At 38.8% G+C, this 72,089-nt stretch overlaps 2 protein-coding genes across 2 annotated transcripts in view; both read left to right on the forward strand.

Annotated features, from left to right (window-relative positions):
* The first annotated feature begins 7,104 nt into the window (after positions 1–7,104).
* On the forward strand, positions 7,105–59,610 carry LOC139127874 (solute carrier family 7 member 14-like). Its single transcript, XM_070693732.1, is given in 10 exon segments — positions 7,105–7,173; positions 35,119–35,513; positions 35,516–35,596; positions 49,597–49,784; positions 49,786–49,834; positions 53,231–53,436; positions 53,812–54,167; positions 55,095–55,954; positions 57,486–57,607; positions 58,360–59,610. Coding segments are annotated over 9 exon segments (2,118 nt in total). The 5' UTR covers positions 7,105–7,173; positions 35,119–35,335; the 3' UTR covers positions 58,438–59,610.
* Positions 59,611–70,308: 10,698 nt separating this feature from the next.
* Positions 70,309–72,089, forward strand: part of LOC139127873 (baculoviral IAP repeat-containing protein 1-like) — a 21,402-nt gene continuing 19,621 nt past the window's right edge. The window contains exon 1 of the mRNA XM_070693731.1: positions 70,309–70,475. Within this exon, the coding sequence (XP_070549832.1) occupies positions 70,379–70,475 (97 nt within the window). The 5' untranslated portion in view covers positions 70,309–70,378. The remainder of the gene's footprint in view (positions 70,476–72,089) is intronic.

The raw sequence follows: 72,089 nt of genomic DNA on the forward strand, positions 1-72,089 counted from the left end.
AATAATATGTATTCAATGACGCCACAATTGATCACAGCAGCTGAGGGACATGTCTATACTAGAATAAAACACAGAAGAGGACAAAAAAACTTGTCTGTGAATAATAGGACTGTATACTAAATAGATTAGATCGATTACTGACCAGAACCGCGGTAAAAGGGAGTTAGCATCGTTAGCGACAAATACGTAATTTAATTGGCAAGGGTGAACAGCGTTTATGGGAGCTCCGCAAAATGATCTCGCTGATCTGAATATGCAGTGGGGGCTTTTTTTCGACAAAATTTCGTGGTAGATAAGGGAGCCTTCAGTAATTGCAGGGGCAGGGCCGGAGAAGTCCGTGCGTACCTGTACTGTATAATGTGACCCTCCCCTATCCTCGTGTCCACAATGTAATCTTCCCCTATCCGACATTCTAAAACTTTACCCTCCCCCCCCTCAAAAAAAAAAAAATTACTGAGGTATTCTCCCCCGGAATAACTGAAAGAGTATCAGCTAATTTGCATAACAATTTGTTTAATTTTTATGTAAGTTACGGACAGAAATTATAGGAAGGCTGGCATTTTCGGAGGTAGGGCTGCAATTTTTCACACAAGCATTTTTGAAGGGTCATGCACTTGCGGGAGGGTCACCATATTTTGCGCAACTATAAGGGGGCAAGATGTAGCTGAGTGCTTCACAAATCATAATATACATGGGAGTCTATCAGGCAAACTATTGACGATTTCCCCCCACACAACAAGCTATATCAATACATAATACGTTGTTTGATAATATATTGAAAGTACTTTGCTTGAAGTGGGAAGAAAACGTGCATGTGTGTACAAGAAATTTGCTTTTTAGATAAATTTGCTTTTTGGATTTCATTCAAAATATTGATTCTCTATGCACCGTAGTCAATGAGAAACTATGAATATTTTTTTCCATACAAAACTATATAAATCAATGTATTTATGTACTCTCTTGTTATTGATATTAATGTACTTGATAAGACAAGGTTGGCTACAAATGGATGTGTGTGCAAGGAATTGGATTTTGAATTTCACCCAATTTTTTCCAATAGAAAGCTAACAATATCTCTTCGCGCATTTATTGACATTTTATAATTGATATACACTTTTCCATCTGTCCCGTATATTTTTGTCTCTTGTCTTCCATCAGTTTTAATGTAGGATACCGTTGGATCTTCTTGGGTGTGAAGCTTGTCGATCATGTGTATGTATTTTAAAAAAATCATTGTATTTCGGTGGTAATTTCCTATTCAGGAAATATCACACGGACAATCAAAAGTTTGCTCGTATAATCAGCTTCTGTTAAAAGTGACCCTCCCCCAAGATAGGATTATAAAAAGTGACCCTCTCCCTTGGACAATTTTCTCAGACTCGAAAGTTTAAAGGGAAAAAGAAACAAAACAAACGAAAGGCTAATAAACTGACAGCCAATAGAGATGATAACAATTGTTTCCGTGTACTTCGGAATATTGCTCCCACGTCACATTAGCCCACAGGGTACTGCAGGCATTATTCGTCTAGCAGTTATTAATATGAACATGTGATGTATTAAATATTTTTTTCATTATACCAGCCTCTCCTGTGTCGCGTACGTGTGCCTATTACTTTATCCGCGCTATCTCTGTAGTATTTCTAAGAATAACCCAAATTCTCTTCATTAATTTGTTCTACCGAATAAGGAAAAAAGTTCAATACATGACATTTATTGATCATATAATTTATAGATGAATAATGTCTGTAGTACCCTGTGATTAGCAATGGTAAACCCAAGCAGTAGAAGAATGTGACATCGACATTGAACGTCACGTGTAGTGGCAATGCGAAAGGTTGACATACGTTACCTGAAAAGTCTTTGAAAAAATGCTGGTAGATGAGTATGCAAGATCAAAAATTATTGATTATTTGCCACACAGCTCTATCGATGTTGATGGAGAGCAGAATGATGATGATGATGATGATGATGATGATGATGATGATGATGATGATGATGATGATGATGATGATGATGATGATGATGATGATGATATCATCATCATCATCACTATCATCATCATCATCATCGTCATCATCGTCATTATGAGGAGGAGGAGATAGAAAATCATGATGATGATGATGATCTGGCGATGGTTTCAAAATTTGTGATAAATCAAATAATCATAAAACAGATGAGGATGAAAGTAACCACAAAAACTGATGTGCCGTGAAATGTTGTGGACATTATTTTCAGAGCGTGTAGAAAGCACACGTCTTCATTTCACTGACTTGATACCTTTCAGTCTGCACCAAGAGTGACAAGAGACTGACATATGTAATTTGAATACTCTGAAATTTGGGTGCAAGATACTATGGTTACATGTCACCATTTTAGTTTTACTTATCGATCAGAACTATAATGAAAATCTGTTCACATTCAATTATTGAGGCTATCTGTAGATATGAGTTTGTCTGGAAAATTAATCACTTCCTACCCATATATACCAAAAGAATATACACTTGTATGCCAGAGTCTAAGAAAGCACTGCATCTTCTGGAATCGCAGCAGAGAGTTGTAAATGGACGTTGTTTAATGCAGTTTTACTACAATTAATTATAAATGTATTATTGCAGAGGATTGACCTCAGTGTCACACTAGAATAGTCACAATATGACATTTCCAGTACTAACCATAGGGGCCTTCTTAATTTGGGAATATTCCCTGCTGAAATATTTGTGACCCTCCCCAAAATATTGCATTGAAAAAAACATGACCCTCCCCAAACATAAGCACGAAAATTTGCGTTAATGGTCGTGCCTTCTAAAATCCTCATTACTATTTATTTGGTAATCATAGTAATCCATAATAGACCTGTGGTATTAATGGGCAGACTTGATTTGGTCATCCATCGACAAATACACATAGCTTTCTTTGGCCATTCCTCTTTGTGTACCCGAACCCATCCAAAAGTGTGAATCCCACATAGAGCTCGGTTTGCGCAATTTGATCAATAAAGGCAAAGTGCGGCGATATGGCGTGGCCAGGAGCGAAGGTACGCGACGTAATGTCGCGATTCGATAGTAAATCTTTCCTCCCCACCGTTCGCGGCGCACTTTACCATGATTATTATGCGGGCGCAAAGGTGTGGAAGAGAAGATCAGGTGGAGCACAAGTTACTCGAAATGGAAAATAGCATTCCAACATGGGGTTACCTCCTTCCAGGGCAGCATCGATATTTCCGCCTGCCATTCATGACAACGTGCTTTATCTGAGTAATATTTAAAAGCACGACGTCAGACACAAAGCCTCGAAACAAAGAAAATTATGAACATAAAAAAAGAAAGAAGAATGTATTTGCAAAAAGCGAACTTAAGCATGATTACATAATTATAAAAAAAACAGAAAAAGGAAGAGAAATTTAGGAATCGGAAAATCGTTCGATAAAATAATGAAATGGCAACGAATGGGCGATTATGGAAAATGAAGCTGGGGAGCGAAACGTGATGAACACATTTGGAAAAATGTTCACACGGGAATTCGCAAATGCAAAAGTGTGTGAGTTGGAGGGAAACGAGAATGAATAATATTCATGAATGCGAAATAATTAGAGGTTATTTAAGCAATAAAGCACACCAAGTGATGGTATGACACGAGAGATTTTGACCAGTTCACGACATATATGCACGGGCGATAGCGAGTGCATATATGAAGTGAACTGGTCAAAACTGCAAAAATGCAGCGATCTGATTGGTCGAGACGTGACAAGAACCTTGGTATATTCGTGGTATACCACGGTTGGCAAACTCTCGGAAAGTGCAAAAATCCTTTTTTAACGTTTCATACCAGAATTTCAATATATTATTATGACATAATGGCAATAAAGCATAACCAAGCGACGCCGGGTATACCACTCGATTTAGACCAGTCCACTTCCTATACGCACTCGCTATCGCTCGTGCATATATGTCGTGAACTGGTCAAAATCTCATGGTATACCAGCGCTAGGGGTGCTTTATTGCTTAAATAACCGATTTATCATATATTGCCCAAAATTTTACAAATGATAGGAAAAACCTTAAATTTTGTGGCTTTAGTTTTTCTCCGCGATGCGCATAAATACAGAAATATTTGTGTAAACAGGTTTCATGCATAAAACAATACGCAGAAGTAAACAAACGCGCTACAATCCTCCATATCTCAATCAACACCAAGAAAAAGATACAAGGATTTCAAGATAGTCTTATGGGAAGAAATTCTTATGGTGCAATATGTTCTTACAATCGTTAAGGATCAAAAACTTACATCCCCTTTAAATCTCTTCTGATTTCGCGCTCCGTCGTCGTATGGAGCGGAGAAAGGCCGCCATTTTGTTTACACTGAAAGTTATCATGTCAACAGGTGTCGCGCGCGCGACATATGGCTGTCACGCTACGCGCTCAATATACCTGTTCAGTGGTTGACCGCGCCGTGCGTGCTAAAGGTATAATATTTGCTATAGCTTGCCTAGAAAATTACAAGAACTTTGACGCCAAACCCATGGGATAATATTGCAAGATTCAACATATTATTTCCGTATTCAGCTACAAGAAATATCCTTGTTCCCACAATCCGTTCACATTTTTCTGTCGGCAACATCGTATCATACGTGGAGATCGGCGGCCATCTTGTTTGTTTACTTTGTTTACTATAAAATTGCAAATTTAGTTTGGGAACACGCCAAAACTGATGTCGTTTATCGTGCCTATCTCGACGTATACCGTAAAATATCACAGCTCATATTTTTCGGTGAACGTCACTGGGATGGGGCGACATGGGCATGGGTAGTATATATGATAATATTACATATCAGCATTCTGACCCTCTCCTGCCTCTAAGATCTATAGTGATCCATACCTATGTAGCACTTTACGGTGGGATGTAAAAGTTACACAATATTATATTATTATACAATATGGGGCAATATACTGAAAATATTTTCTGAAATAATCAGTCCGCTGGATAATTGAAATAAATAGTTTTGAATAATATAACTGGTGACATTCGCTAATGTTTTTTTTTAATTTAAGCTTTAACCTTTTATAGGCATCCCGCATTCGATCAGTTAAACGGCCCGGTATATAAAGAATATTATAGAGGTATTTGTGCATCCCGCCAAAAGAAAGTGGCAATTTGACGTGCAGCCTTTTGGAGGATATAGAATGATATGAAATATCTATTTTTCAAAAGTTGAATACCACTACCCTTGCTGCCTTGAAAATTTTTCAATTGTGTTTAATTTACAAGAATTGTTCACATAAATTCAAGTTCTTAAGAATGAGTGAGCTCGTTTTACTCGGATAGTAAAAGTACTGACCGCTGATAAATATTGTCGCTCACTTGCTTCTCCTCCCTCAAAAAATAGAGCCCCCAACGTTGAACAATTGTACAGAGCATGTCAGAGTGAGTTTAAATTTGCAAGATAATCATTGGAACGAATTTGTAGCAAGGCTGCCGTGTAATCTCCCCCTGCCCATCCCTGCAGGTAAGTCATACAGATAATGTTATCTCTGTGAAAAGTAGTTTCTGTAATTGCTTTGGGGAGTTGTATCCAAGTGACAAATTCGACATGACTTTCAAGATCACACCGAAATGTTCTCTTTGAAACGCCGTAGCTCGACTACCGATTCACTGAATCTCAACTCATAATTAAGGACCAAACGAAGAACACAAATACACAGTAATTGGATAGTGTTATTTAAATACATAATTAGAAAATAAGGCATATTGATTCATTGACTCATTACATAAGTAAATTAGTCATCAATCTGTCTTGCGCCTTTACTACGATAATATGCCCGTCCATAATTGATGTTTCATGCGAAATTAAATGATCGATGATCAGGCCATTAGTCTTTTAACATGCCGGTGTTGGGGTGTCGGTTTTCTAGACGGTACAGATGATTACTAGAGCGATTATCTAGACAGTGTAGCCACGTGCACTCATTAAACCGTTACCGAATTCTGGTCCTCGTCAGCCGTAAAAAGACAGAGAACCACGACAAACATCATACAACTTAATAATTTATCTATTTTGCTTTGGGCTTAAAGGCTGTGCAGTCATTTGTGCGGGGCACTACTACTGTTACAGTAAAATTTGCCGTCCTTTAGCCGTTGCCAAGGGAATGAAAATAAAAAAAAAACACTGCGAGCTATTTCCATGGTTTCAAATTTTATAAAATATGAGAAATGATAACAATTAGGCCTAATCAACATTTGTGTGGTGATCTTTCGACGTCATGAAAAGAACAATACTCGACCTCTTGTTTTAATTTGTCATTCTCCCCCATAGTTAAAACAGTTGACCTAGTAACCTTATTTGACATCTTCCATTCTCTTCTACGAAATGAGTGTTGTCGCCCACGTGACACGTCATAAATAATAGAAAAATGAAGGAAATATGACTCCCTAGCATGTCAGTTTGCTCACAACACCACAGCTCATGGTAACTTCAAATCAAGAAAACTAATACTTTACGTTATTGTTCAAAAATGTTTTTCTCAATCCTTTTGTCAAAGGAAGGGACAAACAGTCGCAGCAAATTATCTTTGCGATGTCAATCGCTTTCATAAAATTTCGCCAGTAAAAACGTGTCATGAAATATTCACTCGATGACTTACAAATTGTTGACGACAATTTTTATAGACTCTCAAATCAGTTAGAATATATCTTGGCAAATATTTCGTATTCCAGTAACCCCGTGTAATATTCTCTCGCAAGAAATCGACATTTGCTACACAAGGCAATTCCCGCCAAAATTTTGTAGCAGACGATAAGAACTACCGATTTATTTTCCATTGAGATAAGGAGCCCACCGGTGAACCTTAAAGGTGGAGTCAAGATTCATCGCGTATAATCATATTCAATTGTAAATGATGACTTACCCGTATTCGTTTACACAGGGGAATTTAATAGTTTATACACTGTATTGGGCGACCGTTAGTGGCGTCGGGATAGGAACGGCCAGGCCGGCGCTGAATTTACTGCCTTCAACTGTGTAATTTTCCTCTTCAGATGAGGTGACAATCAGGGCTACGTTCAAAAATTTTGGGGAGTAAGTATCAGGAGAATTTGAGATCGTCGAAAGGGGAATTCTACAGCGATACACACGGCTTACTGAAGACAAAGTGCGTCAGAAAGGAAAGGATACATCAGGTGAGACGTGGGATTATTTTCTCACTGCGTTTTCTTTCATTTTGCGCTCAGTTGCCGCGGTATGAACACGTCATGCGTCGCCTTCTTATAAATCTTATGGGATTCATGTCAGACGCGTTGTAATGTAGGGTAGGTAAAGTAAGGGCGCATTGCTATCTGTGCGCGGGAAATCGAACTGTGTGCCGGCCTGTTCAAAATTGTGTCATCTTTGTCGTATCTTGCAGCTGGAATTGGTCTGTCGTATATTTCGTACGCTGTTGGGACGACACATTACAGAACAAACTACAAGCGCTGAAGCTTGCATGATCAACTCAGTTCAATTTTTCCGCTCACTATTAAACCAAATCCCCAATTCTAAATGATCGTTTCTTGCCGGAACAAGAAACAAAGCTAAGTAGGCCAGATGATCACAGCTCGTAAGTTGGAAAAGTGAATATGTATAAATCTACGAATAGTAAATCAGTTAGATTATATTTATAGATAGCTTGTGCTCTAACGAGTATATTTTGCAATAAATGTCTTTCAATATGGGGATGTAAAAGTGATCGTCTTGAATCGATTAAATTTGTTGGCTCAAAAATTACGATTTAAGAAAAATAATCACCGCGGGACATATTTATTATTTCAGGAGGGCCTTAAATATTGATGTGCATTTAAAATTCTACTTTAGCAAATGTCACAAAACGTCGTAAAATCCATTCACAGAATTGACTGTGTAGTGTTCGGCGGAGACATTTTAATTGGCCACAAAAGGACATTCGGCGTATTCGCGGGATTGTTAAGGGATGATTGACGCATTTCGGAAATGCAAATATCGAACAAATGGACCGGAAGTACTATAATGTGCGGTCAACGTCCATGGAAATCTATGAAAATCAAATTTGCATATTTTTTAAACCCCAAGAAATCTTGGTGTCGCGTGTTTATCGACTCTGCGCAATGGTTTTTCATCCTTCTTGGGCGACATCAATCAGTTGTCATGCGAAGTAATTCGATGCAGCGTTCGTGCCTCGCCCCGGCTTCGATTTTCCCCGTTCGATTGCTCCATGGCCCGTGGCTTGTCGTCCATTAATAAATGATGCTGAATCGAATGAGCCAGGAATACCTAACGAAACAGCGGATTCTCTCTACTTCCTTGGAAAATCTCACCTCTATGCCAGGGTCATTTACATTCAAGCATGTCAGTTCTATTAAATATTAAGCATGATAATAATCAGTTGGCATGGCGAGCGGAAGGAAACAATTCGAAGAAAACAGCCCGGATGTAATAACATCTAAATAACATCAAAAGAAATCTGGTAGAAGATCAAACGATTACGAATAATTATCGGAAGGCGGGTTTTTTTTGCTACCCGTATCCTACATGTCTCGCTCGCGCTCTGTTTAACTAGACATTTTGGTCCATTGCAGATGTAGTTTGTATAAGTAAGATGCGCCCCTTCCGTTTCTATAAGATAGAAGAACCGTCTTGCCGTTTCATAAATTCCCTTCCTTTAATTATTCAGTTTGCAAGTGGTTAAAGTACGGGGAGCGAATTTCAAAATTAAGTTTCTATAACGTCGAACCGTCACATTGTCGAGGTATACGCTGAAATGCGACTGAAGCCGTAGAACTGAGAAATTTCTGCTTTTTTGAAAAGAAAGTCTGTTTTGTCGTCCGCAGGTCACGGAAATTGAATTTAACGAGAAAATTTAATCAACCTCGCTAACATAAACGCTTCGCTAATCAGATATTTTCCGTGATGGGACGCGAGTAATTAGGTTGTGTTAATCAGGAGTAGCGAGGCTTTTCCGATATGAACCCCTTATCTTGATGTAGAATCTATAAAGTGGGCCACTTATCTTTAGTGCTGACCTTTTCATGGACACGAGGCTATATATCAACTTTGAAAAGCCTAGGTGATATTTTTTCAAAGAATTCGGCCGGACTTTGCGGATAACGAACGCAGCGGTGGAATGAACGATATTACAAGAAGTAAAGCGAGTCCGTAGATTGGCGTTTGTAACGTACATATATTTTAAACACGGTCCCTCAAGCAAGGAGGGGGTGTGTTTAAAATATGATACTGTGTTAGCCGTACAAAATTGGTTGAAGGCCAGCATTTTCACGACACAGTGGCGTGAGGGACATATTTTCACTGCAAAATAGGGCGAAGGACAACGTGATTAGCGCAGAAAATGGTGAAGGACGCTGTTTTCATTGCAGAGTACGGTGAAGGACAGTATTTTCACTACAGAATCGGGTGAAGGGCAGCATCTTCACTGCAAAAGCGCGAAGGACAGTGGAGAAGGCCAATGTTATTTGTGCTGAATATGTTGAAGGTCAATATTTTCGTAACAGAATAGGTTGATAATACTGCTCTATTTCTTATCCTGCGCTGAAAATACTATGTTTCACCACTGAATTAGGATTTCTGTTCGGCCTTCTTTGTCCTTCTGCGTCCTTCTGCGTCCTTCCATTTAGTTTTTGCTAAACGATATTCCTAACAACTAACCAAGGAACAGAGAGAGAGAGAGAGAGAGAGAGAGAGAGAGAGAGAGAGAGAGAGAGAGAGAGAGAGAGAAAATAATATGTGAATATGACAGATTTGTAGGTTTTGTAGCCTGGCGCTGGTAGTTACGCTTTCATATCAGATTTCCCGTACGCCATAGCAACGTGCAGATTATAAGATCAATATTTTATCGAGACATTAACTTGGTCAGGTGAACAGTGGCCTGTTTAATCTTAATTACACTGCAAATTTCGTCGCCATGGCGACACTCTGTAATTCGAATCGGGGAGTGTTGTGTTGCTTTCGTGTCCCGAAGAGTGGGGGAAAGCTACCCTTGAAAATCATGGCTGGATCGCGATTTCACGTCAGCGCTCTCCAAATCGTTTTGTCATCGAGAGCCGGCGACATCACCAGTGACGACATCGGCCTGTACCGTATAGCATGGAAATTGGAAATGGCACCCGCAGTTATTCATTAGCCATTCTAGATAGATGCAGGCATCGGTGACTCTGCCAAACTTAGATTCGCTGTAGTGTCACAAACATGTGCCTGAGTAGATACAGACATGGGCATTGTCAACATGATGATCTTGATATCCATGGTCTGATATCATCTGGCGCGGCATACATAAATCCCTGCATTTCGGAATAGTAATTGAGTACAACCACGTTATGGAATATGTAACCAGCCAATCCAGCTGAAACACCAAAACTTCATTCTGTTGGTCAAATGTGAGTGGATTTCGCTGTCAAGGAATTTGGTCGACTGACTTCTGTCCAACGGTGGTAAAAGGCACGGGTCACTTAATTTTAATTCATGTGGCCAGTACTATTAAAGGAATCAGTCGCTTTACATTTTAGTCCGGCTGTCCTTCAAAGTCCCTACTTTCAAGATGCAAGAGAGTTGCTGAACAGTCCTTGAGTCGCGTCTTCTTAATAACCGATGAAAGGGCTAAGAGTTAGCATCCTGAAGGCGCGAGAAGAAAGCCACGAGATATCAGCACCACTCAAAGAAAAATGGCCGTCAAAAGTAGAGACATTGAACACGTCATGCGCAAAGATCAGAAAGATCATTGACTGTTCACGCGCAGAGTGAATTTCTGCACGTCATTTGGTTCAAGCGTTTCGAATGCACTATTAAAGACCTTTTATGAAGACAAAAGATCATTTCTGAAGATGATTCCTCAAGGCTACGTAAGGTGTGACTTGCTCCTCTGTGCGTCTATTTACGCACAATTTTTCTGCGCGTGTCAAAATGCCGTGATGCCAACAAGTCCTCTATGTGTGTACTGTCAAAATGTTTTCATTGAAATCTGATTTTTAACCTGGAAAATATTATACGTGTTAATAAATATATAGCATACGACATTGTGAACGGTGCATTTTTTCTGTGAGGTTAATGCTTTTCATTGCAAAATTATGTAAGACACTGAATTGTTTTTCATGTACAGAAAAAAACCCCGAAAACGTTACCATAAGTTACAGTTTTTGCCCTCTCAATCGTCCGGCACTGCCGTGATTACAACCCATTGACGGTACACAAGAAAGTTGAGTCACAGTTCCGGCGAACTTCTGCCCGTCCGTTTGTTTCTTATTTCTTTCCTCGTGTCATTGTCTTACCATGAAAAATATGCTCCCAGATTTCCCTTTAGTTTTAAAATAATACGCATTTCGCACTGTTCAGCCTGTACCGGGTACTGTCATAGCGTAGGGTTTAAATGTTATTATCGGAAAATCAGAAATTATAAATAATAGGATTTGCAATCGACATGGACTTTAAACTTGAAAAATAATATTTGATTAAAAAAATCACCCAAAAGCCACATAACTCTAAAAATGCAACGGTGATTTCGTGTGTGCGATTTATCTCAGTACAAGACGGTCTTGCAAACAGGGAGAGGGTACATTTTCCAGAGTCAATTTTCTGATCTGGCGGAGAAATCGAGAAACAGAATCAAAATGTCAGGGGTTGAACTCTTATTTGCTCTTCCATTAAAATAATTTACATAATTCTTCCTACCTCGTTATCAAATCAGGGAATAAAAATAGACATGTAGATTGTCGTCTTGCGATTGCCTTGAGTCCAACAGAATCGATGAATAAAATCGTTACGTGGAAGCAAGCTGATTTCCAAATCAAAGCACGTATTCGAATTAAGGCAACGATATTGTTCTCCAGACGAATTATACTCTTTTCATCGTGAATTTCTGACAAACAATATATTGGCTCTAATTGTCCGTAAACAAGTTGATGGAATAAACTGATCAGCGTGTATATATTTTCATAATGACCCATCGATTTCTTTTTATTGAAGTAGCGTGACCTGACGGTAAAGCGGCGTGCCTTTTCTCATCGACTGCCAATCAGGGAGTCTTCACTTAATTCTGCACAGCGGAATGTTGAGATAAAATCTAGAATAATGAGAGGAATAAACTTGAACTTAAATTTATCACGGTGGGAATTCTGTCCACAAAATTATAATTTTGTACTCCATGTGCATGGAGTGGACGCCGAATAATTCCGTTGCTGTGCATTACGAGTGAGTAGTACAAGATTAGCTTCATTGGGGTCCGCCGCCTACAAAAACAGCCTCCGTAAGATACAAAACGACGACTGCGAATTACGCCTGGGCCTCTGAAGGTGCGTATGTCGCAATCTCAAATGTAACTATTAAAGCTTTATGTATGTTATCTCGGCATGCGATTTCAGCCGAGCAAAGTCCGGTGGCATAGAAAGCTAATCGTTGACATGGTGACGAGCGCGTGGGGTTAATTATCTCTGAAATTTATTCAGACAATAGGCGATAAGCACTGCGTCAACATTCAAACTTTAAAGTGATGTTTTCAAGCATTAGTTCCTTTACATTGTGTAATCGACAACTTCCCTGATATCATCTTTTTATTCTCATTGACGAGCTGGTTTCGTTTACGCTTTTGTGTAAATGCAAGCTTTAATTTTTTTCGAATCGGTAATTTCTTCGGCTTATATCGCTTCACATAGACTTAATATCTCATTCCAACTCAAACCTCTTTTCGCTGACAAATCTTCACCTTGCGAGTTCAGTCGTAAGTTGTTGACTTCTAAGATATTGATTTATAACAGGTCGTATGTTAAGCACATATACGCATGTGTGGACACACGCATGCACTCAGACACAGACGGACAGACACATTATATATATATATATATATATATATATATATATATATATATATATATATATATACACAATTTACATATATATTTCTAATCTCTCATTTTAAATCTGGACAACAAATTATATGAAAATTCTCTGGGCGTTCTCGCTTTTTGCTGTGATTGAAACAATCCCCCCGGCGGCTAAGCGAGTTTTTTACTGCCCAGTCGTCAAGTCCGCTTTTGAATTCGTAATTGATGACTAAATGAAGGAACAGTTCTTCCTTATATAATTATAGTGCTGTTTGTACAAACTATTTTCTTGTGTTTCTCCGTATTAGGCGATTCAGATACTGCTTCTCTCGTCCCCGCCCCTCTCTGTGTCTCTATGTATGTACGTCTGTCTCTCCCCTCTGTCTCTGTCCCTGTCTGTGTCCTTGTCTCTCGGTCTCTGTCTGTCTATCTGTCTCTGTCTGCCTGTGTCTCTGGTCTCTGTCTGTCCGTCTGTCTGTCTGTCTGTCTGTCTGTCTGTCTCTCTCTCTCTCTCTCTCTCTCTCTCTCTCTCTCTCTCTCTCTCTCTCTCTCTCTCTCTCTCTCACGAAAAAGTATTATAACAAGCCGTACGAATCTAACTTATGTAGTAATACGATAGCCAACGGGTTGTAGCAACCCCCTCAATCCATAATTAAACGATCTCTGTTAGCGATGGCTTCAAGGAAATCCAAAAAAACCACGCGTTTACAATTGTCTGTTCATGTTTAATCTATTTTGCATATGAAATATAAATTACGTTAGTTTGCTGCCCAGGAATAACGGAAATAATGTTTTCTTTGAATACCTAAAAAGTCGGTCTTCTTTGTGTCAACGCTTATATAAATGTTCATTCATTGAAGGTACTGTAGTGAGCAAAGTATTGCGAGTTTCGTGTAGAGAACTAGCGTTCAATATGGCGTTTGCCGTCAGCTATAATATTTCCGGTATAAATCTCGTTGCTTACGAGATTAAATTAGCATAATATTTACATTCAAATAAAAAACTGCAATAAATCAGTTGCAATATACAGGAATAGTGCTGCTGATTTTGTTTACCTTCATGAATTAATACACCACGTATTAAATAATAATGATGCCTACTTTAAAGGAGGCGATGGGCACGACACATTACATGTATACGCATAGGCTTGAATGAAGAAAGATTCCAATCACGGTTGAGTTGAAAATTCTGCTAGAGAGAACATAAAACCAAACTGTCTGCCGGCGGCTAATTCGAGCACGGCCATTTTTTTACTATCTGCAAGTTTACGCATCAAGAGTTCACTGGAATTGTTGTTCATTTTGCAATACGAATTTGTCATGCACACATAGCGCACGGCATAATCTCCAGCCTGGTTTATATAAAAATAATGTTACTTTTCTTTAGAGCGCGGTAATTTTTTCTACCCCGTCTACAGGTAAACACTTTTATTGCACACACAGTGAAGTGAACATCTGATTTATAAGAAACATTGTCACTTCCACATTGTCGAGATGCGGCGACGGTTGAGAGCGCGAAAATATCCACAAGCCGAGACTGTGCTTCCAGCTCGACGGATCTGATGAGTATACCACGTCAAGGTTTTGTGTCTCACCAGAGTACACAGTAACTTTGTCCACACAGATGAAATGTAAACCAATAAATGTTAACACACGGCGAATAGGGGCGCACATACTAGAGTTGAACTGAATCAGCTTGTTATATATTCAATATTCAACGGCTGATGACATACTGAAAACCAGATTTCTGTTTTTTTAAGCATTTACTAAAAGTCACTGTATTAACACCTATGCGAAAGAGAAACTTAAATTGTCCAACAGTATTCTAGATCTGTCACGGTAAATGAAAGACAATAGCTTAAATATATCTTCGCCCTTTTCTTTTCTCGATCTCCATCGTTCTTTTTAGTTCAGTATCAAAACGTCTTACGGGATTACCAATCGAATTTTATACCTTCGCATCAGTAAATATCGCATCTCAAATATATGTCATGATTTAGTCCCGTGAACATCGAGTGAATGAAGAATGTTTCATTCTGACATCAGAATTCTACAGACTTGCCGCGTAGGACACATCGTCCTTGTCACTGAATGACTGCAAATGTTGCAAATGTCATTTTCCAGACACAGGCGGAAGGACACGCCGTCCGGCGGAAGACTTCTCCCGTCTTGATCAGAAAGCTGTGATTGACAGGCGGACTGTGTCCTCTCAAGATTAATCTCAGGCGACACTAGAACTGCAACAATGGTTCAATTCAGTCTGGGTCGCGAGGTTTTCAGGCGATCGATAGGTTTGAATGAAAACCAATCGATGCAGTTTCCTTGCCGTGGTTTTTCGTGCTGCAAGGAGCTACATCCGGTATTTCACTTTCCAAAACGTGCCGTTTGTCCCCCTAATTCCAACAACAGTCTCGATTGAAATCTGCCAGACGTGATCAAGACCCGAAATTTGCAATTTACCTCCGTCGTTGTCGTCTGTCCTGCGTCATTTGCCATTGACGAATATTTGAACTTGACGGTAGATTAGCGTTCTTGATAAAGATTAGCGTTCTTATAAAGGTTAGCCACTCGGATAAAAGGTATAGTTACTACATGCTACAGCTGCGTAGGGACATTTTTCGCAATTGAGAGACGTCGCTCACTATGCTAAACAACACATGACGTAGACAAAGTTCTTTACATCGCTTCAAGTGGCCATCATCCAAATATCAGCTCTGGCAAATTTTACCCATGGATATATAAATCCATATTAACAGTAGGTAACGCACGCACGCCATTATCTGCAGATGTTACCAAGCTCTCGGTATTTGTCACATTTCATTTTCCAACTGATATAAAAATCAATTTTTACTGAAGGAGTTTCATCACTTTTATTATATTGCTTATTACTATTAAACTTGGCCTGTCAAGATTCATTTTCAAGTCAACTCGTATTTATGGGGGAGCCACTCGAGTTAATGTGTGTGAAACCATTAAACTCAAAACACCTGATCTTATCATTTAACATAGAATACGAATAGTAATGTATCCCACGTGTCTACGGGTAACAAGCACACCTGTCCCTGATTACTTTCCAATATCATGTCTCGGGCGCGCTGGTTTTTATTCGTTCGGAAGCTTGATAAGACTCCGTGTTACAGGGCGTGGGGTTAGGTGGGATGAATGGCGCAGGAATGTGTCGGCCAAAGTGCTGTTTACTGTGCGATGTGGTAGTCCGCGTCTAATGTATAGCACTGCTTGTAATGGACGGGATGTGCCATTTGACATCGCACACTGTAAAATAGCGGACGCTAGACGCGTCTTTACGCGTTCAAATGTACATGTCGATGTTCAAATTTGAACGGTTAGTGTTCATATTGTTAACACTAGTGTTCATATTATTAACAATGATGTTCTAAACCTGAACACGTAGTGTTAACAACTATCTCCTTCAAGTGTTCAAAAACTCAGCATCACAGAAATTTTACAATACTGTGAAACAATTAACAATCTTTTGTGTTTTTTACTTTACAATGGCTATATTAACTTTACTACTGCCTCGCTGTCCGGAATACGTAAACAGATTTCGATGTAACGAATTTCACAATAAGTGGAAAATATTTCCGGTCTAAAATTGCTGAAAGCATGTTTTTTCTAAAAAAGGAGTATAAAAAATAATTTTACACGTTTATTACGGGTTGAAATTTTGAAATTTTGAAAACAAAATCAAAAAACCACCATGAACGTTTAATTTTAACATCGGCGTGCAAGAGGCGTTCTACTTCTTAACACTTGGTGTTCAAGTTTGGTGCCTTTTCTTATCCCATGATGCATCAAAACGGAAGTTGCGACATTTTTCTTGTAAGCGCACGCTGAAGTCGTGATAGTGCGAAAGCAAGACCAGAAAGGGTAAGTTTTCTCTCCAAAATATTAAAAGATATTGGATTTTGAAGCATCTGTATTATTATCCTTCGAAATTAATTGTACAGTACTTTGAAAAAGCTTAACTACGTGAAAAAACCTTTATTTCTTTCAGTGGCTGGTGGACCATACACTAGCTGTGAATACGCAGCAGTGTTTTGGGCCATGGGGTATCGATCGCACTCGGGTCAAGGGTCATCACTGGAGCGATGACCCTTGACCCGAGCGCGATCGATATGCCACATTACCGCTGCGTAATCACAGCTAACACATGTCTTTTAGTAACCACAATCGCATGTAAATTTAAAACTTTAGTTAAACATCGAAGAATATTGTTTTAGCATATGAGAGTTGGCTTTGCTTTTACTTTTCATCAGTTGATGACACGAAGAAGCCAATATTTTGTAACATTGACGAAAAGAGGCACTGTATACAAAAGTCACCCCTATTCCTTAACCTGATAAGGCCAAATTGTCTTTCATTTGAAGTCTCATGTCGCCATATTATCTTTTGTTGCATTATTTTCAGGATGTAAAAAGTTGGATGAACGTGAAATCGAAGAGTTATTACAGAAGCTATTGGTACAGAAATTGAAGAATATTATAGATAGCTGTCTGGAAACAAGCTTGAGAACCTCAGTTCATCTCTGATGTAGATTTGAACTTTCGAGGGTTAGTAACTGAATTGATAAGTTTCTGTATTTTTGTTCTGAATTTATCTGAGCTATGTCCAGAACGCTATGATTAACTAAATGTTACTGGAGAATAAGCTTTCAAATACTTGTAGTCGCCCTTATCAGATGCAATGGTGGAATGAAGAATTAAAGCAGAAAGCCACAGAAAATTCACAGTGAAAAATGTACACTCTAAATTTCGGAATTTTCTGAAATTTCCACTCTGAATTTTCTGTCGCTTCTATTTCAAATCTTCATTGCACCCTGGCATCTGGTGAAGGAGACGTCACGTCTTTGAAGGCTTATGCCAGTAACATTTAGTTGATCATAGCCTGCTACCAAATCTTTGATTATTTTATATTTTAGATCAAGACGTCTTTTGTTCTCGGTTTGTTACTGATTTTAGCTTTGCTGTTAAGGACGCAGACCTTATATCATAGGTGAATGTGTGGCATCATCCTCAAATGTTTACATCCCAAGCGTTTTCTTCAAAACGGCCAGTACGATTCATTTAATATTTGGAGTACAGGTTTCCTGGGATTTTCCTAATCATATATCTACAAGTTATGATGAAATACACAAATTGTATTTTTGAGACATTAAAGACATTTCAGACATTTTTAAGACATAAGGAATTATCAAAATGTGATATATTCAAGTAAGCCAAATTTTTAGCTTTTTCAAACAGATGTTTTCGTACGTTTTTGCAAGTATGAACATATAACGTAATCCACAATAAGTAAAACCTGTTTTGTCACTACTTTGTTCATATTGTTTGAAAACGATCTACAGTGTTTATGGGGATTTCTTTTGTTTATGTTTTGATAGGAAGGTGTTTATTAGCGTTGGTGTTTTCCTCTGACAAACTTTACAAAGTTGCCATATGGCCATTTTGTAAAGTTTTTCAGAGGAAAACACCAACGGTGTTTATGTGCCCAATTGACACTAATAATTGTATTTTACTAAAGGAATTTTTGTGTATTTTTAAATAAAATAATTTTACTGAATATAAGTGGTCTGTTTTGTTATTTCCAGGCTTGAACACCCCATGAACGCGCAAATTAAAGGTGTTCAACAAGTGCATATCATGTGTTCTAACCTTTAACACACTTATCGTTGAACGGCGTCCATGCGTTAAAAAGTGTTACAGCCCTTTGAACGCGTAAATGCGTTCAATTTTTTGAACGCATTTCATGTGCAACGTATGTTCAGATATGGAACACATGGTGTTCAATATAATGTCTGATGAACACGAAGTGTTCAAAATCTGCACACGTGTGTTAAAAAATTGAACATTGGTTGAACACGTAGTGTTAAATTTCTGAACGTCTGGACGCGTTCAAAAAGTGTTACAAAAAGGCGTTTAATTGGTGTTCTATCCTTTAACACTTAACTTTACAGTGCAGGCACACGCAAATTCCAGGACGGGATAGTCACGTGGTCGCCACAGCAATGGCGTACTTTCCCCGTACATATTCAAGAAGCTGTTGCCGAGGCCCAGTGGTCGTATAGACGCTCCTCCGCTTGGTTCTTGCAAGTCAGGGCAACCTTTGGCGAATCGTCAAAACAAAGTTCAATGCGGGTTGGCTGATGTTGTCGTGGGATTAATCAACTTTCACCGCGATAAACAGCCAGTAGATATAAGCGATGGTCTCCATGTCCTTTTAACAAAATTATCGACAAAGGGGTTTGCGATGACGTAACTCTCTCCTCGCGAGGATAAATTGCACCATCCCGCGCCAAGGGTAGTCCTAGAATTAAACATCTGTTTAAAAAGAGCTATAACTACTGTGTTTGATGTTACATGCTACTCGGAAAAAGGATGGGAATTATTTTTGTATATTTTTTCATCCGGCCAAAGGAACAATGCATTTTTATTTATTCCGATATCAATGTTATGAAGACAAGATATTGATGAATTCGAACAAAAAGTTTATCGTCGGGGAGTCGAAGTAGGGTAGGTGGGGCTACCGGAAACACACGTTGTTTGGCGTATTCGTCCATGGCAGTATGGATAGCCCCCGCAATGCGCAAAGGGAAATTCCGTATTATGACAAAGCGCGGTGCTCTTCGTTACGACAAGCTATTGTATGGCCTCCTGGGTGCGTTATTTAAGCACCGAGTCACGAAAACAAGGTTATCAGCTAATAGTGCATTTCCCTTGCCTCGGGTCTCCAGAAAGACAGAAGAGACTGCTTTCAGGGAATGATCGTCATTCCCATGGGGACTCAGGAATACGAAGTTAGCCTCACTGTCAGTCAATACAGGTGATCAGGAAAGATAGAATCTGCAGTCAAAATGGCTGGTAAGGCCGAGTTCCAGAAAGACATTGTCGGGCGCGTCACCGTGATGTACCTTATAAAAGTACAGTTAGGCAGCGAATCAATTACTATTGGTACAAGAAAATGAATGATAAATGAAAAAAATTAAAAGATGATTAGTAATATAAATAATTAAAAAAACTTGTCACAATTCTCTCTGAATTATTTGCGCTGACATTCCTTCTTAACGACGCGTCCATACACAGATCAGTACCTGTTTTGAACTGAACATCGACGCAAATTGCATAGTTTGACCGATAGTGTGCTTGGATTCAGTGCGGCATTAACGTAGAATGCGCCTCAGGGATAGATATTTCTGACTCTCAAATTTTTGCAATTTTTTATCTGATCTATTACTTGTGGGGCTCATTAAAAGCTCTTGAGGTCAGAACAATTTTTACCGTCTTAATCTTTTTGAAAATCCAAACTTTCATTTTTTCCCATAGAGTTAGCACAGAGGTTAAGGCAATTTTGAATTTTACATAATTGGTAAATGTTAGGTAATTTGATTTTCTTGTTCCAAACTTTGCATGGTGACCCCTGGTTTTTGTTCTTGGTCTGGTGAGAGAATTGTTTAATTTTTTTATTGAGGAAAGTTTTAGCAAATGTTTAAGTCTTTCGCTTTTAAGGCTCATACAATTAGCATTCCCCTAGCTTTCATTTGTTCTGTATGACTGTTCCCTGTTGATTAAACTCCGTAGTTGAAATCATTGTATAGATACTAGTTCCGGAGTTATTTGTCGTAGATTAGTTTAGTGAACGTTAACAGTAACCAGTGTGCGTAGGTGTGGCCGCAATGTTTACAAATCGTAGCTTTGGTTTTGAAAACTGTTGGCGTAAGTAGTAAATGTAAATTTTGTGGTTTATAGCGGGGTTTAGGCTTTGTACCATATCGAATCGCTAACATTCATCAAAATTTACCAATTATGTAAGAAGTTTTTAGTACATTACGGTGGTTTGAGAAATTTTATGCCGGCGTGGCCGATTTGGGTTTGAATTTGTGTGAAAAAAAGAGTCAAAACACAGAGCATTAAACAACTGGGTAATGATAGTCAGTTCCGTAGCATGTCATCCTCTGTTGGCTGCAGATGGTTAAAAGAGACATTTGTTGTTTGGACTGAAACACATTACTTAATTGGTGCTTTTTAAAGAGAGAAGGGTTGCAAAAAAATTCTTCTATTATCATTTATTTTTGTTATTGAAAACAAAGCCATTTCTCTTCTACTCCCTATAGCATCAGTGTTGATATGCAAAATATTATAGCTTTACAACACAACACAACGCAGCGAATACGACGTGGAATCTTACTTTTTCCAAATGAATTCTGGTCGGCGCGAAAATTCTGTCGTCAACAGTAAAAATGGACATTGCAATGTCTAATTTTTTATGCTTTGCTTTGACATGTTGAACACACAGGATTTTGAAAAGATTTAGGGAGTTCAGTGAGAAACTTATTTTACAAACGAAACAAACAGTGGAAAACACATAAAAAAGTTATGGCTAAAGGAATATTAAAGGTACACGGTCACCGTAAATTTGCATATTCCATATATGGTAAAGGGGCGGGACTTAGAGTAGTACCCCGTAACACCTGTATTTCCTCAACGTCAAAGGACATGCAGACGACGCTGCTGTCATGGCTGGTCGTGTGGGGCGCCCTTTTTAAAAAGCGGCCACCCGCGTAAAATCTCTGACTGGCTATTAAAAAACTGGTGACCGAATACCTTTAATGGAGTACGCACAATTAGTGTAGCTCAGTATGTTTGTCGGTGTCGCCTAATCCTATCGGGCGGGGCGATTTGGACAGCTTCAGTTTTGTAAGAAACAGTAAAACATTCTTGATCAGAAGCAGAGGGTGACGTCGAGCCGTAGACTGAGTTGATGAGGTGAAGCAGACTAAATGGTGATGCGCGGTCTCGGTGAATCTCATCCGTTGAGTTGCCGTGCGTTTGCCGCCTGTCTGCCCGTGTCGTCACCTTACGGACTGCTTTGATGGCCGGAATTGTTATAAGGCACGATATTTCCGGTACCTTCTGATCGTCATTCGGCAGAAGGGAAATTTCTACACCTTGTTGGTGAGTTTAGGTTTCGCACTGATATCCAGTATTGGGTTCTCATTCAGAAACGATGATGACAGTGTGAGACAAAATACCGAGTACCTGTGAAGCCTAACAATGACGCGTCATCCCATATTAAACTTTATTTTTTTACGAATTTGTGAGATATTGGTTCCCCCAACATATACAGCAAGGTGACCCTTTTTTGTGTGGACGCACATATCTCCCGCGCTGCTCATTGACACCCCTAAGGTGGCGTTTCGCACAGAAAGCAAAATATTTCCTCAAAGCTGACACAAGCCCCGCCCAATAATATACATTTTCAAAAAGCAGAGAATCTAATGTTTAGGACGTTAGCAATCGTTTATTCAAAGGATTGAGATAGTATGTATTTGGGGTGGAAACCTCAGTTTTGGTATTAATGACGAAAGTAATTTTAAGTCCAAACTTGACTCTATATGAAATTCAATGTCTCATTTTGAAATAGAGTTTATGTGAAAAACGGCTACTTTGTCTTGCAGTGTCCATTTTATTCTTAAATGGCAGAAATTGAAATACTTTCATTAGAAAAATGTTATTAAAATCATGATAAGTAAAATTTGAATAACGCTTATCTAAAGTGTAAGATATTATTTATTGCATCGTAAAATTACCGTTCTGTCGCATACTTCATTGTATTTCGATGATGAATGCCATGCAATTTGACTCGGCAAGATTGAAGTTACGTTTATTTTGCAATGATAAAAAAGGCAGAAAAAAGGAAGCCAGAAATTCGGGTGATTTGCATACATTTGCATAAATTTCACTTTTTCTAATCCAGCTTACAACGGCTTTCCCTGCTCGAAAGAAAATCCTACCAGTATTTCAATATTGTATTAAAAATTATATTGAATGATTTTTTGCGGGGAGCCACATTTTTCAAAACCATTGTGTAACGTGCAAAGCTCCATAGGGAATAAATCTCAGATCTAGCACGGTCATCTAATAAAAGTTGTGCCGTCGACTTTATCACTTTTTGCGGACATTGACTTATGTAGCCCGGTTGACGTAATTTAATTCAAGCCTGTTTAACGATTGAAGGTACACTAGGAAACAATTTTGTCAGGGACATTTTGAAAACACAATAAACTCAAGCATGAAACTGTAGTATATGTGAACGTATGGGCGCCATGTTTGGTTGATCTCGCGTGATCACGTGCACGCCATTAGAAACTGTCAACCTAACACAGACGTTTCATTTAACGTCAGCTCGTCGAGTCCATTAAAGGTCACCAAGGCATGCACGCTCTTTGCTCCTGTAATTTTCTCTCAATACACTTAACTCTATTAACATGTCAGTACCCTGTGAAATTATACCTCGAGGCATGACTCAAATTGATGATATTTTCGTCGGGATTACGAGGTATCTATGCGGGACACTAAAAAATTCGTATGGTCACCTAATATTTCCGCTGGATTCATTTGTTTTGGCTCATCGCAATAGCCACCATTGGATGCGCCAGGCGTCTTGAATGGGGCATGCGCCTTTCCAACACAATAATTTCGACAAATTTTAGCATACACACATACACACACACATACATACATACATACATACATACATACATACATACATACATACATACATACATACATACATACATACATACATACATACATACATACATACATACATGTCACAGATACACAGCACTTTAATAATTTCTTCGTACTATGAATAATAAACGGAACACTAAATTTTTCGGTCTCGTGCCGCATTGTGTTACGATGATTGGATAGAGCTTTCATCGAGTCGTGTAGGCACCAAAGAGAACGGAAGTCCGCCTGGAAGAAAGAGTGTGTTTATGAGATGCGTATTTCACCACGTTGCCATGGAAACTGATTACCGGCGGCGCACGGGACGAGTGAACACCGTAGCACATATCAATGACAAAAGCAGCTTCGACTGTACGACGCTATAGACAACTACTTGCCTGAGGTTACACACGAAATGATCTCAAAAAGAAATTGAAACAGAAAAATCGCCATGTTTATAGAGAGGAATGGCGAATTCCCCAAGAGGTTTACATACTACAAATATGGTGTGTCATTTTCAGAGAAATAGGCAGGTAGACCTTGAGGCCTGAGAGCGCGTCGGGGTAGGCGGTAACTAACGCAAAGATATGGCAAGAGTAAATTGAATTCTCCGAATGTCTTTATCAGCGTTGTGACTGGGCGGAATCCCCTTACTAATCTAGCTGCAGCCTCACTAAGCATTTGTCTTTCCTGACACATACCAAGACGCTATCTTTACTTCGCCTGAGATGATCTCAGGCTTGTTATTTAGCATACCCAGCGCACGATTGAGCTTGGGGATTAACCAGGGCAGCCAGACTTTCCTCTGCCTAAGGTCACGACATCAATATTTCAAGATGGGAGGCCGGTCTGCACTAGGGTAGCGTAAACCGTGAGCGTCTTAAAAAAATCCATCCGTTTTGATTAAAATAGTAATTTTTTTTATGTTTCTGACAGCATTTAAGAGTATTAGATGTCTCCGTCGTTATGAGAACGCGCCATCGTTCTGTAGTCTGCGCAACTTGTGAAATTACGCAGATGGTCCATTATTGGGAAATGTTGACACATCTCTCGAGATACAATGGAACGTATCGTCTGCTGTTTGTCGACCACTCTTTCATTGTGTGAAGAGCATAGTGTGCGAGGCAGTAGTCGTGTGAAACCATTGAATTACAGAGCGTTTGGAGCCATTTCTATCTGAGGATGTCATTAAAATGTTTCCAGAAGAAACGATACATGTTTGGAACGCCCACCTGAAGTAATGGACCCCTTATTTCTTATATGTATTCCTCCGAATTTTAATGTTTCATCGCGAAATATTTGCTCTTGTTTAGAATCAACAATCAGTCAAAAAATCGTTTTAAAGCGCCACTTACAGTATTTCCTGGTGTATTTTGTCGTGTGTTAATTCTGTTTTTGCTAAATTATGGTCTCTTGCTCTCTTCATCAAAGAAATACATGTCGTATGATGAGTGTTAGCACTGTCGAAGTTGTTGCTGACATTCAAATTCTTGTCTTGATGGGAATTCATTTTGTCAACTATAAAATTGTACACGGTGCACAATATACGTGTTTTTATAAGGCTGACACCGTGCAATTCAACAAAATGTTTTGCTTCCTAGAACAAAATAATGAAAATTTTTTTCCAAAATGCAAGTATTTTCCCTTTAAATCGAAAGAATGGTTTCAACTTTTTCTTAATCTTTTAAAGACATTCCTCTTTTAACAGTGCCATAAGTGTCTGCTAATCATACCTCAATATTCGTACAAATTGTTCAAAACTTCAGAATGGACTTATCAGGTTTTCCAACAAGCATGGTTGGCAATGCGTTAACATCAATAGCGTTGCGTTTAATTTATGCCCAGAGCTAGAATAGATACGGGTAAGTATCGAAATTGAGAAGCGGATAGCATGGCTTAGCATGCGTAGTAAGTACAGCACCCGCATACGTCATGTTGATATTAGGTTGTTCAATAGTCGGACAAGTCAGTGATGTTTCTGCCATTCTTTTCAGATATTAGTATGATTTCAAAGTATTGCTTTTCTCAGGTAATAGTAACCTAAGACGTTTGAAAGGAAAATTGCAAAATTGCATTAAATGAATTGGTCTGCATACCGCCACCGTCTTTCTGCTGCGACTGCGTGAACTTACTGTGAGTCAGTCTTCGAGGACACTGCCCTCGCTTCACTGTAATTTAAACCCTGGCGAGGTCCTGCGCGGATATGGAATTACAGACACGATAAAAAAACGGTTGATTTCCTTAGCAACAGCACAAATGAAAGTTTAACTCTCCCGCTGAGTTTGAAAACCGGGCAACGCTAGACGCGGAAACAAAATGAAGTCCCTTTGCCTACAGCATCCTGAAATCTCATCCACCGTCACTCCAATGACGTCATCGGTTACAAGTTGTCGTCTGCAGTCAATGAAACAAAATTGGAAGTTAATTGTTTTTGCTTCCGATGTTATGAAGCCTTGCTGAATTGAATTCAGTAACTTCCCCCGAGACAGACTGTACAGATGGACAGTTGGTTTGTAGAAAGAACCGCCATTTCTGGAATTTATTCTATTTCTTCCTGTAGCTCAGGGCGTTTTAAGGTAGACTGAACCGCGGGTAGATTATCCGGACTCCAAAATATTTACAATACTTTATATTCTACTCCTATGTGGACTCACTCGCGAAGCTTGGTGAAAACATAAAGTTTTAGCCTCTTGGCTTTGTGAAAATCGAAAATTTACTTTTTGCCGAAGAGTTAACACAGGGATAGCCGCCATTTTGAAATTCAAATGTCTGTAAATTGTAGGTTAATACACAATTTTTCACTGTGACCCCTAATTTTTATTCGTGATTCTGAAAAAGAATAGTTTAATGATCAGCTTTAAGACAGACTACAGGAAAGAATCATTAATTTGGTGAACTATCAATGACTACAATAATTTACCACTATTCATTGTAACAGAAGAAGCACGACATTTTTCAGAGCCCAACCGGCAAACTTCTTTGAATGAATTGTTTTTGCACCTATTTTCCCCCAAGTTTTGAGTTCAGTTTCTCAAGACTAGCAAGATCGTCGATTTTATGAAGGTGGCTAGGTTAGGGAGAAGAAGAAGAATGTTTCCGTACAGAAAGTTTGAGCAAAAGTTGAGGTGCCTATAACCTTAATCCAAAATTTGTCACAATTGCACCACGACACAACAGAAAATCACGAATATGCCTCATCAGAACGAATAAGGTACTAACTCGGAGAATTTCTTGACCCTTTGAACCCGGCTCGGACAGAAATGTACGATGACGTCATAGAGTGCCAGGGGTCAGGGTGCAAAGGGTTAATAGAGACATGGTCCCGCCAATTAGAATTGACATATTGACATGAAAATAATGGCACCTAGGCACGTTGACATTGTTTTATCGAGTTCAAATAGCACGATATGAGCCGGTCGAGTGCCTCTATCGCACTCGCACAAGTCGACATGACTGACTCTACTACACAAGAATACTATGCAAGGGCCTAATCTCATTTTGACGGTACTCGAGAAAAATCCGAGCTTTACTCTTAACTGTATCAGAAAACACTGCCGGCCACGTTTCTGCCATCTGTCCGATTTGAAGGTGACTGGAAACATAGTGAACCATAATGTTTACCGACATAACTTGTCGACTATGTCGTCTGTTTGTATGTTAGAATCAACCAGATTTTGGGAGGGGTGTTCATTATTATTATTAGACTTTATTTAAACTCGATAGACTGTTGAGCCGAAGGCTCTTCTCACACAGTGTCGAGATGCAAGAAATATACAATATGTACATTAAAGAATATAAAAAAAACAGAACAGAGAAAAACAAAACATTAAGACAGCAAGAAACAGACGACAAAATATAAAAAAAACGCCAAAAATGGCTTAAGAATTACATTTTGCCCAAAAGATGAGACTTACATTTCATTTTAAAAGAGTGAAGAGTAGAGCAAAATTTGACATCTGCTGGTAAACTATTCCATATTTTGACACCGCTATACGTAAAACTCCTCTTAAAAATTTGAGTTCTGTGTCTTGGAATATATAATTCATTTCTGTCTACAGATCTTGTACTACGACTGTGGACGTTCTGGACACTTCTAAAAACATTCAAATATTTAGGAGCCAAATTATTTTGGACTTTGGACTTTTAATGAATCAAGACTGATTCATTAAAAACAATCCTTTCTCTAAATGGTAACCAGTTTAAAACGTCGAATAAATTACGACTAGGAGTGCTAAAATCTGAGTCTAAAAGTACTCTGGCTACAGCTTTCTGTAGTCTTTCAACACGAAGTAAAAGTTTGTTGGAACAATGACCCCATAGTTTAGAACAATAGTCAAAATGGGGTAATATAAAACAATTGTAAAATATCATCTTAGCTCTCTGAGTTAAAAAGGGACGAATACGTTTCAGATGCAGCAATTTAAAGGCTACCTTACTGCAAACTGAATTTACTTGCTTTTCCCAATTTAGGGTGTCGTCAATGGTTAAACCCAACAATTTTTCATGGTTACACAATCGAGCTGATCATTGCCACACATAACATTTGATGTATTTTTTTGTTCTTGCTTTTTTCTGCGTTGTACCTATGACAATAACCTTAGTTTTCTGTGAAAAACTAAGTGGTTGAACCCTGCTGAACAAATCTGTGTGCTACAATATAGGAGATGGACCGTTACCATTATATCTCAGGTGGGGGCAGGTTAGAATCAGGGCATGCATCCCTTTTCGCGTTCCATCAATTGATGCATATTTCGGTTTCATTTGCATCGCCGTTACTATTTTTGCAAAAGAAGGTCGATAGCGCCACTTGATACAGCAAACATGTTTAAATTTCGACAAAAGTTTGCTACCAAGCCAGCTTAAACTGAGCAACATCCCACGATTCAGGTAGAATATTTCCACGAGTGTAAAATTTCAAATGTTTGTAAAATACTTCGCCGTCGATTTCATAGCTGCCTGAAGTGATATTGTAGAATGCACGTATAGTGATTTTAAATGATTTGAAAAAGCTATTATTTGGCAAGTCTGTACCAAATATGTTGACAACAGGGTTTCCGAAAATGTAAACCTCCTTTATCCAATGTCTCTGCAACACCTTCCGACATCGCAATCTACTTTGGCGGCAGAATTGATGTACCCATCAAAATGCAGTGGGCATATTAGCAGATACAATGTAATTGCGCGCACACCTATAGGAACCTGCTTGAAACTTTGGTCACCGTTATCTCCCGTAGCTGTACGGCCATCAAGTGTTGTGAACAACATGATTTATGCTTCAGATCGTGCCATGTATATACTAGTTGTACCCTCAATTTTATTGTCAAGTATTATGCTCTCAAACCAAGCCGAGCCGAGACGACATGCAGAGGCAAGTACACAATAAAATACACATAAAAAGTGTGTGAACCGGTCACGACTTCCTCGTTCGTATCACCTTCAGCGATTCGCTAGTTTTTGAATTGTTTTTTCTTTTCCAATTTAAAGTAACATTTAAACAGCAATCTGCAAAATACAACATCTGATCCTGGAGTATTGTCATTCAGAAAATCATATCATGTGTGATGGACCGAAATGGAATTACGTGTTTTTGGGCAACGATAACGAAAAAAAGCAATTCCATCAGCGCGGGCAGATTTTGGCGGGACAATGTCGTACAGTCTGTCGTCATAAGTGAGGTCGCGCCGGATTTTATGGCGCGTTTTTTCCACTGCAAAAAAGCTGCATCGAAATAGTGATCTCAAGGCATTGCACTACAAGATAACTCTTGATTTTTTCTCATAATCGACGGTAAAGCTCCCTTCGAATATGATAACACAATATTCCTAAATGAAAATATGAATATTTTAAAAAGATCGGATATATCGCTGAAAATAGCCTGGATAACATGTAATCCGAAAGCGATCTTATTTCTTTTTTCACATGACGCAAGCTGTCGTTTTATCAAAGAGAGATCTTCAAACACCACATACAAATGTGCGTTTGTGAATTGCAACGGGTAAGGAAGCAAGTTGTGAGTTTACAGCCATAATGAACACTGGCTGATTTCGATTTGTACATAAAACATTATAATCCAAAATGTTTATTGGTAGTGCAACGAACCATTAAAATGAAGACGCAATTTGTAAGAGTAGGTTAAAGAAGGATGCACTAGGGATCAGATTATCTTGGTATATTGACATTAATGCAGATCATGTGCTACCTTCATACACGAGAATCATAAACAGAGTGGCAACACTTGCATGCCTTTTGTTCCATGGTCGTCTCGGTTGACTATTGGCTTTTCATATTAAAATGAGCTTCAGAGGTGTTAAACTTTTTGGAGGCTTTGTTTGTGGTTGATAATTACACGAGATTATGCGAAACATACGACGAGATGGCATCGTACTGCCAGTCGCGTAGCAACCATAGTTACTTTGTGAGCTCTCAGGCCAGAAACACTGCTTCACGGCAATCAAAACATAACACGCCAGCAGTTTCATAAACATGTCCTTCCTTGACGCACGTGTAAAAGACGGTATGACTGACCGTAAACCATTGAGTAAAACCAGACAGTATCGATAAAAGACTTTCAAATTTGGTTCAAACACACTCATTATATATTCATAAAAATATGAGAGGAATTTTAAAACGGTAAAACCCACTTTCCTGAAGCTCAAACACTCCCGTTTTTGCCAGCACATCAATTCCGATCAGCACCACACGACAACAACAACACAAACTTTGTCGAACATACTTTCGCTTAACAATTGGTGAAAATCCGAAATTACCGAAGGGTGCATGGTCGGCACTCTTCGGAAAAGAGAGCCAAGAGCTTCGTGAGGCGAGGCAAACACGGATTGCTTACGTAACCGCTTCACGCCTTAAACAATAGGTGTTGCCACTCTGTCTATGATACTCTGTGCTTCATATAACAGAGTGTAGGTCTACTCTCTGGCGGCCCTGGTTTTTCAAAAGGTGTAAACGGGCTATGTCGGCCGTGGGTCAGCTCTAATTTACGTTAGTTCTGAGGGATGGGTTAAGAGTCAACACAAATTTGCGACCGGACCCAAATTGTGTGTGTGAACGCTTAAAGTTGATGGGCTCTGTTGAAACCCTGACAGTTGGCCTAATGCGAGGTTGGTGACTGAAAGGCGGTAGATTCAATACACATAGTAGACGCGAACTAACTTTTTTATCACAGCCTTGTGCCATATCCAGAGGCGGCCCTACGCCGGAGTGTAAACCTTGCAATAGTTCATAGCTATTATTACTTTCACTTAAATTCGGAGAGTCCTATTATTGCAGGGTTAGGGGCGCTTTAAATGCGACGGGACTTTCAAGAAAGCAGACGTGTGTCCACTACAATGTAATCGCCCCAACACAACCGACGCACACAAACCGTTAAATCATGGATGAAATACCGTGTTCGTACAAGGTAAAATGGAGACATTTTAGAGACACTATTTGTGATTTGCGAACATGGAGGATTGATAATTTGAGTTGGCGTGCATTCACACAGACAAAGTTAAGTCTTTGTTTAGGTGTTTTCACCTCTTTAAAGCCCCTGCCCAAGTTAAAAATAATTATGTATAGGGCAGTGCACATGGTATTGCTAAATGGTTGGCGTAAACGATGTTGCTGTTGCTTGTTTTTGGTTTTGAGATGGTTACTTGAAGAAAAGCATCCAGATTCTCCCAGCACTACTTCGTCTGTAACTGTCGACAACTTTCCTGTGTCAGAGTTTCAGCGACTTGATTTGCTGGTGGCACTGCTGGGCTGACCGCTCAGGCCCCCTTTGCATCGTCTAAATCTCAGCAATTCGTTTTATAAACATGCCTGTCTCTGCATGTCCAGTTCAGCATTCGTTGGATGCTTTCGTGTGAGCAGACTGAAATCAGAAAGTTAACCTCTTCCCAAGATGCAATAGTCTGTGCAGCGACAATGACGAAAGTGAGCTGAATGCTATACGTAAAAATACCTGGGTGAAGGCGTGTAGAATGTTCCTGAAGTGGCTCGGTCCATTCAGACAGTGTGTTGCAGATAGAGTTCATCCCTACAGTGGCTCAGATCTTGCTGGTCATACCGTCTCAAATCAGAAACATTCCAGGAACACTAAGGACCGTTCACACGTAATTTTATGCCAGTATTTCAAGTTGACCATAGACGTTTCAGAAACCTTTAAATGGATCCGTTGTGAAAACAATGTAAGAAGCAGCTCCGCCTAATTTTTATGCCAGTATTTGACCTGAGACGTTTCAAAAGCGTTTCAATGAACCTAGTGTGAACACAGTATAAGCGTGTGCCAGATGATGTACACTTGGAGTACTTAACTTACTGGAAAGAGACAAGATTTGAGTTTTGACAGCGGTTCCGGTAGATCGCCAGGTCGAAAGATTACATAGTCTTCGGCGCTTGCATTTGCTTTAATAAACTTTGATGGATTATTGAGTCACGGTTGAACGAACTGGACCAAACATAAGCCTATCAATATAATCATCATGGCTCTTAATCTTAAGTTCATGTTTGATTTCCAAAGAGGATTGACTTGACTAAATGTCGGGCAAACCCACAGAGTACTGAAATCAGCAATATTATTTATCATTCACCTAAAGGGCATGTTTCTAAATATTCATAATGAAATGGGACAAATCCAATCGGATTACAGTCAAGAAAGCATTAAGCCCTTTAGTACTCTGGAAATTCGCGAAATATCATTCGTGAGGTCTGGCTACTACTCGCTACTAAATTGCCTTCAGCGAAGTCAACTCAGAAGGGAAATCACTGTTCGACTTTAGAAAACTTACTACCAGAGTTGATGATGCAAGGATTGAAGTATCATTCCGCTTTCCGTAAATCCTTCGTATCGAGGTCTCAGCAAAATCGGCATTCTGTCGTTTATAATATCGAATGTTTATAGACAGAATTCAGCGAGAACTAATGCTCTCAGTGAAAGTTGAATTCGTGTTTGCCTGCAATTTTGTTCTCGTCGGCGTGTTCCGGTCTCCCTTGGGCAAACACCTCGTATAGTTCTCTTACTGGTACCATGATGCAGTGCGCGCTAGAATATAAAACTCGCACGTTATTATCACGCATTGAATTTTTTAACCGTAGGCTACGTTAGGGTATGTTACTCATAGAGCTCTATAGCAGGTTACACCCTGCCCATAATTTCGTCGCTGATAGATATAATATACACAGGGCATTATTTGGCTTTGCAACATTTTGTCATTCTTGCATAACAATGCGTTATACAACACAAAATCAGTATATTTTCAATGTCTTGAGTGTATATACCATGTTTGATGTAGCCACTGCAATGCATTGTGGGATAACCGGGAAAAGGTCTATACATTTAGTCTGCCAGGGGCGAAAGAATATTGAGTTCCGGATCACAGCAAAACTCTGAACTCAGAAGACAAAATTGACATTATGAGATTATGAAACATATTTTTTTATACAAATTTTGTTCTTTTTATTATTTCAGCAAAGCGTGATGTAACGAAAGTTGTAGCAGTTTGCAAATACTCATCTGAAGGTTGCTGCTCCGAACAAATAAGAAATGCGTTCCACTGAAGTGCTGAATATCCAACAATCGTAACGCTACTCGCTCTATTTTCATAAAGTAAAATTTGAGAGCGGGTCCCACGCACAGCTAATAATTAATTTCGTGTAGTGTATTGACATCTACTTATCTGGAACCCTTAACATTTTGTACAAAATTCTGTTGGTTTTTTTTCCACCATCGCGCCAAACCTAGCCTCGATGTGGACACAGACCTGGTTAGGAAATGTACAGTTCACGTGTCAATCACGTGACCAGTGACACTCAGTACAGGTCTCAAGTCAGTATTGAGACTCATTGAGTTGTAATTGGCATGAAAATCTATATTTCGAAACTAACCCAATGTTACATAGTACACGATTGGAGCAGGGCAAAGTGAAAATTGTGGCTCACGTTCATATACTTTGCTGTCATTCTGTGTTCTTCGGAAACATAAGTCAGCAATCGCGTTTACTACTTTCACCATTATTCCGCAACAATACGTTCGATCATTGACTCGTGAGCTGCGCTGCCTTCATTCAGAAACGCTGTGTTATTCATTTGATAGCCGTATGGTGATTGGCTGGTGTAGTTTACGTCAACCCTAAGAAGAGTATGAATCATGCGCCATTGAAGGACGTCAATGCTGCGTCCGTGTAGGTCGACATACGATGATGACGTCATAAGCTAGATCACTCGATCTGAGATAAATTTTCCATGGGTAATAAAACTGGTGTGTATCGACCTACGAGGTCTCGTTTAGGCCTACTTCATCTCAGTACACTGTCAAGGCACTGTGAACGGTGTTACCTTCATTTTATTATGAACTTCCCAGTTTTCTGTACCTGCAATTTGCCGTCCGAGTGTTTGAATCAAACACCTGAGTTTGAGTTCAATGCGCATACATTAGTGCGCACTATGAGGACAGAACACATATCTGTAGTCCGGACGCGTACTTCATGAGCCATACCCTGATGCACTGTATCAACCACCCCGTTGAGGGAAAGTAAAACTTAACGTACCCACATAAAACGAACTAAAACTTAAAAGTCGACATATTTTACAGACTGCTATATTTTCTATGGTAACGTCAGATTCATCCGCGCGTTAGGATTTCCTCTCCAAACGTCAACTTCATTTATATTGTTGCTAGGAAACGGAATGGCGTCAGTAAAGAAACCATGTTGTCCCAAAGACGCTCAGTGTGGGTGGTCGTTGTTCTTTGTTTCATATTTCCTTTTATTAGACAGTCAAATACGATACAAACGCCATAATAATGTTCTGCACCGTACAACCGGCACTATTTCTTGGCTGGGCGGAAACACTTTTGCCAAAAGCGATGAAAAATATCAAATATCACACGGGATAAATAAATAAATTTGTCTGCCCCATGATGGTCAAATCTGCAAGACAGGGTTGACCGTTAGATTAGATTACAGTATTTTATTTGCTTGCCCAGATAAAAAAACGGAAGAAAGAATAAAAATGACATTTATATAATTATTTAACAAGGTTGAAGAATGCTCTGAACAGATTCATCTACCATAAAACCATTGTTCCAGCTCAAAAACGTACATATCGTTTACAAGTATAAACGTTACATATGGTAACTCGTAAAAAGGGCATTTGTCGTTCAGTTGTGTGAGATAGTCGGAACTTCATGCACTGTGGTTAATAATGAAGTTATAACAACTTCATTGAAACTTGTTTGTATAAATATTTAACTTTATTCAGTACTTTGTCCATGACAACTGTTCTCAGTATGAGTTTCAGTTTCAATGTCAAAAACATCAGCGAAGCCACGTTCTTGTTGTTAACCTTGACAGAGCTGATCCTGTCTTCCTCCGTCTTAAATACTCTCAAATTGTTCCTTTTCAAGGTGCAAATAATTGCACGCATTCAGTGTTAAGTCAAGGATTGTATTTAAAGTTCATGCCATGGGCGCATGTAGCGAGGGTATGCAGCAATAATAAAACCAGCTGACTTTTTTGTATTTCATGTCGTCTCCTAGCTTACGTCATATCCTTTCGATGCTTTAGATCAGCGATTGCAAAAGTACTTCAACGCTTTCGGCAAACACTTTAAATTAACAGTTGCTATGCTGATGGTGCGTGGTTCTTTGAATATCCGGATTATGTGGGCGTTATCACGATATTTTGCCAGCATTAGATGGTATCCAGCGTTGCAACATTTTGCCGCGCGTCCTGATTCCCGCTGAATGTATGTCTTTTGGTCTGTTGCAGGCTGTGGGCCGATACGTGAGATCAGTTGATTCGCAGCGCTTCGAAGGACGAACAAGGATCGCTTAACGGCGGCGACGTCTGATTTTTGCCGTAGGATAGCTCACATGATCCGGTCATCCCGCCACCTTCGACGTTGCCCTAATTTCTCGACTCTCGCCTCTCTCTACTCCTGACTTCACCCGTTGTCTTTCTATCAAGTCATAAAAACCTCGCCACCATGGGATTTCAGTTCACGTGGAATTCGATAACCAGCAAACTTCTGCGCACCAAAGCGTTCGACTCTTCTGTGGAAAGTGCGAATGTGCCCATCGCCGGTAGACTTTCCAAGTGTCTCTCAACCTTTGACCTCGTTTCTCTTGGCGTCGGCAGCTGCATCGGCACTGGTATGTACGTTGTGTCGGATTGGTTGCAAGAAACGTGGCGGGTCCTGCCGTCATTCTGTCGTTCATGATCGCTGCTCTGGCGTCGATTCTTTCAGGTGAGAACATTTCAACTGTACACCCTGTTTTGTTACCTTCTCAGTGCTGCGCATGTGTGTTTGATATCAGTGCTCATTTGGAGATCCAAGTAAATTTGTTCTACTAATATAACAGGTGTATAATTTTCAAAGGGCCAGTATTATATTGCAACTTTTGATATTTTTCGTGAATCTTTCCATGGTTTGCTTTCTGTATTCCCATAAATCACGTTGAAACAACTTCACTCTGTAGAATATGTTGCGTTGCGGATGTGTGAGTTGTTGCCATTTTTGACAATAGATTAAGGGACGGACAGAAATTCGGCATTTCGCAACGGCAGTGTGCGCTAAAACGATATACATACCGAATACGGGGTATTTTCACGAGTTGTTATTAGAAACGAAATAAAAACTGCAGCAGGTAGACGACGTGACAATGGTGGTCAGAACCAAAACCGCTCCTGCGGCCTCGATATACAGCCATATACAATTTGGCGAGACGCGACCCAGAGAAATTGTCTCATGATTCCACGAAGTTATGCGGAATTTTTTGAGAAACTTTGCACAATTTTCAGGTCGTTCAAAAATTTCTACAGTCATGAAGCAATTTTTACCAAGAATAGCTGAAGGAATAGCTTTCTCATTTAACCTTTCGGGTCTTTCAAATATTAGTCGAGAGCTAAACTGGGATTGTTTGCTCAAGAATACGACAGGTGCGATGAGGCGATCGTGTGCCACTTTTCAACGCAAACACTGGAGCTATCACGGAAGTATTACATTTCCATAAAGAGTAAATGGCGCAGAAGAAAACACTCGGGGGAAAAAACGTTTGTCCCAGTCTTAAAATATCCATTTAGAGTGAGGGGGGAAATTGCAGGTGTGTTAATAGCTTTGATTGTTTAGATTAGTGGGCGCAGCAATGCTGCAGATAATTCAATATGTAAGCAAACTAATAGAGCGAGTGAGCAGTCCAATAAACCGGCATGAAAAGCCGACGGATATACGCATGCGTATTAAGCAGATTAACGATCTCTCTCTCCCGCCAAGTAATTTTGAAATTAAATGGTTTTGAAGAAAGTGCGCGTCACCTGCGAATGCATTGTGTTGCTACAATCACAGCCTTAAGGAGTCCCTCTGGGTTATGAACAGGCGAATTGAAATAGAAAATGATTAAATCACGACAAAATGACAGTCGCTTGAAATTATCGTGTGTATATATGTAACACGGACGTCTTCCGTTTTTTGGTTCAGTTTAGCTCATCGCATTGTAACCAATCGGCAAGACTTACATGTACGGCACTAGATTCCGCCATTTCTACTTGTATCGTCCATAAAACTAACAGTTCAATCAAAAATTAAAGCTCGTGTCATTGGCATTAAAGCTGCGACCATGCGTAATCATCAAGAAACTTATTCCCATCGTTGCCATATCCTGGTCATCCTGTCAGTGAGTCATGCGTGACGTAATGCCGCGCGACTGTTTATTGCTCAGATAACCCTCATGGCAACCATAAATGGACTTTTCAACGTCTTACAAAGTGACAAAAGACCGACTCTAAATATTACAGACTAAAATGAATTATCTGCAACAGCTCCTTTTCTGAAAAGAGCTCGAAAATTTATAATTGTTAGCAGACGATATAAGTTTTCGCACCGTCGCTAATTGTTCCCGCCAAAATGTTTTACGTAAAATGGTTCATATTTTAGAGTGATTTCCTGTAATTAGGACAAAATTGAAAGAGTACACCGCCGAAGTTGGATGTCTAAGTAATATCACTGGGGCCCACATTTATTTTTCATAAGTGCAGTTTATTTAGTATCGCGGATCATGGAGAACCATCTACCAAAGAATCAGTTACGTTGGTGTGGTTTGCTTGTAGTACGCAGAAACGTAGACGTTATGACGCAATCGTACTACGGTAGTTGACAGAGGCCAATCGTCTGTGTGCACGTGACTGAAAGTATAATCATCTCATTTGTAGCCAAAGTGAACTAGGCACGCAATACTTACTTTAATTGAGACAGACGGTCTTTCTCTTAAAGAGACATGGCGACGTGTCAAAAGGTACATCTATATTTAGAAACAGATTTTTCCCCTTTTTACTGTTTTCGGATTTACGGCAACTCGCCATTTGCTACATGGCAATACTTGATGATGCCATAGACAGTGAAAGCGAGCTGTCTGAAATGAAACTGGTTGTTGGACGTGAACCTGGGGTTGTCATTATTATCATATTTTGTACTTAAGGTAGTCTGAGCCTCGAAAGTGAAATACTTAAACTATTGCTCAAACTTTGCTCGATGAAAATTTTCAACCATTCTCTAACCAAACAAAGACTAAAATCAGGGGGTCTGTAAGCAAATTTTGGTACTGGAGAGAAAAATTACCTGGTATGTACCGATATTTGAAATTCAAAATGGCCGCCGCCCATGTGTTAACGCTATAGTGAAAACTTAAATTTTCGATTTTCGAAAAACTCAGACGGCGAAAAATTTTCTTGCTACAAGAGCGTTAACATAAGCACCAACAAGTTGTGGATCAAAAAAGGAATTGTAAAAAATTGAGAGTCCGAAAAACCCTCTACGAGGTGCATTCTTCGATATGTCACGTGACCCTTCGAATCAAACATTCGTGTAGTTCTTTAACATTTACGTGAGAAGTTGAGTTGGCCTTACGTGGGACAGTACCTGTGTCGTTCGAAAACAATTTAATTATTTTTATGTAGAAAAGTACTGTGTTTTCTTTATATTCTTAAAATAATATGTTAAAATACAAATCATAAGCCTTGCCAATATCTGGCATCGTGTACGAATACAATGCCGTCATCGACAAATTTTGACCAAAATTGAGTTGTCACAATGACATTGCAGATTCATACATGCATTATGACATGACTCTGGGAGCAGAACAGGATGATATTTAAACAGCAGAAAGAGAATGACAGGATAATGGATCTTCACATCCCCGGATGAGGGAGTTGAGACATTAATGAACAATGCTGATAATAATTGATTTTTTTCCAAAATATTGATGTTTGTATCTAATCCAAAATCGAAATATCGAAGGCGATAATTTTGTATGAAAAGGTGCGTCAACTGTCAAATTTCCTGCAGTGTTGCATGAATACACGCTTAATGACTTTTATTGATTGAATGGTATTTTAAATTTGAGCTGTACAAATAAACTAAGCGTGCTCATAGAATTATTCGACCGAGATTTTTCCCCTAAAATTTTTACATGTTTTCAAATTTGAATAACAACCACTAAATATCACATGAATAACAAAATTTGGTGTCGGGTCACATTGACGAGGAATTGAACTCATTACCCCTCGTTGTTTTTATCATCATCTCGAAGAAATGGTCGAGAGCTTTGCACTCGCTGCACTTCGTCAGGGGATGGTGACATATTTCAAATTATTCTTTGATTCTTTTGAAGCATAGGTTCGATTTGCTCAGACGATATCTTTCTTTTTGTTTCCCATCACCTACCGAAGACAACTCAAAAGTAAAAAATCCATTTAAGGTAGAACGCACCTCGGGGACAGAAATTCGGGCCTTCAAGTTTTATCAATTCTCTTTTGACCTACCACTTGTGGGGGCTCATTTTGAAGCTCTTGGCGAAAGAAAAGTTTTCACCGTCTTAGTTTTTTGAAAATCGAAAATTTTATTTTTTCCCATAGAGTTAACACAAGGATGGCGGCCATTTGAATTTCAAATATCGAGAAATCGCAAGTTGTTTGTCTCTCTAGTACCAAAGTTTGCACGGTGACCCCTGATTTTTTTTCTTGCTTCGGTAAGAGAATGGTTGAAAGTTTCATTGAGGAAAGTTTGAGCAAAAGTTTAAGTCTTTCACTTTCGACGTGCATATTACCTTAAATTAACTTTAAATTATTGCTGTACTGTTTGCATGTCTTTACGTTAGTCTTTTACTTTCTAGTTAGGCCTAAGTCATATTTTTATAGATCCACCCACCCACCCATCCATCCACCCACCCATCCATCCATCCATCCATCCGTCCATACATAAATGCATATATATTGTTTATGAAGTTTGAAGAGCTCTATTCGTCCAACTTCTCTTATTATAATGCATGGGTGTGAGAAATTGCAATTGTCTGTTTCACTTTAACACAGTGGTGGTAATTGGAACGTTTCTGCCCTCAATCACATCTAACCATAGAAACGTGCAGTGCGTAATTCATCTGGCCAGTGTGAAAACATAGCCTTCACTTTCTTAATGAGCTTGCTATGCACTGAGTGTCCTTGGCATGCAAGGTCACGTGTATCTCAGTCAGTGTCTACCCGTGGATTGAACCGTTCGTCCGATGCAAAAGGTATAGGGCGCCATACTTGTGTTTTATATCACTGCTCCAATGCAAAAAAACCTTCCAGGATGATTCTTTAGAAATGTTAAGGGACTGGACCTCAATTTCACGGCAGCCAACGACCGTCATTATTACCTGCTAGAGGTCAACCAGCTATTGTAAAAATAGTTTAAGGGACGTATTTTTCAATGATTTCTGTTCATAGACGAATCAAGGGTATTCATGTTCAGGGCCAAGATAATCTAAATTTGCGGGGCTTAATCATACACAAAAATAGGTACATTCACGAATTAAATGGGTTGTATAAATATAGATTATTCACATTTGTACATACATAGATACATACAGACATGCATATATTAATTATATATATATATATATATATATATATATATATATATATATATATATATATATATATATATATATAATATATATATATATATATATATATATATATATATATATATATATATATAATGTCTCGTTTTAATTTGACAGTGGCAGTAAAGTCGAATGCCTTGGTTTAATTATATCGATGTTCACATCCTCGCACCTTTGTGATGATGAACTTGTCTGATATTTAAACCTTCCGTGTATATCACCGTGATGTTGCTACTGTTCAGTGGCGTCGGAAAAGTTCTAAATTTGTACGCTCGCGAAGGACTCAGAGGGGATAGTTTTACGCCGTTTTGGAGGCGAAGTAATCTTGGATTTGAAATATTTATGAGCCTTAGAAACAACAGATTGTGGTTGTTCGATATAATCTCCCCTGGGCATCACTTGGTTTGCTCGTGAAATTTTCAAAGAAATCCGTTTCATATAGGATATCAAAGGATTACATTTCTCAAAAAAAACACTCAAAATTCGATTGTGGGCAAGGAGCCGAATGAGGGCAGCTGTAAAATATGCGATTGACAGAGCTGAAATAGCACATACCATACGTAGCCGCTTCGATGGAAAGATTAACACATACATACACACACGTCGACACAAGCAAATCGAGACTATGGCATTGCGTTCTTTTTACTTAAATATGAAGCGTGGTAGATTACATGTACAAGAAACACAATGTCCGATCAGAGCGTTTTAACTTATCTGAAACAAAGCTCCCGTGATGACCGTAAGTACAGACAATTTGCATATAGTTCTTGTCGCGCATCCCGGGCATATAGGCACCCCTTGAGGTTTGCTTATAGTTAATATCATTCTAGCCACTGGACCACGACAATCCAACATTAACCTAAACTCAGATGATCCCTGTCTTCATTATTTATGGGAAAAATTTCCAGGCATCTTCAGGCGAATGGCAGCATTAGCATATCAAAGCAGGGCATACTGTGTGTAGAGCTGCAGTATACTTAATACTTCTCTCCCTTTCTCACTTTCTACGGTCAAAGGAAAACATGGCCGTGGACTGCGAGGTTCCTGCTAACTAACTTTTGTTATTATGGCAAACCTTTAAACTCCAAACCCTTTACTTTATTAATGGAAATCCTAAAATATCAACATGTATGTATGTATGTATGTATGTATGTATGTATGTATGTATGTATGTATGTATGTATGTATGTATGTATGTATGTATGTATGTATGTATGTACGTATGTATGTATGTATTTATGTAGTATGTATGTAGTATGTATGTATGTATGGATGGATGGATGGATGGATGTGCGTGTTTATATATGTATATGTTTATGTATGTGTCTATAATATGTATGTATATTTGTTTGTACTGGATCGTGTTAACTTTGTCTGTTTTACTCTACTCTGTTATCTCCTTGCACATTTGAAAAAGCATGTCTTATCGAATATGTGTAAATGTTAGTTCCTTTATATCTTGCTATGAACGTTTGAAGAATTATAAGTGGCTCGTATGGAAGTCTGAGATTTCCAAATATGCATAGCTGATTTTGACGCATTCATGCAGAATGACATCTTATTCTGTCATAAATCTGCAACATGATGATTCACAGCAACTGATTTCCGGAAGGCACTCTTTAACTTTTGATTTAGGCGCTTAATATAAAATACTTTGTTTGCCATCGCGCGCTGGTAGGTTTTTAGAGAAAATTAAGAAAACAAACACAATGTTTACACTATTACAAATAAAAATATTATTATTCCAAAATAAACCAAATAAAATTGAGCTTATGTTAATTACGCACTTGTGTTTTTGTCTGAGTTTGTTTTCCCCCTGCTTGGCTGGCAGGTGTTTCAAAAATTAAAAGACGGCAAACAAAGAATTTTCTTTAAATGGCCTTACGTATAAAACGACATCCACACACAGAAGTTGCATTGGAATAAATTTAAATAAATAAATTTGGAATAAATTTAGTGGCATTAAGGAACTAAATTATCCAATCTTTCTCGACACTTGAAATTCAAAATTCATTGGCTGCCCTCCATTATAATTTTGGATTTTCACAAAACTGAGACGGTAAAAACTTTGCTTACTAGGAGCGTTTGAAATGACCACCCTAAAATTGGTAGACCAGGAAAGTATTCCAAAAATGCTAGATTCCGATTGTGCACCTCCCCCCCCCCCCCCCGCAAAGTTACACCCTATCGTAAGTCAATGACAATTAAGGGAGCTTCAAGAATATTTTACAAAGGAGGGGCTGTTGTCGTCAGTTCTAGTCAAAGAAGTCAAATAAAACGAATAAAGATTGCAGCATCACCGGAAACTAATTGAGAAAGACGAACGGAAGTAATGGATTCTACAAAAAAATCAATATGGCGGCCCAGCAACCACTTGGCGGGTAATCTCTGTCAAGCGCACCTGTCCGGCGTCTGATTTCACCGTTCAGATTAGCAGCATTATCCACTGTTTTCTTTACATGGACGGCACATAATTCACCCTCAGCCTGCCTTTGACAGCTCACTGAGTTAATTGAGATTCCTCGTTGGTCTACCTTCAGTCCCAGACTACATGTTTGACGATCGGAATGTCAGGCACACCCGTCACCATGGCAACCATTTGAAGTCTTGTTAGACGCTTTTCCTTTTATTTATGAAAAGCCATTTTGATTCAAACATAGTAATTTAGCTTACTCGCTCATGCGTTTCATTCATCCTTATGTCTGTTTTCCCCTGGAGGCCTTTTTTGCATGCTCGGTAATTTCAGACTAGATTTTTTCGTTTTCAGAAAAATAGAATTTCTAGAGTGGTGAATTTGAATGGGAAAGTCTTATATTGCATGGCTGAGCCACTTCTTTCCAAAATTCAATCCGATAATGGTTCAGTGCTTGAAAAACCATCTAACCTAAATTAAACGTGGGCCTCTCGTTTCACGTTACTCTGACATTTTGTAGCTTATATTATCTTAACGAATGATATTATGTTGTGGTCATACGAGCGAGTCGCCTCGACAAATCTTTCAAAATTCCAAATTTCAACGCAGCATAAATATTCATTGATGTTTGGACAACGTGCGCTGAATAAATAACACAAATGAACTTTGGCGCGAAATTTTTCCCGGTCGTCAGTAATCTGATGACACGACAGGCGCGGACGTTGACAAATATTAAGAGATGTCAGAATCATCGCCGACGTAGAACATTTTTCATTCTGTGAGTGGGAAATGGATACGCGGTGATGGTTGTAAAGATAAGCGGATGTCACCGGAGAATCATATTTGTTTTTGACAGAAGCTTTTTCAGCGCAGCGGTTCACGCAGGTCGGCTGAAATGTGTGATCAACACCCAAGCAAGAACCATTGACAGGTCCCGCGAGATTTTACATGGTGGCGCGTTGCTTTATCAAACCTAAAACAAATTCTCGACAATTTCATTGTCAGTGCCTGGAAGACAGTTGCATAGAGGATTTTGTGAATTAATGATTTAGCTAAAATGTTCAGCTTTGGGCATGCTTTTTTTACAATTAAAATTGTATGAAACACTTACAGAAGAATATTAAAAAACTCATGTCCTTATCACATTCCCGATGATTGCTGACGACACAGATTGTAATCTCAAGGAACAGAGTAATCTGTCTTTCTCTGTGTATCTCGCTTTCTCTTTCCCTCCATCTGTCTCTGTCTTTCTGCCTGTCTCTCGCTCTCCCCTTAACTCTCTCTCTCGCTAAATATGTCGCTCCTTAATTAGTAAAACGAAAATATTTGATGCTGCCGACGTATTTTACTACTGCAAATGAGACATGTCAAATAAGAGTGCATATAGACGAGTATGCAGATAGTGGTTCCATCGTTTTGTGGAAATGAAATTTACCGATTCTCCCCCTCAGGACAATCATAGATATCTTTAAATATTACATATCCCATAACTGTAACTTTTGATAAATTTTCAAATGTTTTTGTTCTGTCTGTAAGACGCAATTCCGTGCTATTCTTCTTAAATCCTGTCAAAACGCTAGTAGTTTAGCTTATGTGTGTATAAACTGTAATGGTATTGTTAACAATAACATTAAAGTACCGGACTAGAATCCATTGATCAGCAAAATTTCACATATTTTACAAAAATGATTGTGTTTGCAAGGCTGATACTGGATATCTCATCGTACGGATAATTCCGGGAGAAAGGCAAGAATATGCTTTGTTTCCTGGAACAAGAATTATGAAATATCATCCAAAGGTATAGTGCCTGTCCTTTCAAAATGAAACATTCATAACAAGCTTAGTAGACTTTGGAACTGCACAATTATTAATACATGGTGTTAATTTGAATACTTACATCCTGCTTACGATGTCTCGCCAAGTGCTGAAAGAACTCAACGCTTTGCCATTGAAATCAACTAATTCGAAATTCAAAATGGCCGCCATCCCTGTGTTAACTCTATTGAAGAAAAATAAAAGTTTGGATTTTGAAAAACCAAGACGGTTAAAATCTTTCTTACAAGCGGTGCATTGTATTAATGTAACAAATAAACATCGGTATTCAGATATAGTCTTTCCGTCACTCACTGTCTTTCCGTCACTATCTGCCTGTCTGTCTGTCTCTGTCTGTCTGTCTGTCTGTCTGTGTATGTATGTATGTATGTATGTATGTATGTATGTATGTATGTATGTATAGTATGTATGTATGTATGTATGTATGTAGGTATGTATGTAGGCAGTTAGTTCTTTCTTTGTCTCCAGCTTAGTAAATACACTGGGAACACATGTTTACTAAGGGAGAAACAAAATTTCGTGGAGAAGGGTGCAGAGTACTGTTAGTCCCTGTAATTTTGGACCATTGTGATTACTTTTGAAATTCCCTTTTTCCTGTTCTGAATTTTTAAGTATAACTGCAAAAAAAATTATAGTTTCATAATATCTGTAGAAAGTTCGTTCGGATATTGGTATAACCAGACGGCAATAAAAGTCCATCTTTGCCGCACTACAAATGACACCCTTTGTGAAACACAGACAAAGAGTAACACAGAGTTTCTCTTTGTCTGTGTGTGAAACAAGTAATGACCATCTATATAGAAGCCTCCCTCTGCTGAACTGTCAACATGTAAAATTTCTTGTATCGTGTCATTTGGATGAAATCAAGATTTTAGTTTTCTACGGCAGATTGTAGGCATTGCTCTATTTTCCGGTGAACACTTCTATTTGACAGACTACACGATGTTATGAAAATTTCACTCATATTGCATATATTCTCACTCAATAAGTTGTTTTTTCAAATAATTCAAAATAGAAAACACGACGAGAAGATCACCGCGTTTAAAAGAGACTTATATAATGCATCTAACTTGTCTATGAGTTTCTCTACACATTGTAGACATGCATGACGTCATTCACAAATCTCCAGTGATACAACAGGGTGAATTATGGGATATTTGTTGCATTTTTACATCGTTTGTAATCGATCAATTATCACTTACTCGCAATCGATTAGTTCGTCACAATCTTTGATATGACCCATTTTCTTAATTGTCTATAAGGAAACCGCAGTGTGTCTTTTTGAATTCCTTGCCGCGACGTTCAATAAATCAACTAATTGTTATTTGAATGTATGTTTCTGGGGAATCCTTGGTCGCGTCTAAGCCAATTGTTTGCTTTTGATCAAATTTCATTCATTAAAATGCCAGTGAAATGTCATCCGCTAATAGGTTGATGTGACATGTGACACGTTCCATTCAATTCCTTATTCCGCCATTTTAATTCTCCGAGCCCAATGTCACGCTTCAAGCGAACATAAAACTGACGCTACGCGCATGTCAAATCATTTTGCCTGCTCGAGTTGCGGGATTCAAGGGCGTGTCGTAGTTCAGTCCTCACCTGCTTATCGTAAAGTGACAACTGAAGGCTATAAACGCCATGAAAATGAATGTTTCAAAACTTTATTCATGCATTACCGGCTGAGGCTTTAACGGGCATTCTTTTGTAAATACCACCTGCGAACAATTTTGGCTGCTGTTCAGTAGCCGTGACCTTTGACATTTTCAATTTTCGGTAGTATTTGCAAGTTCATCTGTTCTTCCTCTCAATATGTGGAAATATATACTCAGAAACATATATGTAAACACAGTTTCATGTGCAATACGTATGTATGTATGTATGTATGTATGTATGTATGTATGTATGTATGTATGTATGTATGTATGTATGTATGTATGTATGTATGTATGTATGTATGTATGTATCAATGTATTTAGGGTGAAAATAATAGAAATCCATTAAAAGTGAAAGATAATGCAACTGTAATTAGAGAGTCATGGATGAAATGCACCTTGAAGATTAAACATGTGATAAACCTTGTTCTAAAATGAAATGTTGACTTTGTTCTTAAATAAAATATTGACTTCTCACGAATTTTTTTGTTTTGCGTGATTAAGTTAAACTTGGTCCCAGTTTGTTATCGAATTGAATTAAATGACTGCTTTCTTTGCAAAGTGTTTTAACAGTATACGTGATTTGAACACTGGTCAATTGGGAATTCGAATATCCTGATGATATGTCCGGGTTGATGTCTCGCTCGAAAACTGAAAGATTTCGTCACTTATTCTTAAACAGAATCTTTTCTTCAGTTAGATTTCTGCCATTTGCAGGCGGAACACTAGAGCTAGGGTAACATTCTGTATGTCCAGAGTTTTTAAACACTTCAAAATGATCGCGCTCTGCTCAATGATCAGCTCGCAAACGTCATTTCAACGCAACGCTGTGACGTTTGGGCGTTGCACAAATTGTCAATTCGTGTACGTAATATCTTACTCTCCGTTCAAGGAACAGAAATCTGTTTGCACTTATAAAAATTAATGTGATAATGGATTAAATACATTACCCTAGCTCTGATTTACGAAATGGAGCAATATGAAAACCTTCAAATTGAATTTTGTTAGATTTTCATATCATATCATTGGAATAGTGCCGTGTCTATGTACATGCACACATATCAGCTAACCCAGCTATACCTCCCTCCATTCTCACCTACCTACCTACCTACCTACCTGCTCGTACAACTCACAGATAACGCTGTGAAGCTATGCGCTCGGCAGCCATTTTATAATTCAACATATTTTTTACAGACATGTGAATGACCAATTTCAGAAGCAACTGTTCCCAGGGTATATTCGAAACCCTGTTATTTCACTGTTTGTCGTTGATGAGCCGCCTATTTTAATGCGTTGTCACCTTGGTTACCATGACGTAATCTACTTCCCGAATAATCGCCGGTTTATTAATTTTTGACCGGATTCGGGATAAAATTTCACCAGATATATACGAACGTCAAATTCAGTTTGAACAAACAAAGGAAGAAATCGAGAATGTGTGAGTAAATTTAATCACACTATCAGCCTGATTTAGAAGTTACTTCGCTCAGCGTGAATGACAGCCGAACAAAGCCCATGCATTATTCGTCGCAAGCGATGATAGCAGTTGTACAAATAAATGAAACGTCGAATCGATTTTGAATAGTTCAGCGACCGAGGCAAGGAAATGTGAGAAACTGCCGAACTTGCACGCGTGAACAGACCCGGGCACGATTTCATAGCATGTATTCAGTGCGCGCGCATAATAAAGGAGTGGGCACACACATCGCGTGATCTTCCATACATCCACATATATCTTTTGCGGCATTGTAGGTTTGTGTCCCCCCCCCTCCTCAAAGAAAAGAACAGGCGACCTGAGAAAAAATACAATTCATCAAGTTATAATGGATATCAATAGATTTCATAGCCTGCAGGGACAAGTTACAATTTTCTTAATTGGTCTGAATTTAATTGAGGTAACATCCAATGCATAAGGGCGCCATGCTATACATGGTTGTGAAAATGCTCATGCCCACACCATGTACTAGCACTTGCTCGTTTGAAAATTGTGTCATAAAGTATTGAGGTTGTAGAATCTTAAATAAAATTCAATAGTCCTGAGGGAAAAAACGACTTGAAATGTAGGTATATAGCAACGATCAGTTCGAAACAGCAGCAGATTCAAAAACTTGGCAGAGATGCAATCAAGATTTTAGAGTAAAATCGAGAATTCAAATTATTCTTACTGTTTCGAATACTGGTTTGGTTGATGGGAAATCAACGATGAAGGGTCGGCAAAAAGATGACAACACTGAATACAGCAAAACCTGTCAGTGCTTTGGCGCCCTTTTACACGAACTAAAATTTTCGAAGATTAACGTGAAAATAAAAATCTAACGAATGTTATGGCTGCTAGTCAGTGCTAGCTGTCCTTCTTAGTTATACCAAGTCATTTTTCACGGAACTTCCGATGTCACGTGACGGCCATTTCCTTAATGGGTATTTCCTATGATGCGGCGAGCCAACCTCAGCGCTTGTCGCCTGGATACCGCGAATGGTCGCGCCATACACCGTATAAAATGCTGTCTGATGCAAATTTTGCTAACGTTGGGACCTCATTTCGGGGACCAACAGTCGCAGAGGCGGTAAAAATTACCATGGCTGTATCAGAACTTTGCAAACGATTTGTTGTGTAAGTCATATTTGCAGACAGGGACAGAAATTTAAACATATATTTGCTTCAAATTTCACCTATCCGCGTTTCTCCCGCCGCCATAACCTTCCATGTGAGCGAGCTGCCTGTCTTTTTAAAAAAATTGAGAGCGGGTTATCAATGTAGAAAATTTATCCTTAAAAGATGCAATCACTGCCTAGTGAGAATCCGAGCAAAAATTGTCGTGGGCAAAATTTCGTCCCTGAGTCAATTGAATTTGACAGTCTTCTATGAATGAATGTCACTGCTGGCCATGCCTTGCCTTGAATTCACTCACTCGCCCACCTTACGCCCACACTTCCGATTAGTGTGGGCAGAATCTTTGATCACTGGCAACTCAATGTCAGCCAATTTTCTTTTCCTTGAAAGTTCAGATCTCTCGGATATTGTTAGATTGATTGGCGGGAAAACCTACTTACAGGATAAAGCTGAAGTGGAATTTAAAGTCTGGTAAATGTCGCCCCGAAAGGGCGAGTAATGCCGCATACATAAAACTAACAGTAAATCTGCAAGATCGAATCAAGTTTCCGAAAATGCAGAGATATTGACGCAGCTGCTTACACAACGTCTGCGCAAACACTGCAATTGGATCCGGCACACTTGCGGCAGACGACAAGCCTTGAATGAGCACACAATCTTTAATAGAACAAACGAAAAATATTATATTCCTGAGACAGTTGCACAGTAATCTAGCCCCAGGGTGTGACCTAATTTTGTGACAAAGACTATATCATGGAATCTGTGCATTTACTTTCACTGATTTTTTTTTATCGAATTTAGGTGTGTGTTATGCAGAGTTCGGTGTACGCGTACCAAAGACCACTGGCTCAGCCTATGTGTACAGCTATGTCACCGTAGGGGAATTCGCTGCGTTTGTAATTGGCTGGAATCTTATCTTGGAATATTTGATTGGCACCGCCGCTGGCGCAAGCGCACTGAGCAGCTGTTTTGACGCCCTAGTTCACCACAAAAATAAGCCACTTCATGCTTGACAACGTGGGAGGTTTTGGAATACACAGTAAGTATTCGTGTCCTTCTGTTTCCCTAAGCCCTTTCTTCATCCATAATGCTTCAGAGAAAAAAAAATTCTATCAGGTTATGACTGAACCGTCTTAAAATAGTTGAAAAGGCTCGCATGATAATTACGCCCGACTGTCCGCAGATATTATTTTTCTTCCTTTTGAATGTATTGAGAAACGATTAAAGGGGCAATTTCAATCCTGGATTCAGGTTTACCATATTTGACATTTTGTATGTTCCACGACAATGCTGCGGGCATGTCTATTTCCATGTGAACAGATATAGACTGACAGAAACCTGATCGTCTGAAAATTCATGAAATAAAATGCAGATTGCATACGTGATTTAGATCATCAAGAAGCTACCCTTTTCAAACGAAGGCATTCTCAGGGAATACTGATTGAATATACCAATACTACTTATAATGAACAACAATGTATATATTTCTGTTTTTTCAAATGTTCCTTGCACATTTATCCCTTTGAGTGCTGTACTCAGTTGCAACCAAAATTTAGTGCAACATTTTACCAATTTCATGAACTTTTAGATATTTTTTTGATAATTTTGGACGAAATGGACACGCGTCTCAATGGCTACACTTGTTTAATTAAACGTTTGGCAAAAATAAAAAAATGACTGGTACATATTTTATTAAGTTGACGAAAATTGACTTTGGCGCTCAGAGGCTTTAATGACGTAAAATTATCGAAAATTGTAACTGCAATTGATTTTTTTAAGATATGTTTTTATAGGCAGAAAGATCTGACATACTTCTTTTGAATTTCTAAAAAGAGTGTTGGAATAAAGAAAGTTACTGAAAAAACGGATTTAATCTTTCAATATCAATGGTCCTTTGAGCGATCAATATATTTGAACAAGAATCTTGCGGGTTCACATCATTGTGAAAAAAGTTATTACAAAAGGAAGTATGTCTCGTTTGATCTACAGCAAGATGTTCGATAAGATAGAAATACATACGATATGTTATCCTTTAAAAAATGTCAGGTTTAGACCGTTTTCTTTCATTGTTGAGAACTATTGTAAGAAACTTCTCCAAGGCCACTTGAAGAACTTGGGTATATGCCTTAGGAGTCCAAAGCGCCCTCTATTGCCTTATGCGCATCACTTGCAATTTAATCGTGACCATCGATTCAACCGATTCTTCTCAAAAAAAACCCACCCGGTTGATGGAGGGATAAGATATAACTTAACTGGCGATAAGAAAACTACACACTGAATTTTTCAAAGTAACGATAGAATCATGTTAAAAACGATATTCTTGCATGGTATATAATTAATGACGGTATCTTTGACGTTACCAAGATTGGCCGGAAAAGTGTTGGCGAGTTCATTCATTTTCTTTCCAATACCGTGTGTTCCAGTGTAGGTGACGGTAATGCAATTTGAAAAGTATGTTTATAAGGTAAGGACCACAGGCAAACGGCCAAATTTTCTGTTTGTACGGTACAGTATTCACTACGCGACCGCAGTTTCAAGTCGGTATCAAATATCAACAGGTGTTATCCTGATCACTTAAAATTATAGCGATGAATACTAGCAGAGATATGTTCATATCAGGCAACTCAGGTTCCTAGATTTCAAATTAATATGTAACCTGCAAAATGATAGGTCATTGCAAAATGATATCGGCATGGAAATTGAGTAATTTACGAATGTGCATTTCCCATCCAACAGCAAAACTAAACACAGTACGAAGGGTAAAATAAAACCAAGGTTTAAAGGGACGGCGTCGTCGGAACTCTGCTCTAAGGTTGCCAGGGACCCCTACGACACTGTATATTTAGGGTACGTTGGCGATTGATGAAAGTTAAAATATGTTTGTCAACAATGAATATCGTAAAATTTATATGTTGCAGCTATGTTGATGTGATGCATCTACATTTTATGCATAATATACATTGTTTGTGAACAGGAAAGTCGCACAGGCGCAGTTCCGATGACACCCTCCCTTTAACCAAATGCCTCAACTGAAATAGTTGTATTGATTGAATAGTCATGTATCTATGATTATCATGGTTTCTAGATAGTGACGTCATTACTTTATATAAATGTGTACACTGATCATAAGTTATTCCAGGTTTCCAAAGCAAATCACACCGATCGCTTCCCATTTAACTTATCGCTGGAGAGAAATGCATGATATAAGAAAATTGATTCTCTTCCTTGTAGAATTGTAAACAGTACAAAGGGAAAGTGATCGCTTGAGAAAATTTACATCAAAAGAAATAGATTGTCATTAGCGGGAATTATTGGAGCAATAAGTGTCATCTGCAGACATGCATGCGCTAGAGCCTTGGAAATAATTCAATTAAGGGAAAGTAACCTATGATCCGTTAATTAGTATTTATGTCAGTTTCCAGAGTTCTGTTGATACACCAATGGGCAGCAACACCTGCTTTGCGCAAGTCAATTTCGTTTCGTAAGCAGCGTGTCTGTTTCACGCATGCCAACATCTTGCCCAATCCTTTTAGTAATTAGCAATGGATGCACGAGAAACTGTGCAAGTTTATTCGCAATCAAAGGCCTCCGGCCCACATGAAAAGGCGTAACATTTTACTTAATTAAGATACATAACACAGAAAAAATATACAACCGTGAACAGGAGCGAACCTTGTTGTAGGCTTATTTTGCAGACAGTCTTCATTCTCAAAGGAAACGCTTGAAAATGAAAATTTTGAAATTTTGCTCAAAAGCTCCCCAACCAATCTTTAAACTGTTCTCTTTTGAAATCACTGGAATAAAAATCGGGTGTCATCGTGCAAATTTTAGCACGAGACAAACAAATTACCCAAGATTTACCGATATTTGAAATTCAAAATGGCGCTATCCCTGTGTTAAATCTATGGACAAAAATATAATTTTCGATTTTCAAAAATACTAAGACGGTGAAAGTTTTTCTTACTTCAAGGGCTTCAAAATTAGCCCCCACAAGTGGTAGATCAGAAAAAAATTGGAAAAGTTTGAGAGTCAGAATATCTGTCCCTTAAACACAAAATGACACACTTGAAATATCAGCTTTGTATCTGATAAAAAGATTAGAAAACTTGCAAAATGGAGGTTCATGCAATGGACAAATAAACAAAAAATACTACTCGACTTCAACACTACCATCTTACATAATTTACATACTGTAGCTGCTGGGTCAATTTTGAACACGCTTCCTTTCTTCTATGGATAGCGGGAGTTCTGAAAACCCAAAACAGGCAAAGGTTTGAATAATCTTCAAGTTATAATGTAGCAAACTGTATTTTTCTTGTTCACATAGGGTTTAAAGCGGATCATAAAACAATTTAAAACTTTAAAAGGTTTTAATAAAATACTTTCACGCTGAAAATGAAAGTACTAAAGATTTTAAACCCTCTCACCTTTACAGCGAAATCATACCCTGATCTTCTAGCGTGCGTCATTGTCATAGTGATGACCTTGATAGTGACGGCGGGCGTGAAGAAGTCGGTGGGGTTCAACAACGCCCTCAACGCCATCAATTTAGCTGTCTGGGTGTTCATCGTTGTTGCTGGGCTGTTCTACGTCAACTCGGAAAATTGGATGGACGGCTTCATGCCGTATGGATTTTCAGGAGTAAGTCTATCAAATTGAAACAAAGGCTTTATACTAAGGCATGTGTAGCATGTGTGTTTCATGAGGTATACGCAGAAGCGAGTGGGGCATTTCTATCAAAACAAGATAAGGATTGGTGTATATACAATAGTACAGAATGGGTGTATATATTTCCTGGAAACCTGTTTTCGTTGACTAGATGAGAGAGAGAGAGAGAGAGAGAGAGAAGCGAGAGAGAAGAGAGCTTACCTTCCCGCTCGTTGATAACCTGCCTGCATTGCATTTTATAAAATTTCATAAAAATTTCCCTATTGTATTATAAGGCTCACTACTTTTTTTACATCGGGAGGAAAACTGTCTTTCATTGATTTCTTACCACCGTTGCTCTTTTTTAAGGTGATGACTGGTGCTGCAACCTGTTTCTACGCTTTCATCGGATTCGACATTATCGCCACCACCGGCGAAGAGGCGAAAGAACCCAGCAGGTCTATCCCGATCGCCATCGTCTTGTCGCTGGTCATCTGTCTGTTAGGTTACGTCTCCGTCAGTATTATCCTCACGCTGATGATACCGTACTACGACATCAGTCCGGAGTCACCGCTGCTCGAGATGTTCGTCCAGCATGGCGCCAATAATGCCAAGTATATCGTGGCCATTGGCGCCATCGCCGGGCTGACTGTCAGTCTCATGGGGTCGCTCTTTCCGATGCCCCGTGTAATCTACGCGATGTCTTCCGACGGCCTTCTCTTCAGGTAGGTTGTTAGTTACATACAGATTCGTCACCTCAAACAGTCTTACAACGAAGAGTGAATTGTTCGTGTGAAAGGAGTCAAGATTGCATATTTCATTCGTCCAATAAGGTTGGAGAGAAATTATCCAACAATTACCGAACTTTTATTTGTCCTGATAACTGTCGTGAAAGTTTGAGATTGTTGAGTGATTTTGTTGTGTTTTCATAAGGTGCATATTTTGCGTGCTATAGCTTGGTGTTAAAATAGGATCCTAAACTTGTTTGACATCACATTGCGAACGTCATCGAAAACCAGGAGTTGTTTCCACGCATGACATTGGAAAATTAGCCAATGACGTTCATGTTTAACTTTGATACAATGTTCTGTTGCCTTTCCCGCCGTTTTGGGAAATGAAAGCGAGGCTTTCCACGTTTTGTTGCTCTTCGAATTTCCATGTAACGTGAGGAGTTCAGGATCCTCTCTCCAGTGTTTTCAATAAATAGTTACGTGTTTATTGTTAACTATTCCGAGTCCAGCTGTCTTCTCAGTGACGTCCGATATTAAAGAACCTCCCCCCACAATAACTGACATCGTTACTAACCTCAATTAGGAAGTCTTTTACATCAACAATAGAAAACCAGGATCTTGCCATATGCATTGGACACGCAATTTGTAACCTTTGACAAATATTATATGTCACTGCTTCTTTTTACATAAACGTCACCGTTCTCAATTCCACAACCGTTTTTACCACTCTGTATCATCATATCTTCTTCGAAACCATCACTCCCACCCTCCTCCGCCCTCATCATCATCATCATCACCAGCACTACCACCGCCATCCTCAACATCATCAAGACCATGATCATTATCATAATCAACAACCAAAACAACAACAACAACAACAATAGCATTACTTCATCTTCTGCCCTCATAATGTTTTCACAGGTTTATGGCTCGCATCAACGACTTCACCAAAACTCCAGCAATAGCGACTATTCTGTCTGGATTCATCGCCGCCATCTTAGCTCTTTTGATTGGCCTAGCCGACCTTATCGAAATGATGTCAATTGGCACCTTACTGGCTTACACCATCGTATCCATGTGCGTCCTGATTCTACGCTACCAACCCCACCATGACGTCGAGTTTGCTTTGCAGACGACGATCGACTACGACACGCTCGATGACGAAGGCGAAGAGCCTGACGCCATGAAGCGGAAGGAAGAGCAAATAGCTAAAGAAGGCGCCCAAAGTGAAAGTTCCACCTTGACCGAGGCTGGTCCGGAGAAATTGATTCCGAAGAGCCAGTCCGAGCAAGGCGAGCAGCCAATCAAAGCTCGGTACGGTGCTGTCGACCCGGAGCCCGACAATTTCAATACATATTCAGATTCCGACCTGACGCTTTCCCGCCTACGGGAATCTGCGTACAAAATGTACGGTCGCTACAGGAATTTGCTGGGGCTACCGGACAAAAAGCAGCTACCCACGGTGCAAAGCGGGAAAAACGCAACCTACATCACGCTTTTGCTCTTCGTCGTCATCTTCATCTTTTGTTCGCTGGTGATCTTCGGCCGGCCGTTCCTCCTTCAAGCCAACGCCTGGGCTATCATACTGCTACTGCTGTTCGTCAGCCTCATCGTCTTTCTCATAGTCAAGCTGTATCAGCAGCCGCAGAGCAAAGACAAGTTCAAGTTCATGGTGCCCTGCGTGCCGGTGTTACCGATCGCCGCCATGTTTGTCAACATCTACCTGATGTTGAAGTTATCCTATCTGACCTGGGTGAGGTTTGCAATCTGGCTCATCGTAGGCAAGTAATCTTAAATTATTTATTGTTATAAAGTGTTCAGAAGAAAAGAAACAATTCACTTCACTAGATTCTCATGGTTAAGGTAGAGCGCGCCTCGGGGACAGAAATTCGGGCTTTAAAATTTTGTCAATTCTCTTCTGATCTACCTCCTGTGGGGGCTCATTTGAAACTCTTGATGAAGAAAAGTTTTCAGAATCTTAGTTTTTTCGAAAATTTAAAATTTAATTTTTCCCCATAGAGTTAACAGAGGGATGGCGACCATATTGAATTTCAAATATCGGGAAAGCTTAGGTAATTTGTCTCTCTAGTACCAAAGTTCGCACGGGGACCCCGATTTTTATTCTTCGAGTTGCTTTGGTAAGGGAATGGTCGAAAGTTTCATCGAGAAAAGTTTGAGCAAAAGTTGAAGTCTTTCACTTTCGGGGCGAATACTACCTTAAATCAACGCAAGGGAACATCGTATATGACACATTGACTTGTTTCTAGGCATTTTTGTGTTACAAAACTTGAATAATTACTGAAAGTCAAGTTTTCAATAAATTAATATGTTGCCTTTTCGAAGAAGTTACACTAGATATTTGCAAGTGTGGCTAAAACTTTGCCTTGTGACCAAGATGAATGACTGCTTGATATTTACATAGATTACCATCAAGCGTATTATATTTTTATGAATAATGGATGCAGCAAACCTGCTAAAAAGTTTGTGAGGACCATAATGGATATGTGATGCATTGTAAAATAAGGCAGAATGCGCCCCGGGGGACAGATATTCAGACTCTCTTGCAATACTTTTCTGGTCTACCGCAAGTGGGGACTAATTTTAAAGTTCTTGGAGAAAGGGAGCTTTTCACTGCCTTAGTTTTTCGCAATTCGACATATGTCCCCATAGACTTAGCACAGAGAGGGCGGCTATTCTGAATTTAAGATATCGGTAAATGTTAGTGTGCCGAACTTTGAAGGATAACCCGTGATTTGTATTCCTAATGTGGTAAGAGAATGGTTGAAAGATTCATGGAAGAAAGTTTGGGCAAAACTTTGTCTTTCACCTTCAAGACGCGTACTATCTTAAAAGAATAAAATACATCATTGCACCTTGTATCGTCCGTTAAATACGCCTTGGATGATTCCGTCAGAAGTAATTACCATAAATATATTTCTGGTGTTTTCTCAATTCAGTGAATAAATTATGTACATCAGGGTTTTTTTTTATTTCGGTCAATGCATTCAAGAGCCAACTCCCTGTTTATTAATTATGACATGTTTTCTGTAGTTACCGGTGATGGCGCTCGAAAAGTGACATCAAATGATATACGTAAAGGTACGCGGTAGTCAAAATACCATATGGTAGCAGAGAGCTACGCATCGGAGGTGCACAAGGACAGATCAATCCCCCACATCGGAATGCAAGGTTTTCAGACACTGAGCTAGCCACAGTGTAAACCAAACTTTGAAAAGCAATTTCTTTCGTTAAATCATCAAACTTTCGTCACCTGACCACAAATACTGACCCCACTCTTTGTCTCAATTACAGGTTTTGTAATTTATTTTGGCTACGGAATATGGAATAGCAACATTGAGAGGCGATGTTCTGAAGGTGGCCGTGAAACAAGGGATGGAAAAGACACTCTGATCATGGACAAAACGCCACCCCAGGTAAGATTCATCTTGACAAAGCTACAATCTCTCTCTCTCTCTCTCTCTCTCTCTCTCTCTCTCTCTCTCTCTCTCTCTCTCTCTCTCTCTCTCTCTAACTAAGCTACAAATGTAAAACGCTGACGATTATGACCAAAAACAGAGTTGTTTCTGGTATACGAGTGCATCACATGAAAGCCTTTGCATAAACCTTTTCTCTTATTTCAAGTTCTGTGCGCCAGAGATCGATGATGGAGAAAACGAAATAGGTGGTAAAATGTTATGATTTATACAAACTGCCTTTTCGTCCAGCTTGTAAATAACCAGAATTCAATAAAACGTAAGAAAATTAATCGTATGTTTGAAAAGCTTACTGACTCACCGGAACTTAAAAAAGCAACTAATAAATGCGCGTCTTCGTCCAATATTTGGAATGAAACCCATGAGCAGAAATAATATCCCTTTTTTGTTTTAAATTAAGACGAAATTATGACATTTTTGTAACTTTTGTGGGAGTCTCGTAGTTATCAAACAAGGGCATTTATATGAATTTTGTGTCACAAATCACGTGATCATTTTCCATAGTATCGTTTGCACACTTTCCTCGTGACTATCATGAATCGTTTTAAAGTTTTGTCGATGTACATGGACCATTATGGTGTTAATCTTTTCTCGAATTTTACCTACCTTTCGAGCATATAAATACTTAATGCATAACTTTTTTGCAACATGTCGTTCAGTTCATTTTCTCACTAGTTTGTTTTTATTCACAGATGACGACCGAATCGACCGTCATTCCCGCCCACGCCGAAAAAGCACCATTTGAAGAGGACGAAGCACAAGAACCGTGAGGGCGCACTCCACGAAGAAATCGGACGGGGGTAAATTGAAAAACGAGAACTGCAATTACGGAAAGCAACCGAGGGAGAAAAGGGACACTTTAAAGAAATATATATTTACTAGGGATGAAGGAACACGAAGAGGGCGTCCTCAAGATATAACGATGATTACGAGTCCTCGCCATGGTCACGTGATTTACAAGTGGACTGTGTGTGGAACACGAAGTCATTTCAAACTGAAATAATGTGTTTGATGTATTCAGAATAGTGTAGGTAGGATTAGAACTAAGGCGATTTTTAAAACGAGCAGTCTACTGCGCCGCGCTTCAAGCCACCGTCGATCTGCCAGGAAAAACATACGTGTCGTCTCCTGTCGTTGAAGTAAGCGTCCCCCAGACGTTTGTATTGATTTTATGTGAATATTATTATTACTTCCCAGATGTTTGTATTGATTTTATATGAATATTATTATTACTTAACTTTGACTGGGCGTTGATATCATTTACATGTTTTTGACTGTGTGACAGTTACGCGTTAGATGTAATTTTTATTAATTTATGTATTTTTCATTAATTTAATACCATTGGTTCCATTAGGTTAATGGTTACCACGTGACTTTTATTTGCCCATTTATAATCGCCGTTTATGATAGCTGTTGTTTTTAAAAACCTTTTACAGTATAAATGATGTATGTTCCGAGAGTTCATTTGAACAGTATGCGAATACGCAGTTTGCATATAAATCAAATCAGTATGATGAGAAACATACTGAAACGTCATTCGTCAGTGCCATTCCCTCAAACAAGCTGATTGGATGAGTTGTTCTGAGAATTTGCATATCAAAAAAGAAATTGTTCTTTCTGTTTTCCATTTCTTATGCTGTAGATCCACGGGGAAAATGTAATTGAACGTCATCGACGCGCTGTTTTACTCCCACAGTAATTAATGTTTTATCATTGAAGCCGATTGCCTTACTTGAATAGCGATAAAATATGAATCATCGCTGTCAAATGTGCAGCAGAGCGTAGCATTCTGTAAATTGTCCTATTTGCGTAGTATGCAAATATCTTACCTTTAAATATAAATACAAGTGTACATAGTGACAGATGAATGTTGTAAAGTTGCCTGTGTTTTTCAAAGCATAAGGCTATCCTAGCCCCGCGTACAGGTCTGTGTGTTCCCGGCGTTATACGGCCTACACCACAGACCGTATAACGCCGGGAACACACAGACCTGTACGCAGGGCTAAAGGCTATCCGTTTTCATTGATTACAATGTTTAATGTGATCTTCATCTTCTGCTTTTCTCGCAACCTTTGCTATGTATTACATCAGTTGAGAGTTTGTTCGTTGGGGCTCCCTTCTTCTCGATGTAGAATACTAGATGACCAGCTGTTCTCGGCCTGCGAGACTCTGTCTAACGGTATAAGTTGGCAATATAAGATTGAAAGTGGAAATTCGCCAGTCGAAGAAATTCCGATAATTATATTCAATTTTATTCGCTCTCAGATAAGCTTATCTTACTGATAGCGGCAATTCACAAGCGAAAGTCTAACTTTCTGATGGGATTTGAAAATAACAAAAGAAAAGCAAACGTAAAGTCATAAGATGGCAACATGTGGGCCATATATGGCATAATATGTAAATAAAGGCAAGAGCCTCGTGTATCCTGATTAACATACAAAATAAATTAGCCTCCGATGTAGTTGAAACGGGTAATGGACTGGTATTAAGATTTGTATATGTATTTGTAAAATAAAAATGTATTCTGAATTCTGTAATAAGTGAATAAAATCATGTACATGTGAATTGTAAAATGATAAATAATAAATCATGTGAAATTGTATACTCGCCAACGGCCAACGAATCATGGGTGTTTAATTTGTGCTTCTCAATAGGGCGCCCCCTACGGGCAAACCTGACAAGCGAGCTACATTGCAATAGACGGTCTGCCAAACTGCCCAGTGATCACTGATACCAGACCAGTAAATCGCCGCCAAAAGGATAATTCGGATTAAAAGTAGTACTGATTTTACAGTTTTGAAACCTGCATTGATGCTTGTTTGGCTTGAGCTCGGATTTAAGTTTTTTTGCAAATTGCAAATACTGTTGTCTGCTTGTGTCAAAATGCAGACTGTTGTGAAAGGTGGCTGCAGGATTCTGAGTTATCAGGGACCATGATTTTCATAGAATTGAGGATGAATTTCTGCAAAAACACTAATGGCCGGGGCCATCACCTTCGTCACTGACTCAAAGTTTCCACTGACTTAGCCAATACTTACTCATGACTAAAGCTGACATTTATGTAACACCTGACAACAGGATTCCCCGTCGCTGGTTTTTTTAAAATATGAAACCTTGCTCAACGCGGCTACTTTGACTGCCTTTTGGAAATTAACTATAGACCACTTCAACTTCAAGAGGTATAGGGCGTTCAAATCAAGAAATTAAGATCACCTCATTGCAGTCACACAGTAGAATTAAGAGTCAGAAATAGATGGCTGCAAACCTGACTATTATTGTGGGACTCCCAAAATAGAAATGTGAAAATCTGTTTTCTTATAAGCTTAGAATTTTTCTACAGCTCTTGAATGTGTGGGCATATTACACTCAAATATACCTATATTCTATTTTGTTTTAGTCAAGTGATGATTTCGAAATGGGCGCTCCTGGATAGGAATAGCGGCGGAACGCTCTGTCTGATTTATCGGTATATCAGCTAGGTGTAAAATAGAAATCAAAGAGTCATAGACTTACTAAAGAAGACACTGTAGTTACTGATAAAATGTATCTTGAAATATTTGCTTTATTAAGTCTAAAGAGCATGCACAGATCTAGATATTTCATGACCCTTTGTTCGCCTAGGTCTCCTAAACTCCGCCCTTAAATTTCAGTTTATCCATCCATCCATCTCTAAGCGAGAGGGAACATACAGGAAATGGTGTGCATCTGTCACCTACGCTCGGAAAATCGTTGACTGGAAACTGGAAAGGTGTGTAGTGGAATGGTAACGCCATGGACAAAAAACCGATCCAAGTTATGACACTGTAGGGTGATACTCAGTTTCAGAAGTGAATTTGCCGACATCAAAGTACATATTCTGACTGAAATTCTGTGGTACAGCGATGATGTATATAACGAAGAAAGTATCCTATCCTTCCAAAAATGGTCTAAAATAACATCAAATGGCTGAGATATCTGGGATAATGACAGAAATTTGAACAGATGGAATCAATCACGAAATTAAAGGAATCACAGCGCCATACATGAGGAACTTAAGACACAATAAATGCAACATTTCTTATTTCTATGTCAGACCCTTGGAAACAAATCATGAAATCAAATATACAAAATGAAAAAAGTTGTAATGTCCTCCACTCATAGAACTACGGTCGTACAAAGAGTGACGTCAAAACTGAATCACTGTGCTGAAAATCGGCTGATAAGAAATGGCATGATGTCACGGTCAAAGGTCAAAATTGGACTGAGCTGGACTTTCAATATTGCTATTCCCGCAAGTACAAAACATCTTTATTCAGCCGTTATAATTCAAGGAGAGAGGTAAGCATCTCAGAGAATTATTTAAAAGCGGATGACATTTAGAGGCCCAATCACAGGAAGCATGGTCAAGTGATAAGATCCGAAGCTTCATGGTTGAACAATTTGTACTCATGGATGATGAGCAAAATTGATTATTTTGTCGCTAAATTTTCAGGCCTTGTGAGACGTAAGTGAAGGATGCCTTCAACTCATTCTTATCATTAAAATCATAGGGGTCATCCCGAAAGCTTGAAGTCGAATCAGATTCTGATTCTTTTGCTTCCGTAATCAGTTTCATCGTTGTTCAGTATGGAAGACCGGTCACGACATGCGACATGCGAGTTTTCTTTTACACTGCGACCTGTGAGTTCTTAAACTGCGACATGCGAGTTCTTAAACTGCAACATTCGAGTTGCAAAACTAATATGGCGTTTGCATACATGTCATTTCGTTCTCCTCCTAACGATGGATTACAGAGGTAGAGACGAGCTTATTTCTGCATACTTCTACAATGAATTCACCGTGGGAGAAATAGCGGCCACGTTAGGACTCAGACATGTATGGAAGACCGGTCACGACCTGCGACATACGACCTGCCTATTTAAACTGTGATCTGCGACCTTACCCTAACCCTAACCCTAACCCTACCCTAACTAACCCTAAGTTATGCCGTTACAATTTTTCCCTCCTTTGGCCTAACCTCCAGGGTTGAGAGCGAAGTAAGGATTTTTCCAGAGAAAACCTAACCTCTAACCCTAACCCTAACCCCTACCCCTACCCTAACCCTAACCCCTAACCCTAACCCTAACCGCAGATCGCAGTTTTAAAAACTCGCATGTCGCATGTCGTGACCGGTCTTCCATATGTACCCAATGCATGCTTTCTGCAGGCGGCGACTCACGCAAGCCACACTGTACTCGGGCAGGGACCCTATAAGCTTATAGGGGACTATTCTACGCAAACCTCATTAATCTGGAAGGACCAGACGATCTCTAGTTTGCAGCTAAATGATAGATTCAGACGTAACACCGCGCCGATTTCGACAATCGATTGCAATCAACACCAATGCAGGGCTCGAAATTAGCGGTAGTCCCGCGTCCACAGACTACCAACTTTTCTCTGGGGCTACCAAAATCTATGAAATGGTAGCCCACACGGACTACCAAAGCCTGGGACCTGAAATTCAGTAAGTACTTGGCATGCCATGTCCGGTCCGTCACTTTGGGACGAGCTAAGGCTGCGTTCACAAATAACGATTGGGGGAGGGGGTTCGAGGAATCGCAATTGAAATCTTATTTTCTTTAGATCCCCTCTCAATACCCTAAACAATTTCTATATTTCTATATAATTTCTCTATATGATCACAATTTTTCAAGCCCCCCCCCCCCAAAAAAAACCAAACTATCACAAGCCCGCATAAGCCCGCGAAAGAAAAAACAAGTATCGCGCCGTTCCGCTTGCAGATGTTCAACACTACCTGTTAGTAGCTGTTTGTAAAGTCATATTGCTTAGGTAATTAGTTCTAAAATTGATTCATTTTAAGCGCATCAATGAACTTTTTGGATTTATCAGTCTAAGCCAACTTAAGTCAATCCAACTCAATTGCTCCTGCCGAAGAGCACACAAAATGATGATCATGAGAGCCTGGGCAAATCGTGAATTCTGGCTAATTGTGATATTGTAAAAAAAGTGAGCACAGTAACCAGCCAAAAATTTGGTTCAAAAGTACAAGACATGTATGAATTAGATGCTACTAAGAATTGACAATACTGGAAGGTTAAAATATTCAATCAAATAAATGTTTTCAGGTCTGATATTTTGGTTGTAATAATGCCAAATTTGGTTTAAAAATATCTAATTTCATTCAGTCACATATATTTTCATTTAGTCTTTACTGTTTAAAGTTTTGCTTTCGTATGATTTTATGATGAGAATGTGAAAATCAAGCATGGTGACCCTATCCTGTTTCTTAAATATTTGTTTATTCTCATTTGCCAGAATTCAAAAATCCCTGATAACCTTTTAAGTCTCCTAGTCTTCCATGTGTTGCTCTCTGACCTGATCTTGTGTATAAGTATGTTTCACTGTCGTAGGCGTCATTTAACCCAAACTCGTCTTCAACTACCATGTATATCAGAGTCAGAGCTATCTCTGTCTTGCAGGTATGCAGTGACAGTGACACTGCAGTAGCAGGGCTGTACCTGATAGTGACAAAGCCCGCAGGGAGTAGCTGTATTAACTTTCATAATTTTGACCATAATTTTGTTCAGTTTATACAACTGTGTTCTTGTTCTACTCCCTGCAGCATGTTGAACTGTACAGTATTCAGCTCGCTAACACAGCCTGTGTATGTGTCCCATGCATTTGTTTCACTGACAACTGACTGTCAGTCTGGACTCTAATTAAATTATCACCTAATACATATTTGATGTACAGGCTTTGTTGACAAACTGAATATTGTGTGTTTGAGGATGCTGTAGGGAAACAGCAAAAAACTGAAGTTGATATATTGCACAGAAATATTGCAATATGGTCTATTTTTATTCCTGCTACAGTATGTCTCAGTGCTGAGAAGGTTGTGTCATTGCCATGACGACTATCAAAATTTGCATACAACTCTGAAAGTGAAATGGGTTGTCAAATTGGTCACCAAACCTGTTTCCTTGGGTATTAAAGGTGTGCAATATTCATATCAAATAACTAGAAAATTCACTTCATGGACAGAATCATTGACCTTCATAGTATACTCGACATATACTACTCACTCTAGCCCATCAGAGTGTGTGGTATGATATGTAAATACGATGCAAAGTTTTGTGAATAAATTGAGAATTGAAATGACAACTGTGCACCGAACAAAAAATGCGCGCGTCTCTGTAGGCCTACGCAAAGAGGTAGGCGTATAGCGAAATCTCGCCTCTACGTCTATAATATAAGCCTTAATACCTGAAATTTTTCGTATGAGCCACATAATCTCCGCGTGGAGGTAGGGTCACTTCCTACCTCCATGATCTCCCTGAATTAAAGGGTAACTGTGGGGTGAACCATCGGGGGAGCTCGTAAGTTTGGTTAGTGAGCATTAAGCTTATTTTTCCTCCTCAAGCTCTATTTGGAATTTTTTCCCAATCTGGCAAAGTCTGATAACTTTTTTGTTACTTTCCTACAAGTGCTCTGCTTTTCAACACGTCAATCAGTATACACGAGATAGCTATGCTATTTACCTGGCGGTTTTTATGAAAACAATGCCACATTCTCAGGATTTACCCATTTATTTACTTTGAAATTCAATTCCATTCAATTATTTTGGAACATGGTTCGCATGTTTCTTTGGACGTCCTTATGCTTTCATTAGAACCGCATTAGCTAGAGTATGTTTTTGAGAGTAGATTAATTTTGTTAATAAATTGTATTTATTTGCCATTTATTACGAGAAAAAACTAATAGTCGTAGTTGTTATGACAATCTTACACTATGAGTTTCAAAATGTTGGAGTAGAACAAAACGGTGTTCTTATAAAACCTGAAAATTTCAAATATTAAACTGCAAAATTTACTGGATATAACAAAGTATGTGGTTGTCTCAGTTTCATACAATTACAAAGTTTATAATAAGACTGGGTAGCTGAATAAATCATAACAGCTTTGAGTACAAATCGTCCTTTTTACGTGTCAAATAATATTAGTCCTGAGCCCTGTGTTCCTGTTGAGTTAAATGCTCCATTAGAGTAACTTTAAAGGCTCTTTACTCTGAATTCGGTGTATCAACTACTTTTTAAGCCGACTTCAAATAGCGCTGATCGCGATGTTAGGTTTGTTACTAGAGACATAGGCTTTCGCATAGCAGTTCAATCCATGAAAACCCTTTTTTTAATCTTCCGAGCAGTGACGGTATAAAGAAGCGCAGTTGTCTTTGGGAAAAGTTCTCTCTTTTCCTCTGAAGTTATAGTCAATACTAGGTCTATACACATGGACCGCTAATGGCCATTGTTATCGTGGGAATTGAATTTACTTCGAGACTTTGAATAAATTGCTCTTAACTGTATATCACAGACTGCGACGACGCGCCAAATACTTCTCATTTGTATAACTGTAAACAAAATACACAAAAAATATTGATACTGTCATCAAAAACATCTAAAGTATTGGTGTGGGGATCTTAACATTTTTTGCGTCATCTATTAAGGGGGTTATGGTTCTTTAAAGCAAGCACTGAGTTCACTGGCGATTTCAGAACGGCATGAGAGTGATGTTGCCAGTCAATCCCCGGCAATAATAAACGAACGCTCTCAAATTACTACTGTAACCAGGCAGCACTTTCGATTACAGTGTGTGATGTTTACTCATGCCGTTTCCGCATAACACCGGTACATCCAGAAATAGGCTTACATCCCCCCCCCTCCACTCCCGAAATAGCCAGCGACTTCCACTTTTTGGCATTTCTCCAACTTGAACTTAACGATGTATTAGTTGGCAAAGCTTGTGAGAAAACCGTTTTATATAACCATCTATGGTTAAATTTTGAGGTTTATCAAGTCTTTATTATGAACAGTATTACACTATTACTAAAAACAAAGGACCTCGCACTGCTTAAAAGCAGAGAACCCCCTTCGAAATATCAGTTCAAGAACACGCACCGAGTTATCAGCAGAGAATCATATTGACAAAGGTAAGATTATTATAACTTCTTACTACTGCTACTTCACTCGCTCTCTCTCTCTCTCTCTCTCTCTCTCTCTCTCTCTCTCTCTCTCTCTCTCTCTCTAAAAAATTACGTCATCTGAGTGGATTCATCGTTGTTGTGTGAGGAGGTGTAAAATATTTTGACTTTAAAATGCTTTGATAAAAATACAATAAAGTTCAGGCAAAGTTTGAGGAATTGAACGGTTGACCCTCGCCTTCTTTTGGGCTGTTTGATTTGTTTTGGATGAGTCGTGTTGTTAGTTGTCAATACTAAGACCAAACAGTAAACTTCGAATATTCGTCATAAAAGAATTTCACAAACCCGAGAAACAGCGCATGATTAGAGAGCGATCATCAGCGTCTTGGAAGATCTGCCATTGCTATATGATGGATTTGGAATCTTTTGTTGCAATCGTACTGGGTCAGAGCGCAAACTCTGTCAAGCAACTTTTGGTCAGAGTTTTCACACACTTTGCTTACAAATAACCAGAAGACTAGACTGAGAGATCCGTCGCTCGAGGACGCCCTCGGGCGACGGATCTTCCAGTCTACCGATACCACATGAATATGTGTGAGTGTATATATATATATATATATATATATATATATATATATATATATATATATATATTATATATATATATATATATATATATATACACATCAAACAATATATATATATATATATATATATATATATATATATATATATATATATATATATATATATATATATATATTATACATCAAACAATATTACTTAACTCGGCAGCTATACCTATAGGCTGGGGCCCGAGTGTTGAAACATATATATATATATATATATAATATATATATATATTATATATATATATATATATATATATATATATATATATATATATATATATATATATTTATATATTTATATATATATATATATATATATATATATATATATATATATATATATATATATATATATATATTATATATATATATATATATATATATATATATATATATATTATATATATATATATATATATATATATATATATATATATATATATATATATTATATATATATATATATGTACTTTAACTGCAGTCTCGAGTTCGCAATTTCATACAAGCTTCTTAATACAGCAGTCTTCAGTTTCTTATGGAAGACCGGTCACGACATGCGACATGCGAGTTTTTAAAACTGCGATCTGCAGTTAGGGTTAGGGTTAGGGGTTAGGGTTAGGGTAGGGGTTAGGGTTAGGGTTAGGGGTTAGGTTTTCTCTCGTAAAAGCCTTACTTCGCTCTCAACCCTGGAGGTTAGGCCAAGGGACAGAAAAATTGTAAGGGCACAACTTAGGGTTAGTTAGCGTTAGGGGTTAGGGTTAGGGTTAGGTCGCAGATCACAGTTAAAGACGCAGGTCGTACGTCACAGGTCGTGACCGGTCTTCCATACATGTCGGAGTCCTAACGTGGCCGCTATTTCTCCCAGGGTGTATCCATTGTAGAAGTATGCAGAAATAAGCTCCTCTGTACCTCTGTAATCCATCGTTAGGAGGAGAACGAAATGACATGTATGCAAACGCCATATTAGTTTTGCAACTCGCACGTCGCAGTTTAAGAACTCCCAGGTCGCAGTTTAAAAAAACTCGCATGTCGCATGTCGTGACCGGTCTTCCATAGTTCAGGGGATAACCTTACTGCAAATCCCATCACTACAATTCTTCCTAGATATCAATAGATTATGCCAATGATGATGGCAAATGATGAAATGAGTCCCTGCAGGGGTCAAAACTTTCATTGCTTTTAATTTGGGGAACTGACGGGCGGACAATGTTTCCTCATAATATCGGGCGGTCAATGTCATTCTCTCGCTCAGCGAGCAACTTAAAAAAAGACCCTACTGGCGCGTTGGAATGAGTTAGCAGCGGGGACCTTGAAGTTGGTAGAAGGCAGTGGGAAGCTAGGAGATTTCTCGGTCAGGAATGGGGAGAGGAGAAAACTAACGGAAGGAAGAGGAATTCTTTACCTACAATAGTACAAATATTAATGTTGTTCACACACGTGAGCTGTGTCGCAGCGATGTCTGTCTGTCTGACTGTCTGTCTGGCTGTCTGTGTCCCCTATATCTCAAGAACGGCTTATCGGATCAGAATCAAATTTAATACATAGGCAAGAACTGATTAGTTTTTGGTGGGCGCGACTTGCATATTTCATGCACATTTGCATAATTAATTATTTTAGATAAAGAAACAGACATAAATGAGAATGGCTGCACTGAATTGGATGAGATTTGCCACAAATGTTGATCTCACAAGGATTCATCCGCCGTGAAAGATATAAAGGTGTGACGTATAAGTTAATTGATGATTTGCATATTTAATGAACCCTGCTAATTAGGGATATATCTGAATTGACTCAATCAAAATTGACGAAACTTGGTATTGAAGATACTATGATTTAATTACTGAAAGTCATTAAGCCTTTTAATTTCAGCCAATTTCTAATTTGCATATTTAATGAACTTATCTAATTAGGGTTATATATCTTGATTGACTTGACCAAAGTTGACGAAACATGCTACATGTATCTACATGGAAGATACTATGATACAACTTTATTGAAAGTACTTAAGACAATTCTAAATTTGCATATTTAATGAACTTTACTAATTAGGGATATACACCTGGATTTACTCGACCAAAGTTAGCGAAACAGTCTATGTATATATTAGTAGGTAATTAGGGATATAAAACTGAAAGGACCCTAAAAAGTTTATGAAACTTGCTATGTTATTGATGAGACAATTATGTTGTATAGGTGAAAGATAGTTTGTATTTTCGTGTCACCTAATTTATAATTTTAAATCACAGTTTGGCATATATAGCTTGAAGGAATTGACCAAAGGCAATTACACTACATAAACTGGTAATACAATGACAGCAGTCAAATAAATTAGAATTTTTATTTTGGCTAATTACATGTTTATATACTTAATGACCTTGTAATTATATGTAGTGAATAGTGTTCATGTTGATCATAACACTTTCAATGAAGTTGCAAATATGTGGCAAATGTTTAAATTCACAAGAAATTGCAATAAATACTGAATCACGTGAGCATTTTCAGCTCACATCTGGTTTATCTTTTTTGTTCCTTTTCGACTTAGGGAGCCGTCATTATTTACGGCCTAGGGGTCGGAGGAATTTCATCGGAAACTCTGAAATTTCGAGTAACCCTTCCCTGCCAACCATGAGGAATTTGAGTAATCCCCCTCTCTAACACAGATATTTTGACTGACTCCCTACAACATAGGAAAGTTAAATATCAATACATGCATTTGTAAAATGTACAAAACTATAGCAATAGTAAAGACTTTCAAATCCTGGTGTACCATGCTAGATTATCATCAGTTGCCTCATTGTTGAAAAAGGTGAAAGCAATATAATGAAATTCAAAGTCATAACAAAATAGGCCTATAGGAAAATCTACATAACCAGAGTCCAACCATAGTATATTGTTTAATTTGGATGGGTATTGTGACAGGGTTTTCACTAGGATATCTGACTGGGCAGAATTTGAAAGTAAGGAAATATCAATTTTCGATCAATCAGCTACAGTCCAATCACTCTGTGGATTTGATCAAAAATCAGATGCTGGGTGCATTTGAGTCTGAATCAGTTTCAAATGCTAAGTTTTGTAGCGACCCCAGCAATTGGGGTCACCGAGACTGGCGCTGTTTACCGCGATCAATATGGCGGAATTCTCGGCAGAGGCCGCGGAAGCCAGCGCTCAACCACAAGACCCAGGGAGTATCTCGTCGCACGAGAGATCAGAGGAACAGACAAACGGTAAGGAAAAAAGCTACAAACGGTAGCCAGCGGTGCACGGTGGCGTGGCTTGTAAACGTAGACAACTGCGGCCTGCCACTCGCTTGGCATTGCTGCGGATCCGTAGCCCTACCACTCCCTTTGCTGGTTGTGTTGGGGGAGTGCCCCACTCCCCCAACACAACCAGCAAAGCGAGTGGCTACGGATCCGCAGCAAGCTTGGCATGAACAGTCACCTGTGTTCTAAAAATTCCGCTCTGAGCTCTGCGCCTATTGTTTGTTTGTTTACAAGTATAGTCAATAAATGATACTTTTAAAATTCTGTAATGCAATCCCAAAATGGCAAAGGCGGGATGTGCTTTATTTCATATGTGGGATGGTATTACAGACTTTTTTAAAGTATCATTTATTGACTGTATTTGTAAACAAACAAACAAACAAACTAAAGAAACAAACACCGTTCTCAAAGTTTTATTGCCAAATATGAACACAAAAACAAGTCCGTAACAAATAAACAAGCGATAAACAAACACGCATAAACAAAAAAAACAAGGAGCACGAGTCCCCGGTGGTTTATGAGGCGCATATAGGCGTAGAGCGGAATTTTAGAACACAGGTACCCGTAGAGCTACCTCAGGCCCAACTTTTATGCTCCAGGTCCGTACTCTTGCCACACTGAACGTCCCCATGAATATCTGAAGTTTTGTCCTTTCAAAATAGAAAATTAGGAATCAAAATATTAGTGCTAGCTATGTATGTATAATGTTTTTCAAGTATGACCAGATGCATAGACTGTTTTCAATTTGACTGCCTATGACGAATTCCTGATTCAAAAATAGATGCCATGTGACAGACTGGCAATGAGTAGCGCTTGAATGAAAACCGGGAAGATCTCCGAATTCTATTGTTATTGTTTAACAATAGGGAACAATAAATTTAAGGGCAATCTCAATCGAACCCTTGGATCAAGATTTTCCGCTTTGTGAGTTTAAGTGCATGTTCAAGAGATAAAGATTGGTTTATTACACAAAACACACACAAGGCACATACACCAGTGACTGGATATAAATTCTATCAAACTGTTTTATAAGGTTATGCAATGAAATAAAGTCTGCTTCTCCGCTGAAGCTAGCAGCCAAAACCGAGCACAAAACTATGGTGTGGAAGCTATAAGCCAAAACTTGCAAGCCACTTTCCCCTTATATTTTGAAGTAAAGTGCACATCAATCAAACAATCAAGGTTCTTTGTACATTATTAACACAAAGACATCATTTACTAATAAAATTTCTTTGCAAAAATGATGCAAATTAAACAACACTATTAAAGCCCCTGTAGCTGTAACTCTTGAAATTTGTTAACCTAAAGAAGGCTTTCTATTTTCTCTGGTTTTCTTTAAATTCTAAAAATTTAAAGGATAGAGTCTTTTACTACTGAAAAATTGGACAAATAAATTTAAATTTTAACCATTATTTTGATTTCCTCCCATTTTTAAAAATTGGTAATATTACAAAGAAAACAAAGCATATGATGTCCCAGTGGAAAACATTCAACACTATGTATAGGATAAAGCCCGAGTACGAGGGCTCTTCTGGTATATAAAGTCCAACCCAAAGAAGAGCCCGAGTACGAGGGTTT

This window comes from Ptychodera flava, unplaced genomic scaffold (assembly GCF_041260155.1).
Source record: "Ptychodera flava strain L36383 unplaced genomic scaffold, AS_Pfla_20210202 Scaffold_38__1_contigs__length_1544198_pilon, whole genome shotgun sequence".
NCBI classification, from domain to species: Eukaryota; Metazoa; Hemichordata; class Enteropneusta; family Ptychoderidae; genus Ptychodera; species Ptychodera flava.